Here is a 72,089-nt window from a genome sequence, read left to right as displayed (position 1 = left end):
CTCAGTCGTAAATTTGGGAGGAGGTTGTCTGCGGGAAGCAGCCTCTTGATCAGTCCATGCAGGATTTTGGAACCTCGAGCGCCATCCGGGAACTGGGTCCGACGTATCCGTTATGGTTATTGCATTCTTGGTCCCTTTATGTGAATTTCTGTGCTTCTTTTTACGTCTGCGCACAAAGGTTCAGCTTGCTCGCTGTTTTAGTGTAGTCCGCTCCGAAAAGACTGAAAGTGCAATATAGTGTTGAGTAAGATTTATGTGAGGATTCTGCCAGTGTACACCCTTACACCGACGCACTAAGATCCATATTTCACTTAGTTTGAGAGAGAGAGAGTCTCGAACACTTTATTTTAGCAGCAGCGAGATTACTGCCGAAGAAAAGTGTGCTTTGTCGCGAAGGGTCGCGCCTATGTAACTTAATTTAGCTATATCTTTGAAGTGCTCAAAACATCACATTGTACGCCGGTGTAAGTTTGAAATAATTAGAAAATTTTAACCCCTTATTTTTGTTGATTGGCGTGCAGGAAATCTGAGGGAAGTGGTGAAGAGGATCTGAAACGCAGAGAACACGCTCCATAAGCAAGGTGAAAATGTTAGTAAAAGTTTCCGGCGTCGTGCGTAGCAAAAGACAACTGAAACAAGATAAGGCAAGCCACTTTGTCAGCGGATAAGATTTCCTATCGGACCGCAGCTCATCTTGACAACAGGAAGCTAAGGCTATATCTAATTTAAAACAGTGGGGTCTTAAGAGGAAAAGGAGTGGTTTGAAAGCCTCTCAAAGGAAAAATATCGTTAATCTTTGCAGAACACTGAGAATAGGTTAGACAGCGGTACCCTGCATGCTCCAGGCTGTTTTATGCGGAATTTGTTCTTAGATGACAAGGAAAATAGGGTAAAGTTTTTTTATAGATGTCTGCTATGCACCCTGGCCAATCCCCCGATATGAGTATGTGCCATTAAGCCTGAGTACATCATCATCATCTAGGACGTCAGTGTATCACACCGAAAGAAGGGGATCGCTTGCCAGGAAACATTCAAGCTTTTTTATTGGTCGTCAGTGCGTTCGACGAAATTTGCCTTCTTCTTGAGCATCTTCGTACTACACAGTTCGCGTGTGATTACGCAGGGACTAGTATCAGATTCACAAATCAGAAAGGAATTCACCAAAATATTCCCACACAATGAGCCCTGGTTTAATAATAGCTCCGCCTTGGTGGTAACTTCAATCAACGCGACAAACCATTCCGCTTTGATCATTCAATTGCACAGGACACAAAACTTTTTCTTAGCACACTCCTTGTATCTAAGCTCTCGATGAAAATTAAAATAAGCTTCAGACCAGCACCTCTCCCGCGAACTATTATGAAACCCACACCTTGCAAATTGCGAACCATTTGGGGACAGAGTTTATACATTGCAGGCCATGAGATCTGACCATTTTGACTACTATGAGAATCGCGGAAATAAAGAAATTTTATCTGCATGGTCTATCTAGGTTAAAGCAGTGTTGTGCACCTTAATCTGAAGATTTGTAAAAAATTTTCCACCTCAACCACTCGCTTGTTTACAGTAAAACTGCGGGCCGAGATTACTTACTATGGTAGCTTTTGACACGTAGCATGTTTGACAGCTGTACATCATTGGTTCAGGCGCATGATGCATACTCGTAATTTTCTGCGCCGAGATCGACGAATTGAATGCCGCAAGCACCGAGTTGCCATCGAAAGATGGCGGTGGTGTTACCAAAACACCAGCGCACCTTCCAACGTTCGCCTCGGTGCCTTTCGCTGAGTGGCCTTTCCTCTGCAGACAACAGACGGCGCCACCACCGTACTTCGGCCAAAACCCGGAATTCGGTGCTTTCGGTCAGTGAATCTTGGTGTACACGATTACGGGCTTGCATCATACTCGGATGAAGCAGTTGAGTATTTTTGTCGAACTTGCTACGAGAAAGTGTCACTGCAATGTCGAACCTCTGGGAGGAGTTCAAACGTAAACAAGACAGTGGTATAGTAAGGAAAAATTTAAAAATTCTTCATGCTGAAGACGCACAATACTCCATAGGAAACAACCCATTCATGAGGCTGAACACGTGTCTGTTCGCTGTTTGTGTTTTCGCTGCACACATATGCGCTAATATTCCATGCGTAGTGTGGGAGGTGATATGGGAATGGGTGTCATTAATGTCCTCGTACTAACATTTTTCTTCTCCCACGCCCACATCCTTGTTTGTGTCTCTTTGCTGAGAAAGATACCGCGCATTATCGCTGTTCCACCAGTGCTTCCGTTATCTCTAGCGTGGGGCGTAGATGAAGGGCTTCGCGCTGGCGGTAACATTTGCCTTACTCGGTTGCGGCTGGCGCGATGACAGAAACAGCGTCATTCTCTCGTTGTGTGTGGGGACATGGAGTTGTTTTCTTCTCCAAGACATCGTTGCAGTCAGATCCAAGGAATTATCCATGTTTCATGAGCATTTGTTGATGCTCTAGTTGTGCGAAGGTGTGATGCACTGATCTTATGAGAGGCGTGCTTTCCGGTCCGAAACGAGGACAGCTTAGCAAGGCACGAAAAAGAAAGACTGAGGATGACCCACTCGCTCGGGTGGGAAGCACTTATTCCGCCATTCGGCACTGCGCAAATGCTGCTCCCTTGTTTGACCTGGATTCTTCCTCTGGCCGAAAATCTGGGGAATGTATGCGCCGGCAGGTCGGCAGTCTCGAGCCATAGTTCCAAGAAACGGCTTGAGCGAAGCTCCTTTACGCAGTGGAGCACATGGTCCCGGTATATATGGCAATCTCTGTAGCTAGTTTACTTCTGCGTTGACCTGGCCGGCATTTCCCCCTGCCTACTCTCTTTATCCCCTTTAGTTTTAAGCGGTGGCTGAACTACTGCGTTTTCGTATTGAGCACGGTTTCGCTATTTCAATTTTGGCCTCGGCAGCAGCACTTTGACCAAGGCGAAAAGGCATCACGCATTTGCCGACAGTTCTGTTACGTTAAAGAACGAAAACGTTTCGAAGTCAGTCCGAAGCACTGCATGAAGCCGTTTATAAGCCGCTGACGCCTTGGGGCCAAGAATTAAATTATTCCTAAAAATTTGTGTGGTGCTCTCCTTTTGCTATAAACAGAAGCTGAGAGTGTTCTGGCGGGCTGATATCTTTCAACTAGTTTTATATTTTCTAGTACACCGAAATATCTAATTAATGAGAAGGGCACTTACCGTGTAGTAATGCCGTAAACTTTTCTATTGGTTACTAGAAAGTGCACACAGAGGCATAGGAAGGCAAGATAAAACGAACAAAGAAACATTGTGAACAAAATAACCACTTTTTCCACCTTCCTGAGCTGTGTTTGAGAGTTGGTCGTGCGTCCAAATATCTTCCGTTGTTATCTGCGCCTCTTTGCATAACCAGTTGGTAAATATAAATTTGAACAAAACTACGTGTCTGTGTGCGACACGTAGTTTTGCGTTCACGAAAAAATAAGGTCTTGCTGTGAAATGTAGCGTAAGATGCGATGCGTAGGGACATTATGGAGAAAAAAAAAGGTTCAAGTGTTAAGCTCTGGTGATAATGGAAATTTACTTATTTTCCTGTTTAATAAGCACCAGTTCCATATGTTTCATTACGGTCAAATTGTGTGTTACGTTCTTGGTATTCAAGATCGTTACACAGATGTCTGCCTAGGCATGCATTTTCGACTCTACCTCTGTCCTCACTTCTGTGAACCAGCGCTGTACCTAATTCGAAGCTACTGACGCGAAATTAGTTTTAATAATAACACTCCCTTCGCTTCTTGCGAACTTGATGGTACAATAAAATCGAGATATCTGTTCTAAATTTATTTACACGCACTTCAGAAGTCACTTTTCCGGGCTAATTAAATCTTGTGCACTCCTTCTGGACATGTTTTTGCACGACCTTTCCTATTTATGATATCTATTAGTGCTTTGTTTTCCTCTGTTCCCTATTTGAATGCCAGCAACACAAAAACGCAATTAAAACGGTTTTGTGTATGCTTAGCTTCGTTTCTGGATTGGATCAATGCTTTACTGGCATTGATTATTCACCAATTTTCTTGATAATTTTTAAACACAATCAAAACGTATAACGTGTGAGAAAACCTACTAGTTGCAAAACTCCGAGTGTCGTTCTCACTACTCAAGCTCCTGGTTTTTAACAAGTCCTCATCAGAGGTTTTGAATCGATTTACTTTCTGCTCTAATTACGAAATAAATAAGCATACCAATAATAAGAAGAGTTATTTGCACTTGATGTGCGTGCTCTTAGCAGCCGCGTCTTTGATGGTGATCGCTGGGCAATCTCAAGCTCTATCAGCTGCTGTTTTCACCAGGCGCCGACGACAAGTTGTTTTTAAATTTTCGTCATATCTATTAATATACAAAGCCCGCAAAAAGAACAACGACTTTCTAATGGTGCGTGATCTGAGCGGCACGCAAGTAACAGAATGTCCCAATTCATAAAAATTTTCAAGAAACTTTTACAAAGCTGGCACTGCCTCAGGTAAATACACATCTTTCTTAGAGGTTGATGAATATCTGGACCCTTCAGTATTTTAACCTAAATGCTGTCAGTATTTGTGAGGCTTCATAGTTTAGAACTGAGGTAATACTTTGCTCTGCAACTATTGAATAAGCTGGCGACAGAAATGTTTTCAAGACATTGTCAAGATATGCTTGGCCTAATACGCGTCATAAACAGACATGTCAAAAAATGCATATGATGTTCAGAAAGAGCAGTGCCCAGATTGCATACAATGAATGTCCTAATTGGTTTTCTGCTGAAATCACAGCTAAATCATTTTAGGCAATATTTTCGGCAACTCAGCTTGAATTTCTGTAGTATATATAAAGTTTTCGGAGTAAAGTGCATCAAGTCTAAACATGATTTTAAAACTGAAAAATCTAAATCTTACTTCCTGATACTGACTGAATTATATCTACACTTCTAAAGCAATAGCGGTTTACATTATCCCCAACTTATACGTAAAGCAAGTCAATAAAAGGTTGGTGAGAACTCCGGTTTATGAGGACTAAAACTCACGTTTTCGGCAGTTTATATTTAATGAGATTTGGCTGATTAAAAAAACACCCTATTTGTCACGCGTTTTCTTTAACGCAAGATAGAGTGCCATCTCATGTTTCGGCCGTCACAGATACACATTGACTTCCTTGTTCATAACATGTTTTCTTTATCATTTCCGCATCGTCATTATTGCCGCTGAGTAAATTGTGAAATCTCGCAGTCTTCCCGTCATGGCCAAAAACATGCAGATATCTAGTGCTTGCCCTCTATACGGCAAACTAAAGAATGGCCTCACGCCATTTCCTGCACCTCTCATTTTAACAAAACTTGAGAAATCAGGCTCTAAAATTGGCGGTGTATATGGATGAGCTTAAAAAAAATTGTCCATGGTTTGACCAATTGGCATCCCGAGTAGAATTGCGGATTCAACGGCGCGGCAATCGCAGCGTCGGCAGCATCTCTCTCTTAGTCACCCCCGCAGCGGAGGAGCCGGCGGCGGCTCCGCGCTGCTCTGACGTCACTCGCTCCTCGCGCATGCGCAGTTGGGGCTCTCCGGGGCTTTGCAAAATCACTCACGCCTAGCGTAATGTTGCTTCCGCAACAAAAGGATTCCTCCTGCATGCGCAACATTGCGTGCATAAGGCTGAGCCATGAAGGCGCCTCTTCGTAGTGGTTGAAGAAAGCTTGCCTTCACGCTTGTTGGGCGATGCGCTTAGCTCTCCTTTGTTCTTACGTTTATAGTGGAGATGGACCATTTCTCCCTCCGGCCGCCTACAAACGCGACGGCATTTGAGCTTCGGATGCGACGACTTCTTTTGTTGCGTTAGGGAGAATTGCGTTGAGGCGGCGGCAACAGCTCTTAGGAAATTGCCTTTTTTTGCAATCATTGCTGACCCGGTCTAGAGGTTTATGGTTCGCTTTCTGAAGTCGCTCACTGAGCACAACAACTTTCGTCATTTTGCTACAGAAATAGGAAGAAAGGGATGGCTTCGATTATATCTTGAAGCACTTGTGCGTTCGCCTGTACTTCGTCCGAGACATCTCTGCCGCGAAAAGCTGCGAAATTCAGCGTGCAGCATTAGAAGAGGGTAAGAGGAATCGAAAGTTCCAAAGGCCACCTGTACGCCCGAATTAGGTGCACCAACTGCATTGTTTGCATAATTCACTATAAACTACACAAGCGAATAACGGTGGCTTTCTAGGATCCACATTGAATGTATATGATCTCTATTTCTATGCCAGGAGAGCAGATAGTTCGAAATTTAAAGTTTTTTTTACCGTAGTCATGTGGCCAAAGCACTTAATGTTATTTCTTTAAACACCTGAATCTACGTCCTGTTCATTACTCGAGTAATATACGAAAACAACATCATAAAGCGTGGACAAACCAAACTGCCATAATGTCAGCCGTTTTGCCTGCTGCCTCGTGACCGCGAATTACTTCAAGCCCTCGCACCTCCGCTACTGTCTTTAATTAGATGTAAAAAAAGCCACATATTCTAAAACGATACTGAGGTCAGCCCTACAATTCGTGCATAGCAGGAAATAAAATTATGCTTGATATATTTCTTGTATGAAGTACAGTGACATATTCTGTATATGAGAAAGGATTGCAAAATACTCAAAAGCTTTTCAGAAATTTTTTATTGGGTTTTCAATGTTTTGGGAACAAAACGAATGTATTTTTATAGCCTGGAGTTTCGGGGGTTTATTTTTCAAGCTTGGCAGTATAGAAAAACCTCCTCCCAAAATATGTCGAGAAGGCAATGCATCATTTCTGGAATAGAGCTAAGTTGGCACAAACAGATCAATACAAGTCCAACTCCAAAGTTACTTAGGTTATGTGAGCTATTTTCTTATATGCAAAGTTCAAACTCAACGGCAAGATACCGCGTTCCCCCACTTCAGAGTGGGTGGCTTAGAGAGTCGTCACACCTCCTCTTCTCTGTTGAAAACAGTTTGGGCAGTTATTTAGCCTCTTCAAAATTTAAGATTGTCGACAATCTTTTCTACAGATACGGAGAACAAAACACCCCTCATGCCCTCAAAATGTTCCAGTACATCATAGCATCGGCACGAATTCTTTTTAATCCTTGCAGCTTTGTAAAAAAGGGACGCCGATACTGCCGGTGATGCTGCTTTTACTGACTGTGTGCGGAACGGAGCAATCATGATAGCAAGATAGCGGTGAGAGTTATGCAAATAATCATCCAAGATTGGTTAAACACCCTCTCAAATATTCCCTTGCCGCAAAACGTCGTCGTCCTCATCTTGACGGCTCTGTGGACTCTAGAAAATTCAGCTTAGAGAAGCCGCCAAAGTGCAATGGGGGTTGCAATCGATTCCCGCCCTTACTTAGTCAGCCCTGCGCACATGAGTGCCCTGTTTAGGAGCGAGTTGCCAAAAAGTAGTATTTTATTGAAGAGTTTCTCGAAATCAGTTTAACTGTGTGACGTTTCTCAACTCCAAAAAGAGAGGGTGCGTTTTGATTACCACTACACAGATTAACTATTCGTCCTAGAAACAGCTAGAAACTACCAACAGAGAGGTAGCACTAAAACGGCACTCCACAGACGGCCTTCGGCGTGGTCGGCTGTCAGCGAAAAATTCATATAGAAGCGAAGCTTTTAGAGCTTTTTTTTATTGGATGCAAATAACTGACTTAAACACTTCTAGCCTTACTTAAGCAGGCCACAATCTGCGAACCGATCACTGTGCGCGAACATCGAAATTCCGGTAGACGCACACATGCATAGAGCAAAGGCAGCTGGACAGGAGGTCGACCTCGCGCAAAATGTGGCCGTCTTCATGTACCAATGAGCATAAAAGGATTACATAGAGCGGCCCTTCTTATTGTCCGCTCTAACTCCACCCCAGGAGTTGACCGGATCTCCAATACCTTGCTCCGCAATTTGTACGATCATTCGATCGCCCTGCTCGCGGGTTACTTGAACAAATGCTGGCAGGAGGACACTCTCCCCAATCCTGACGTCACGCCAAAATCTTATTCATACCAAAGCCCCACAAACCTCTGACACCTGCAGACCTTCGTCCTAGCTGACTAACCTCATGCCTAGGCAAGCTTTTCGAACACGTCGCGCTCGTCTGACTCACCCAACATATGGCGGAGCAAGACCTCTACCCGCACAGCATGATGGGCTTCCGTCCCCATCTGGCGGCACAGGACGCCATGCTACAACTCACGCAGGACATTTTCGACCCCCTTATTTCGGGTAACACAAAAGTTGTCCGTGCCTTGGATCTCTCCAAAGCTTTTCATCGCCTAGACTCAAGCGATCATGGCGGCCCTCTCCCTCTTGAACATAGGTGAACGTATGTACACCTGTATTCAAGCATTCCTTACTAACCGCACGACCGAAATGCACTTCGGTCCCCACATATTCCCACATACACCCTTAGTGGGGTTTGCACCCCACAGGGATCCGTCCTCTCCCCTTTCCTCTTCAATGTCACTCTCATTCTCTTGCCCACAATCTTCAAGCCATCCCCCACCTTCGGCATACTCTGCATGCCGATACTCATCAGTCGGCAGCTACCTTCACCCAAACACGTGCGCGGAGTATCGGACTCTCCTCCTCTCCGGAGAAGTCGTAGCTCTTTATCATCCGCCCCGCAACTCGAAACTGCCTCATAGCCCCTATCACCGTGACATTGGTAAACCGGCACATCCCGCAGGTAGACGCTGTCCGGTTACTGGGCCTCCTCGTCCACAACAACGGGAAAAACACACTCACCATACGGTAACTCAAGCAGACAACAGTGTCGATATCCCACCTAATCCGCCGTGTTTCCTTCCGCACACCACCGGGGTATGAAGGAGCATGACCCATGTCGTCTCATTCATGTATTCATCCTGAGCCGCTTTATCTTCACGCTCCCCTATCTGAAACTGCAGGCCGGACAAACCTCCACCCTGGATGCCATGATTCGAACAGCATTTAAGAAAGCACTACAACTACTCCTGAATACTTCAACCGAAAAACTCCTCCAACTAGGTCTGCACAATACGATAGTTGAGCATATCGAGGCCCACCGACAAACACATACGTCTCGCGAGAACCATCACCGGCAGACACATCCTACACACACTCGGTATCCGCCTACCACCCACGGATCCCACACAGCTCCAGGTTCCCCACCACATTCACCGCGAGATACTTATTAAACCTCTCTCCAAAAACATGCACCCCACCTACCACGAACCCCGCGGCAGAGCTCGCGCAAGGGCACTCCACAAATACTATGGCACAGAACCGTATGCCGTTTGGGTGGGTGCCGCATGCACAGGCGAGGACGCGGTTGTAGCCATCACGAACCCTTCCCTCCAACCGATTGCCACCCTTCACATAACCCCTACTGCCACTTCGGAGGAGGCCGAAGAGGCCGCCATTGCACTGGCCATCACACGCACGGAGGCCCGATATACAGGGTGTCCCAGCTGACTTGGACCAAGGTTTATAAAAAACTGAGCAGTCTTCAGACCTGAAATCACGTGGATGTTGTTTGGATTTGTCTAAAGTTGCAGTACCATTTTTTCGCTCCTCCTATTTGAATAATTAGTCGAGATAAATAAATTAACTTTTTAAGTATATTTTGAAACGTTCAGGCGTCAATAGGAAAGTTTTGGACCTCCATAAATACTTTCCAACCCATGCACTTAGTTTAAAAAATACCACGTGATAGCGCGCTCTGTGCGCCCTGATGCGCCGCGATTACAGCGCTCTCATCCGTGCTTTGTAAAAAACATCACCCGCTTCGCGCCTTTCGTGCTGCCCAAGACAGAGCTTCGCGTTGTGCTTGGCCGCTTCAGAAATTTACTTGTCCCTTTACTGTGTTCTAGAGTCACAGCTTGACACCAAATCAACGAAGTGTTGAACCTTGTCAAATAGCTGACAATGAAGTCGCTGATTGCGTTCATTAGTTACGAATTCTTTCTTTCGATTTAAACATGGCAGGGGCTGGCGCGTACGCCAAGCCCCACTACCAAAAATTCCATGTCCCATCTGCCCCAGTTAGGGGTAGTGGTGTGCTTCAGCCAACCACAGTGCAATGGAAGGCCTCAACACGAGGCCCCGACCTTCATCATCGCCGGTGACCCGACACCAGGTAAGTATGCTGGCGAAAGCACAAGTGAACGCATACCATGCAAGGCACATAGCCATCTAGCGCCAATGAGAAAACCCACTATTGTATCATTTCTGACACCAAGCTGAAAATACTTCCGCTGAGAAGCTAGCTGTTGAACTCAAAGCAATCATACGCAGAAACGTGTAATTCTAATTTGGGAGAATCGCCTCAACTAAAGTCAGTTGTAACAAATATTAAGCAAGGAAATGGAAGTGTGGAATGCGCGAAGGGGATGCATTCATTCGCTCTGGAGCATTGTTTATTGATCTGCTGTGACTTGAGCAGCACGAGCATACCTGCCGCCATGGCTCAGACGGCTCGCCTATGCCTTCGTGACCAGCCGGATCCTCTACGCCGTGCCGTACCTACGCACCACCAAATAACAAGACGAGCGCATTGACGCCATCATCAGGAAGGCAACAAAGCGAGCACTGGACCTCCCGGTGGCTACCTCCAACGCCAAACTGAAGGCGTTGGGAGTGGTAAACTCCTATCAGGAGTTGCGGGAGGCCCACCTCGTGAACCAATATACGCGGCTATCGCAGACGGTGCCTGGGCGCCGCCTGCTAAACCGCTTACACATCCAACACACATGCATACCAGAGGAGACGGAGAACATCCCGGTGCTGTGGCGCCACATGCTCTTGGTCGCTCCGCTTCCGCGTAACATGAACATGGCTTCACATGAAGGCAGACGACAAGCGCGGGTTCGCACGCTTGAGAGGTAATATGGCTACAAAGAGGGCGTCTATTACGTGGACATCACCGGGCCGTCGCCCGCAGGATTCTTCACGGCTGCCGTAGTCCACCGGGGAATGAATGTCGATGGGCTATCTTTTCGGGCCCCAAATTCAACACGAGCGGAGGAAGTCGCAATAGCTCTCGCTGCCGCCGATCCAAAATCGAAAACGGTTATCACAGACTCTCGCCGGGACTGTGAGCATTATCTTGCAGACGAAATATCACCTCTGGCTTCGGAAATTCTAAGACGCGCTCTCGCCGATCCAACTCGCACAAAAGTGATCTGGGCTCCTGGCCACCAGGGTCTACCAGGCAATGAGGCCGCTGATGCGGCCGCCCGAGCGCTCACACACCGGGCTCCTCATCCTAGCTCTCATGGCTCAGAAGCTCATAAACCGCTTCTGCGGTTCCGCGAAATCCTAATTTATTATTGCGACAGCCACCGTCTCTACCCGGCACCCCCCAAGGGGCTGAGTAAGGCGGAGGAGCGAACTCTGCGGCGCCTGCAGACAGGAACCCTTCTCTGTCCTGCAATAGCAAAACACTTCGATCCGAACACAGATGGGCGCTGCCCGCACTGTGGAGAGATCTGCGATATCTTTCACATGGTGTGGGCATGTACTCAGAATCCTCACCTTCCCCCCTCCCCCACCCCCACCCGAGAGGCATGGGAGACTGCCCTCCTCAACTGCTCCACACTGGAGTCCCAAAGGGCTCTGGTCAAGCGGGCGCGAGACGGGGCCTCGTCATGCGGTGACCCGGACTAAGGATACCGACCATGCAGCAAGGTTATTTTTTTTTTTAACCCTCAAGCTCTCTTTGATTAAAGTTTTTCACCACCACCACCCTATTTTGATAAACGCCAAGTTCAGAATCGCGCTTGTGCTGTTTATGACCCCAGCGCTTGTTGAAGCATCACAGATGGTAGAAATAGACAGAAGCCCTCCTCTACTGTGGCCGAAACAGCACGCACGCTGTACACTTGTCAGTGCTTTCGCTTTAATTCCTGCTTCGTAGAAACCACCAAGATGTTTGGTGCCTTGCATATACTGGGCCGCCTGAAATGTCTTTAGCTGCGGTTGATGCAGATTGCTTCTCGCCTCCTTTTTTCTTTCTTTATTTGTAATGCTTTTCCAACTATTATCCCACAATTCTGAAGCAGTTTTCAGCTCGCTGACGGTGCGCGTCGTTTTGTAAAAACGGCAGCACAAGTATAAAAAGATCCGGCACACGCGTCTTTGTTTTCCTTTTCAACATCTGCTGCGCAATGCACATTAATGTTGGCAGCTGAGATGACTGACAAAGGGTAAAAAGTTTCAATGATGATGATAGTTTCATTTTATTTGAATCCGAATCGAGTGGAGGCGGAAGAGCTCCACTACAGAATTCCAGACTGTGTGTGGGAAAGGGTAAAAGGCCCACTTTTCCCACGTCATCATTTATCCAAACTTGCGTTCAATTAATCAATCAATCAATCAATAAATAAATCAATCAATCAATAAATCAGTCAGTCAGTCAATCAATCGACCAATAAATTGATTAATTAATCAATCAATCAATCAATTTATTTGTGTAAGTAAAGGTGATGCTGGGAGCGAAGGCAAAAAGCCGACAAAGTTGTTGGCTAGACTGGGACCACGCTCTCGATATCATTGAGTATTCTTGAGTATTACTGTATTACACTCACTTTATTATTACACTCACTTTCAGTATTACTCTCACTTTCAGTCAGTGTTCACACATGATAACAACTCCTCTGACCTTACCCCTGCATTCGAATGTAAGACCACGCTGTCAGGCACTCCTTCAATATCCGAGGCGGGAGTGCTTATGATGTTGTTAAACATGGATGATAAGAAATGTGATGGACCAGATGGAATCCCGAACAAATTTCTCAAGCGATATGCCGAGCCTATAAGTAAATACCTCTGCCTGATATATCAAAAATCAATCGACGAGTGTACCCTTCCTGCAGGGTGGAAAGTAGCGCAAGTAATTCCGGTACATAAATCGGGCAATATTTCATCTGCTGCTAATTATCGACCCATATCACTGACATGTACATGCTGTAAATTACTGGAGCACATTATTTTGAAATTTCTGACAAATTTTGTTGAAGTCAATAACATACTCTACAGAAACCAACATGGATTTCGTAGTGGCTTGTCAACGACTACGCAACTAGTAGAAATTATGCATGATTTTGCGCAGTGCCTCAACAATCAGTCACAAATCGATGCCCTTTTCCTGGATCTGTCCAAGGTTTTTGACCGAGTCTCTCATGCTAAGCTCCACTTTAAATTAAGAATTATATTTGGTGATGGACCACTCGTACGATGGATTTATAATTACCTCTCTGACCGCTATCAATTTGTACAATACGACCATCATGCCTCCAAGTTAGTACCTGTTCTTTCAGGAGTACCTCAGGGTACAGTTCTAGCCCCGCTGTTGTTTCTGCTTTTTATTAATGACATATCAAATGAAACCGAAGTAAAAATGCGACTATTCGCGGATGACTGCGTGCTGTACCAAGAAATAAAAGACTCTAATGACCAGGAAAAACTTAACAATGCTCTAGGAAAAATTGCAGAGTGGTGTAATAAATGGCAGATGGTAATTTTGAAAAAACGGTCTCTATGTCTATTACAAAAAAAGTGTAAATTAGATTATGTGTATTCTTGGGATAACATGAATATCCGTAGTGTGACCGAATATCGTTACTTGGGTGTAGTCATCACTTCTGACTTAAACGGGTCTACGCATGTTCAAACCATAGCCAGCAAAACATTGAACAAGTTATTTTTCCTTAAAAGGGCCCTTCGTCATTCTACATCCGATACAAAACTTCTTGCTTACGTCACTTTTATCCGTCCGGTCTTAGAATGCGCAAACATAGCCTGGTTCCCCCACACTAAAAACAACGTTAATACGCTCGAGATGGTGCAAAGGAAAGCCGTGCGCTTTATCTTCAACTGCTACGGCCGCATGCATTCAGCCACAGATCTTTTACGCACGGCAGGGCTTCACACGCTGACCAGCCGTGCCAAATTACACCGTTTAAAGTTTTTGTATCTACTTCTTATTAATGCATTAAAGATGTCTCCCACAGACTTTGTTCGTATAAACACTGCACGAGGAACACGTCACAAGCATGCACTCACCCTTGAAGAATATTTCTGTCGCAGTAATACTTTCCAATATTCTTTTTTTCCACAAGTTGTTCGAGATTGGAATCAATTGCATCCGTCAGTCACAGCCCAGCGCACCATAGACAAATTTATTACCCTCGCTGAGAGTTCTGTACTTTCATTCCTCTCATCATAACCTTGCTCGTATTCTTCTATTGCAGTACTCTTCTCAGTGTATTTATTGTAATCAAGTGACATCATCAGTTTGATGACATGATTGCTTTATTATTGTCATTTGTATTGCATGTTTTGCGTTTATTTTCTACTTAAAAAAAATAGCACTGAACCTGTATTTGTATGTTTTGCCCTCTCTTGTAAAAATCCCAAGATGGGATTGACAGTATTCCGAAATAAATAAATAAATTATTGAGCTGTACGCAACACCATTCACGCCACATGGCGGTTGTCTCTTCCAGGCTTCCTTCGTATTCACACACGTTGTCTTTAATATTGTCACCCCAATCTTCTTCCCTTGAAGAATAGAACTTGAAGTCTACCTTCGGGTCGCTCAGGCTACCTTCATCCGAGAGGTAACACTCCCGCAATATAGCGCTGCACGGATGGTGCCATGTTTGTTTGAATGTTTGGAAAATCTAGTGCTAACAGGGTCAGCCTCAACACAAGAGGAACACCTGCGATAGCAGAATCGACATTTAAGCTATTTGTTTAACATCATGGAAAAAGAGCGCGTTCAGGACGACCGACAAGGAACATCAAACACAAGGGCTTAACGGTCTTCCTGGTCCGTTGTCCTGAGTGCGCAAATTTTTCCATGTCTTTTTGCGATCTAGTGTAAAAACAATGATTCATTAAAAGCGCGGATGACAGGACGGATGCTGCCATCTATGCTTTAAATCCGAAAACACCACTTGGTGAGCACAGCTCGTCAAAAGCCATTTAGAAAGCAGGGAAACACCCATGTCGAGGTGAGCTCGTCATAAGCAAAACAGTACAGGTTACTGTTGACGAGACGTCGTCATTATCTGTTAAGGGGATAAACCCTGCACTCATTGAACCAGGCGACACCGTGCGCATACACAACGTCCTCCATCAGTTAATGCACCCGTTAATAGTAACAATCCCCTTAATGCCATTTCCTCGGCGTCAGAGTGAGATAACCGCCTGGAATTTCCCCCTCATGCAGCGCGCTGCTTCATGAGCGTAACGACAGAAACTGAGTTGATATCAGAGCTGTTAGAAACTCCGCTTCAAAAATTTCTTTGCCCTGTGCCCACTTTGCGAGGTTTACAGATGGCGGTGTTTCCAAAAGCTGTAGCATTTGATCGTAATTATTATCTGTAGGGTGGTTTTTCTTTTTTTCCTTCACACGTTCTCTTTTCTCTTGAACTCTTAACTTATGGATTCTGGTTACAGCAACGGTTTCACTCATTTCGTTGCCAGCTGGTTGTGCATTTATTAGCAATCTCGAATACTGTAACTAGAGCACAGTTTACATCACTGAACATGGGCGTTGCGACAATCTGTAAGCGTTGAATTTTGGTCCCATTCAACCGCCATTTTTAGATACATCGACCCTATGGGATGTCGCAAAATTTGTAAAATACAAGAACCCTGTTTGAGATTATGCATCACGCTACCGCAAGAACGAGGCCCCTTCTTTTATGACTGATTTGCGGACATGGCCAGACGTTTCCGCTTCGGCAACATGATGAGTGGTCTATTTAATCCCTTTATGCCCACCAGTTTTCACTGCATGTCTTGCCAGCAGCGCGTTGGCTTAAAATTACACGGCTTTAATTGTTGTAAAAGAAGTTGCAGAATGGAACGCAGTCATTCCTCTTCTAAGCATTTATAGAGCTCTCAAGGATAATTATTTCTGTCATCATCACACACCTAACTATTATGAACAAAAGCATTTTTGAGCGAGAAGGAGTTTACGAACGCCTTTTTCATGTAATGTAAGCATTTAGTTTTAGAATCAATATATCGGCAAACCACGCGACGGCAGGCTTCCCTTTTTATGTATTAACATTTTTGCTATCGCCAAAAGCGTTGACTACTGGTTTTTGTATGGCTCTCTGAACTGCTTGATGCGATCGTTAGAAACGTGGTCAAACATTTTGATACACATCGAATAATGGGCAATTACCTCCAATACTTCAACAGCAGTACCTTATAATTTTTAAATATTTAAAATTTTTGACCGAGAATGTTGGACACGTTCTACCCTGCACGCATCCTATTTACTGTTAGTGATAACAAGGTCTGTTTACGGTCATGCACCGACTAAATGAGGAATTTCCAAAGCCATGGGTGGTTTTCATTTGTTAGTGCAGAACTGACGACTCGTTTTTTATTCACGTCCGTGGGCAGCATTTCAGCGCCTTTCCTTATAAGGAAATCCCAAGTTTACTAAGTCAGTTGCTTGTGTGAGCTAGTCAAAGTGCACAGCAAAACTGCATACCTGACGGCTCGTTTTTGTATGAAGACTACTGCACACAGCTAAACAAAAAGTTCTGACTGCCACCCAAGACCGGCACTTCAAGTCGCAGTTTCGGCTCAGTGGCCGTGGCTTTGGGACCAAAGTAAAACTTCATGGCTTCAGTCCTGGTTGTGCCAAAAACATTCTTGCTTATAACATCACACCAGGTTAAAAATTCTGAAGAGGCTGTGGTTCGCCAGACCATACAGCCATTCAGCAGAAAAACTTTTCCAGAACATGGGGCCGCCGCGGTGGCTCAGTGGTTATGTAGATCGGCTGCTGACCCGAAAGACGCCTGTTCGATTCCGGCCGCGGCGATCGAATTTCGATGGAGGCGAAATTCTAGAGGTTCGTGTACAGTGCGAAATCAGTGCACGTTAAAGAACCCCAGGTGGTCGAAATTTCCGGAGCCCTTCACTACGGCGTCGCTCATAGCCTCAGTCGCTTTGGGACGTTAAACCCCCATAAACCATAAACCAAACCTTTTCCAGAACTACTTAGTACGTTTTGTTTTGCCTCTTCAGATTGCCTCCCAAAATAGGTACCACTTCCCTTAGGTTTTCCTAAAGCGTACATAATCGTGATTTTGCGGAGGGTTGCAAAAAAATTGGAGGCTTATCAAGGTTAAGCCCAGTGGATGCGAAGCATGTCCTTAGCGTTTGGTGGCATCTTGACCGCATACACGCCCGGCGCAAAGACGCTGGCGCGGTTGCGGGCACAGAGACTGACGCGACGGCGGGCGCGCGCCGCCTCATCCCTGGCGTGACGTCACATATCACGTGATGCAGCGATGGTGGCGCCGCCGCCGCGTCGCGCGCGACGGCGCGAAGCGAAGCGTGGAGGCCTCCGCCGGGCGACGTCCGACGGCGCGATATGAGGCCCCATCTGCAGCCGGTGTGACGTCATCACGTGACGTCACATCATGTGATCTCACTTCAAGGTCAATGGTGGCCACCGCCGAGAGGCGACCGACGGCACGATATGAGGCCCCATCTGCAGCCTGTGTGACGTCATCACGTGACGTCATGTCACGTGACCTACTTGAAGGTCACTTGAAGGTCAATGGTGGCCACCGCCGGGCGTCGCGCGAAAGCCCGAAACCTACGTTAATATGCTTCGCATAAAATATATCACTTCCGTTGCTACAATAGCGCCACGCATCGTGGATGAGCAAAAGTAATTACTGACACGTGATTTCAGTCACCTTAAAAATAACTAGTCGTGGCGTAAGTTCAAGAACATTGCGCTGAGGAACATAAGTAATCTCAGTGCCGTTAATCTCGAATATAGGAAGTTACGAAACACAGCATGTTTATGGGGGCGTGACACCGGCGCTACAATGGCGTCGCCGCTCACGTTATGAATGTTCGTGCAGGTTTCCAACGTAGCTGTCTCGTTACAATGCGATTGTGATAGCCTTCCGGCCAGCATCAAAGAATCGTCACGACAGGGCAATATTCTATGTAGTTTTGTGGAACCTTTCGCCGCCGATGACTACCTCGTAAGTGAAAGGTGTGGTGCCGCTGAATTTGGACAGTGCGCGCTGGCAGTCACCCAACATTGGACCGTAAACGAACGTCACCTCGAGTTAAAAAAGGGGCCTCATACCAGTCTTCCTCTGGGGTGTGACACCGGCGCGACCATGACACCGTCGCTCACATTATGGTTGTTCATGCAGGTTGGTGGAATGCCTCATTACGGCGCCGATGTTTTGTACGTTTTGCCGGCTCCGCCCCGTGTGGTTTTTGCGCAAGTGTGCTCACACTCTTCTATCGAGAACGCAAAGTACTGTCGAAAGCGACGCTATTTGTTAATGCCCAGAACTGGGTTTTTCAGGCTGCTGCTGTTATTGTGCGGAGACGTTGAGCGGAATCCAGGACCTGATAAAGACTGCTCTTCGACAGTTTCTAGATGGTCAGACTGATATTAAACAGAAATTGTTATTCACTGAGGAATACCAGGCTGATAACAGGGCTGCCATGCAGACAATTAACACGAAGTTGACAGAACTGGAGCTGCAGACTGGCCGTCTTGATGAACTAGAGAGCACTGTTGCGAATTGTCAGGAAACTAATCAGTTGCATCAAGCCGAACTGCAGAGCCTGAGGGCTAAATTGGATGACCTAGAGAACAGGAGTCGGCGTTGTAACTTGCTTTTCTTTGACGTCAAAGATACACATCAGGCGGAATCAAGCGCAACATGCTAAAATCATATGAAAAAAGTTTGTAGAGAACGTACGAAAAATCTGCCCATCATATTAAAGTTTGCGTCATATAAGGAAAAGTCAGCAGTCTTTGCAAAAGCAAAAACGTTGAAGGGTGCCTATGTCAGTATATCAGATAAATATTGCTATAATGTAAGAAATAAAAGAAAAATTCCCCGGGAATACGCGAAAGCTCATTGTGATAAATTTTATCGTCTGGTCGTCAGATATGGTACTTTGTGCTTGAAGGATGGAAAGTGTGGGTACGATGAAAATCAAGAGCAAGTAAGGTGCGCGGGTGACGTCAGTTAAATCCGATAATTCTCACTTGCCTTTTAAGGTAGTTAATAGCCGCCGCATTGAAAACGAAAAAAAGTTGAATTGCTGTATCTTGTTGAGCTTGCAAATCCATCCGTCGTTCTTGGATGTGAGACATGGCTGCATGGTGATTCTGCTGATTGTGTAGTGCTTCTATGTAATACCGGCAGTTATAGGAAAAATCGCGTCACGCATGGTGGTGGTGTTTTCATGTCGGTAGACGAAAAAATTTGTTCCCAGAAATTTGATATTGGCGTTGGAACTTGTAAGGCTGTTTGGGTGAAAATACGGCTAAGAAATGGTAAATCTGTTGCTTTGTGTTCATTTTAGCGACCGCTGGGAAGTGCATTCGAAACCTTAAGTGACTTTTCAAAAGCAGTCGAATCGATTCAGCAAGACAATGTCGGCATCGGAGGGAATTTCAATCTCTGAAGTTGTTTGGTCACAAGCAGGCGCGGCATCAAGTAATGGTAATAGGGACACTCCAGGAACACTTAGTATTTGCTGCTCTTTGAATTTGAAACAAATTGTGACTCAACCAAGTCGTGTAAACACCACTCTAGATCTTTTTTTAACCAACATTCCGTAGGCTGTGCAGCCTCCTGCTATCTTGCCAGAGATCTGTGACCACAGTTCAGTCCTGTGCAAAATGAAATTGGATTACGTCAGAGTTAGTGATAGCGGGCGGCGTCGTATGTGCAGCTATGGTAAGGCACTTGTAACTGATATTTCCGCTGGTCTCGAGTCCTACATTCATGTGTTTCAAACGCTATCTGAAACGATGTCAGTTCACGAGTTGTGGAAAATATTCAAAGCAAAAATTTTAAAGTTACAAGAAATGTATGTTCATAGTTTGATCTTGACATCACGACGAAGCAAAAGCAAGCCTTGGTTTAAGATTGCTTTGCGCAGAATCACATAGAAATGGCAGGCTGCTTAAAGGGAGTATAAAAGATCTGTCTTTACACAACTGTGAAAATTTAAAAGATGTTTTACAATGCAGTTAAGGTGCCGATTAAACAAGCAAACGACTCTTTTTTTTTTGTTCTTTTCATTTGCGCAAAGAAGGGTGCCCTAAAGAAGTTAGCCAATTCGTGTAAAGAAACGCCAAGGTTCAAGTATCGATTCCTTCTCTTGTACAGTCGCGGGTAAAAAAGATTAGCACACACGACGGAACACCAGAGTGCCGAAATGACAATGCGTGGCGCTGCGGGTGGCGAAGAGGCTGATAACGAGAGTGCCGGGCCGTTCCCATTCTACAGTATTTGGGGGGTTCAGCGGACTGCCACGGACAGCAAAGTTACTGGCTAAAAGCAGCGCTATCATCTATTGTTCCCGCGAGTTCCTTTTGACAAACCATCGCGGACATAAAAAAAACAGTAATAAAAAGGGGCAATCTTTGCTCATGAGAACCGAGCCAAAATAAATGCCGCAAGCACAGTCACGTAGGGTCGGCACTTCAACGCTCCGGCGGTGCACGCTTGATAAAGCTTACATCCTGCCGTCCCCCCCTAGGCTTCAAACATGGAAGCGACCCGTTAGGCAGGTCTGCGTACCGCAGCGCCGCGTGGTGAGATATACGAATTCTAATCGCCAGTGATCTGTGCTAATATTTTTTGCTCGCGACTCTACATGAATGTTCCACTATTGACGAAGGTATTGACAAAGCTCAGTGCTTCAATGAATTTTTTTCTTCAGTATTCTATACTTTTTCCGACAGTTCTCACGATGAGCTCAATTCTGGTCTTGTTAATACTGATACCATGCATTGTGTCGAATTTAATCAAAAAGGAATGGAATCGATACTCAAAGGGCTGAATGCTGCCAGTGCTCCAGGTCCTGATGATCTACCAACTGCTCTTTTCAGTGCATGTGCGTGTGAGTTGTCTGCATACCTGAGAGTCATTTATACAAAATCTTTAGAAGGACGTACACTGCCTTCTGACTGGAAATTGGCCAATGTGGTGCCTGTGCACAAATCTGGCCCTCGAGATGTTGTTTCCAACTATCGTGCGATCTCTTTGGCGAGATTAGCTTGTAAAGTTTCAGAACACGTATTTTTACTACCATTATCTATCATATGAATACGCGCATTTCTTATTAAGCAAACAGCAGCATGGTTTTCGCAAACTATTTCTTGTGTAACAATGTTGGCTGAACTGATTTATGACCGGACAAGTGCACTTGATGAACGCTTTTTTATAGATTGCGTCTTCTTGGATTTCAAAAAGGCATTTGATGCGGTTCATCCTTCTCTTCTGCTTGAGAAATTGTGTTGATATAGCATTAATAAGAAAATGATTGACTACACACAATATTACTTGCATTTTTTTTTTCAGCCTGACTACACCCACTGCAGGGCAAAGGCCTCTCCCATGTCTCTCCAATTAACCCTGTCCTTTGGTAGTTGCCGCCACTGTATCCCCGCAAACTTCTTAATCTCATCCGCCCACCTAACTTTCTGCCGTCCCCTGCTACGCTTGCTTTCTCTTGGAATCCACTCCGTTACCCTTAAGGACCAGCGCTTATCTTGCCTTCGCATTACATGCCCTGCCCAAGCCCACTTCTTCCTCTTGATTTCAACTAGGATGTCATTAACCCGCGTTTGTTCCCTCACCCACTCCGCCCTCTTCCGATCTCTTAACGTTACACCTATCATTTTCCTTTCCATAGCTCGCTGCGTTGTTCTTAACTTAAGCTGAACCCTCTTTGTTAGCCTCCACGTTTCTGCCCCATAGGTGAGTACCGGTAGGATACAGCTGTCATATACTTTTCTCTTCATGGATATTGGTAAGCTACCATTCATGACCTGAGAGAAACTGCCATACGCGCTCCACCCCATTCTTATTCTTCTAGTTATTTCCCTCTCATGATCCGGATCAACGGTCACTACCTGCCCTAAGTAGACATATTCTCTTACTACTTCTAGCACCTCGCTACCAATTGCGAACTGCTGTTCCCTTGCAAGGCTATTGAACGTTACTTTGGTTTTCTGCATGTTAATTCTTAGCCCCACCGTTCTACTCTGCCTGTCTAGCTGATTGATCATGCTTTGCAGTTCTTGTCCTGAGTGGCTTAGCAAGGCAATGTCATCAGCGAATCAAAAATTACTCAGGTATTCTCCATTAACTCTTATCCCCAACTCTTCCCATTCCAGTCCCCGAAATACCTCCTGTAAGCAGGCAGTGAAGAGCATTGGCGAGATCGGGTCTCCCTTGTCTGACACCTTTCCGTATTGGAATTTTATTGCTGACTTTATGGAGAACTATAGTAGCTGTGCAATCGTTATAAATATCTTCCAATATTTTCACATAGCACTCTTCCACACCCTGATTCCGCAATGCCTGCATGACAGCTGAGGTTTCCACTGAGTCGAATGCTTTCTCGTAATCAATGAAGGCTATATATAGGGGTTGGTTATATTCTGCGCATTTCTCTATCACCTGATTGATAGTGTGAATGTGGTCTATTGTCGAGTATCCTTTACGAAAGCCTGCCTGATCATTTGGTTGACTAAAGTCCAAGGTTGTCCTGATTCTATTAGCGATTACCTTAGTAAATACCTTGTAGGCAACGGACAATAAGCTGATCGGTCTGTAATTCTTCAAGTCCTTGACGTCTCCTTTCTTATGAATTAAGGTAATGTTTGCGTTGTTCCAAGCTTCTGGTACTCTCGAGGTCACAAGGCATTGCGTATACAGGGTGGCTAGTTTTTGTAGCACAATCTCTCCTCCGTCCTTCAGCAAATCTGCTGTTACCTGATCCCCACCAGCTGCTTTTCCTCTTTGCATTGCTCCTAAGGCTTTCTTTACTTCCTCCTTCGTTACTGGCGAGATGCCCCATTGCTGTGCTCGACTGCCTCCCTCAGTAACTTGATGATTACATTCGCTACTGTATAGATTTGTGTAGAATTCTTCGGCTAATTCAACTATCTTATCCATATTGCTGATGACATTGCCCTGTTTGTCTTTTAGCGCATACATCTGGTTTTTACCTATGCCCAGTTTTCTCTTCACTGATTTTAGGCTACCTCCATTCCTTAGAGCATGCTCGATTTTCTCCATGTTAAACTTTCTTATGTCGGCTACCTTGCGTTTATTTATTAACTTAGATAGCTCTGCTATTTCTATCTTGTCTGTGGAGTTAGACGTCCTCATGCTTTGACGTTTCTTAATCAGATCTTTAATCTCCTGAGATAGCTTGTTGGTATCCTGTCGAACCATCCTACCACCTACTTCTGCGGCGCACTCTGTAACGATAGCTGTAAGATTATCTATCATTCATTGTTTCAACACTACGGTCGTCTTCTTCAGTTAAAGCGGAAAATCTGTTTTGCAATGACATTCTGAATTCCTCTACCTTCCCTTTTAATGCTAACTCGTTAATAGCCTTTCGATTCACCAGTTTCCTCCGTTCCCTCTTTTAAATCTAAGCTAATACGAGACCTTACCATTCTGTGGTCGCTGCAACGGACCTTACCGAGGACATCCACATCCTCTACGATGCCAGGGTGTGCACACAGTATGAAGTCTATTTCATTTTTAGTCTCACCATTGGGGCTCTTCCACGTCCACTTCCTGTTTGCTCGTTTGCGGAAGAAGGTATTCATAATCCGGAAATTATTTCTATCTGCGAACTCTACTAATAACTCTCCCCTACTGTTCCTAGAACCTATGCCATAGTCACCTACCGCCTTGTCTCCAGCCTGCTTTTTACCTACCTTTGCATTAAAGTCGCCCATAAGTACAGTGTACTGTGATTTTACTTTGGTCACTGCCGATTCCACATCCTCATAGAAGCTCAACTCTCTGGTCATCATGGCTTGATGTAGGAGCGTAGGCCTGCAGCACCTTCAGCTTGTACCTCTTATTAAGCCTAACTACGAAAGCTGCCACTCTCTCGTTAATACTGTAAAACTCCTCGATGTTGCCAGCTATATCCTGATTTATGAGAAATCCCACACCTAGTTCTCGCCTATCTGCTAATCCACGATAGCACAGTACATGCCCGCCCTTTAGTACTGTATACGCCTCATCTATCCTCCTAACCTCACTAAGCCCTATGACATCCCATTTAATACTGGCTAATTCCTCCAGCAGCACTGCTAAGCTAGCCTCACTGGATAAGGTTCTTGCGTTAAACGTTGCCAGGTTCAGTTTCCAATGGCGGCCTGTCCGGAGCCAGAGATTCTTAGCACCTTCCGCTGCGTCACAGATCTGACCGCCGCCTTGGTCAGTTGCTCCGCAGCCGCTGGGGACTGAGGGCCGAGGGTTAATTGGTTTGTTCATAGAAGGTTGTAGCCAAGTACTACACCAGGGTGGCCAAATCCTGTTCTCATGAGGAAGTGCGTTGTCGGCTCTGGTCACCGAAATCAGGCCGCACTCCAAGCCTGGTTATGCAATTCCATCGACACGAGGAGTTTTTTTTTTTTTTATATCCGGTGGAGAATTGCGTGGCACCGGGATTCGGGATTTTTAAGGAAGCAAAATGTAGCAAAGTTATCAAGAGAATGCATTGTACCTTCTGGTGTACCTCTAGGATCAGTGCTTGGACCTTTGTTATTTTTTATTTTTATGAAACACATGGGCTCTAATATCGCTTCCAATATTCGTCTGTTTGCAGATGACTGTGTATTGTATAGAGCCATTGACAGTCCGAATAATTGTGCGGCGTTACAGTATGATTTGAATAGAGTGTCGGAATGGTGTAAGAATGAGGGATATTATTAACTTGCAAAAATCTATGTATATGAGAGCCACAAAAAAGAAAAAAACGCACAAATTTTCTTATGCAATTAATGGGACACAAATTTCTTCAGTATCAAAGTACCAATAACTCGGTGTACACATAACCTCTAAGTTGGAGACAACATGTCTACTATGTAGCAGGAAAGGCGTGTCGCATTCTTTTTTTTTAAGGCGCAACACCAAGCAGTTCCCTTAAGAAGGAAAGGAGTAGCTTTTCAAGAGTAACGTTCGCTCGGTTCTCGAATATGCTTGTGCAGTATGGGACCATCCGCATAAAATTTATATAAATAAACTAGAAAGGAACAGAAAATTTCGGCATTCGATATGTCTTTAATAATTATACCAGGAACTTTAGCGTTTCAGGCTCAAAAAACTCGCTGGGATGGCAAACGCTAGAGAGACGCAGCTATTTTTTTAGGTTAAAATTTTTTCGCAGCATATTTACTGTTGTAAAAGTGGCATCAACCGTGACGTGTATATCCATGCTCCAAAATACGTTTCGCTACGTCGTGACCATTAATTAAAAGTGAAGGAAATTAAATATACATCAGAAATGTACAGGTATGCTTTTTTCCCATGGTCTATAAGAGATTGTAATATGCTCTCTTAAGAGGTAGTGTTAATTACGTGATGTGATTTATTCTCTTCATCTCGGTAAATGCTGTTGTTGGGCTGTAATGATGCTACGTTCGTTTATCAATAAAAAATGACTCCTAATAAGAACTTAGCAAAATGCTTAAACAAACCCCGCCTACATTTAAGTAAATAGCGTGATCTTTATTTCCTAAAATACCCCCAAGTCATGGCACGTGCAACCACTATAGAAGCGAAGAAAATGAGGTAACCGGTTGGCTACTGGGGTGCAGGCTTTTGGGAACATTTAGTTCTCTCACTTGGCTTTACGATCCTGAATCCGCGGCTATGTTGGAAGTACAAGGTGCGGCTGGGGACAATGGCTCGCAGGCAAGCACGCCGGACCCCAACAAGGTTAGAAATGAAGCGCCGTCCCCTATGTGTCTTCTGAGAGTGAAGCAAGAGCTAGCGGCCATGAAAGCCAAACCTCTGCCGGGAGTATTCACTGCCCCTGACAACGAGGACGGCTCCGTGATCCACGCTCTCGTGATCGGTCTACCAGACACGCCGTACGAAGGAGGGTTCTTCCATTTTGTATTCAAGTATACCCGCGACTACCCAACTCAGCCCCCACGAGTGCACCTGTCTACGCCAGGCTCGGAGGGGGTGCAGTTCAACGCTCGCATCAACGACGCCGGGTTAGTTTGCCTCAAAATGCTTGGCATTTATCGCGGACACTGCTGGAACCCGGCCTGCACTGTCAGCACCCTGCTCCTCGCCCTCCAAGGTGCTCTTAACAAGGATTGCGGTATCGAGAATTCCAAGCGCCAGCATGCAGTGATCCGTCACAGGAATTACGTAGAGCACGAGACAATTAAAGTACTCGTGTGTGACGCAGTGGAAGAGTGTCTTAAGAATGATTCCATGTACCCGGCTTCTTTCAAGAACGTTGTGCTGGAGAAGTTTCTTGAGTTTTACAGTAATTATGAAGATTTGGTAAAAAGCAGGTTGCCTGTGAATGACTCCGAAATGAAGTCATATTTGGGTGCAACCATGGGCATCTATGAATACCAAAAGCTGCTGGCCCGACTGCAGAAATTACGAGAGCAAGTGGAGGGAATGATTCCAAGTAGTGACAGCAACCGCGACCAGTGACCTTGTGGGGGCTGCAGTCTGCGATCTTTTCCGCGGCATATTGGGTGCCAGTGACTGAAGTCAAAACAACTTCTTGCACGCTGTCCGAGAACATAAACTAAATGCAATTTTGAGCAATAGTTGTCAGAAAAAATATGATAATGGACAATGGAATCTTTCTTTCGTTGTAATCACATCATCTGTCTTCCTAGACTTCGCTTTTTTTCTTAATCGGTTTTTACGAAGGCCCTCATTCCTTGCATCGTGGTGGAGCAGCGCAAAGGACGGCACACAAGAAACAAGGAAGGACGTACACAGGCGCTGACTATCAACTGAATTTTATTGCGAAATACAGAGAATATATAGCAATCATGAGGGGGTGTAACATAGATAAAAGGTTGCTCGGTCACCGGAATCCAGAAGACAGTCACATAAGTAGATAAAGTATGTCGGTAAATGTAATGGCGGTGAAAGACGATACAGAGAAGCGGAGGGTGTATAGGGCCAAGGCGCGAAATAATGGATGATCGGTAATGAAAGATGAGGTCGCCCAAAAGGGCCTAAAAGCTATAGACAATCAATAACAGAAATAATGGCATTAAAAACATAAAAATCGTTAAGAACATTAAAAAAAAGCACTTTAAAAACATTAATAACTGGTAGGCTGGGAGGTGTCAAGGGCCGGCAATCAACAAACACATTAAGGCATCACAGAAGCTGAATTTTTAAAGAGGCCAAAAAAGGAGGCTAAAAGCACGAAACAACTAAAAGGAGGAGTAAAGGCCTGCGACGAATAAAAAACTAACCCTATGTCACAATTAAAAACCCGGAGAAAACACTAAAAACAGGAAGGGATAAAAACAAACAACGCCACAACACATGCAATGCTGTTCTCAGAAAATCCAATTCTTTCTGAGATAAACAAATGGAAGATGTACTGACACAGTGGTCTTTCGCACGACGGATGTTGCAAGCCTCAATTATTTCTCTCGACGTACGATCTCCTCCTTTCCCAATGATTGTACATTGGTAAAAAATTGGGGCGCAAGTTTTGCTTTCACATTTTTTACAGTGCTTGGCCAGATTTCCAGTGATGGCTATATTACCTATATTATTATTATGTGCTTGAAGTCTGACATTGATGCATCTTCCCGTTTGACCAATGTATTCCTTCCCGCAGGTTTATAGCACAGAGTACACAACACCGGAGGCACAAGGAACGTGGGGATTACTGTGCGTTTGCCCACAACCACGGTGAACTTGCTGGTTGTTAACTCTCCTGCAGAGAGAGGCGAGCTTGTTGGGCGCAGAAAAAACCACGTCGACGCCTGCGCGTTTCCCAACTTTCTTAAGACCGTGGCTAACATTGTGCAGATAGGGCACAACTACAACATTTATGCGGTAATCCTCCTTCCGGGTGGGCAAACGTTTTTTCTTTAGGTGGCCTGCAACTGATATCAGGACAGGTAAAGGGTAGCCCGCCGCGAGGAGCCGACCCACCTGCCCGCGAAGACAGTCATGAAGTCGATGTTCGCAGGTTTTTCGAAGGGCGTTGCGGAAGCACAGGCTGATGATGCCTCGCTTTATCAACTTCGAGTGTGCTGAAGCGTATGAGAGGAGCGGCTTTTTACCTCTGGGTTCGTATGACCAGCAGGCATGCGCAGGGGAAAAATGAAGACGTAGGTGAAGGAACCGCATGTTGTTATCTTCTGGGAATTCAGACGTTAATACGAGAGGATGCAAACATTGGTCAAACAAGGACTGAACTTGGGGAGCTGCAATTTTGAATTCTTCACTGTTGCATTTTAAAAGGACGAGATAGTCGTCTACATATCGAAGGATTTTGACAACGCAGGTACTACCGATTCTTTTGTGCAGCAGTCTGTCATAGTGGGCCAGAAAGAGTTCACTAAGAACGGGGGCTGTGCATGAGCCTATGCATACACCTTTCTTCTGGATATAGGTTTGTTCGTTCCACGTGACAAATGAAGATTTAAAATAAAAGTCTAGGATTCGCAGAAAATCGCTCGCGGAAAGCCCTATTTGATTTTGGAAGCGAACAGTGCCACGGCTACCGATAGCTTCTTCTATACAACTCATTAGTTCCTGGTGTGGCAACGAATAGTACAAGTCTTTGATGTTGACGGAGAATCCTTTAAGATATTGGCGATGAGAAGAGGTTAGAAAGGTGATAATCTGTTCTGAGCTATCAACCACAAAAGGGTCGTCGATCACTAAATGTTTTAGATTGTCTTTAATGAAGGTGGCGAGTTGCTTCTGCCAGGATTCTTGCTCGGAAACATTGACCCTAAACGAATAACCTGGTTTCTGTGTCTTGGCAGAAAAAAAGACATTTCCTGCTAAACGGTTGGTTGACTTCAGGTAAAGTAAAAAGGTAAAAAGCCAAGCCCTGCGCCTATGCAAGACCACAAAACTTGACGCGCTAGCCCGTAACCTGAAGTCAACCAACCGTTTAACAGTAAATGTCTTTTTTTCTGCCAAGACACACAAACCAGGTTATCCGTTTAGGGTCATTGTTTCCGAGCAAGAATCCTGGCAGAAGCAACTCGCCACCTTCATTAAAGACAATCTTAAACATTTAGTGATTGACGACCCTTTTGAGTTTGAGTGCTCAGAACAGATTATCACCTTTCTAACCTCTTCTCATCACCAAGATCTTAAAGGATTCTCCGTCGACATCAAAGACTTGTACTATTCGTTGCCACACCAGGAACTAATGAGTTGTATGGAAGAAGCTATCGGTAGCCGTGGCACTGTTCGCTTCCAAAATCAAATAGGGCTTTCCGCGAGCGATTTTCTGCGAATCCTAGACTTTTATTTTAAATCTTCATTTGTCACGTGGAACGAACAAACCTATATCCAGAAGAAAGGTGTATGCATAGGCTCATGCACAGCCCCTGTTCTTAGTGAACTCTTTCTGGCCCACTATGACAGACTGCTGCACAAAAGAATCGGTAGTACCTGCGTTGTCAAAATCTTCCGATATGTAGACGACTATCTCGTCCTTTTAAAATGCAACAGTGAAGAATTCAAAATTGCAGCTCCCGAAGTTCAGTCCTTGTTTGACCAATGTTTGCATCCTCTCGTATTAACGTCTGAATTCCCAGAAGATAACAACATGCGGTTCCTTCACCTACGTCTTCATTTTTCCCCTGCGCATGCCTGCTGGTCATACGAACCTAGAGGTAAAAAGCCGCTCCTCTCATACGCGTCAGCACACTCGAAGTTGATAAAGCGAGGCATCATCAGCCTGTGCTTCCGCAATGCCCTTCGAAAAACCTGCGAACATCGACTTCATGACTTTCTTCGCGGGCAGGTGGGTCGGCTCCTCGCGGCGGGCTACCCTTTACCTGTCCTGATATCAGTTGCAGGCCGCCTAAAAAAAAACGTTTGCCCACCCGGAAGGAGGATTACCGCATAAATGTTGTAGTTGTGCCCTATCTGCACAATGTTAGCCACGGTCTTAAGAAAGTTGGGAAACGCGCAGGCGTCAACGTGGTTTTTTCTGCGCCCAACAAGCTCGCCTCTCTCTGCAGGAGAGTTAACAACCAGCAAGTTCACCGTGGTTGTGGGCAAACGCACAGTAATCCCCACGTTCCTTGTGCCTCCGGTGTTGTGTACTCTGTGCCCTTATCCTGCGGGAAGGAATACATTGGTCAAACGGGAAGATGCATCAATGTCAGACTTCAAGCACATAATAATAATATAGGTAATATAGCCATCACTGGAAATCTGGCCAAGCACTGTAAAAAATGTGAAAGCAAAACTTGCGCCCCAGTTTTTTACCAATGTACAATCATTGGGAAAGGACGAGATCGTACGTCGAGAGAAATAATTGAGGCTTGCAACATCCGTCGTGCGAAAGACCACTGTGTCAGTACATCTTCCATTAGTTTATCTCAGAAAGAATTGGATTTTCTGAGAACAGCAGGGCATGTGTAGTGGCGTTGTTTGTTTTTATCCCTTCCTGTTTTTAGTGTTTTCTACGGGTTTTAATTGTGACATAGGGTTAGTTTTTTATTCTTCGCAGGCCTTTACTCCTCCTTTTAGTTTTTTCGTGCTTTTAGCCTACTTTTTTGGCCTCTTTAAAAATTCAGCTTCTGTGAGGCCTTAATGTGTTTGTTGATTGCCGGCCCTTCACACCTCCCAGCCTACCAGTTATTAATGTTTTTAAAGTGCTTTTTTTAATGTTCTTAACGATTTTTATGTATTTAATGCCACCATTTCTGTTATTGATTGTCGATAGCTTTTAGCCCCTTTTGGGCGACCTCATCTTTCATTACCGATCATCCGTTATTTCGCGCCTTGGCCCTATACACCCTCCGCTTCTCTTTATCGTCTTTCACCGCCACCACATTTACCAACATACTTTATTTACTGACGTGACTGTCTTCTGGATTCCGGTGACCGAGCAACCTTTTATCTATGTTACACCCCCTCATGATTGCTATATATTCTCTGTATTTCGCAATAAAAATTCAGTTGATAGTCAGCGCCTGTGTACGTCCTTCCTTGTTTCTGGTGTCCCGTCCTTTGCGCTGCTCCACCACGATGCAACAGCACCAACTAGCCCAGCAACTTGCTCTTCTGAACCTCATTCCTTGCTTACTTGCGCCGAAGATAAGAAAGAGGTAAGTTGACGGCCTGTGCGATGATTTCCCTCCGTAAACAAAAATGCCGAGATTGCCTTCAGTATGGCGCTTTCCAGTGGTCTGAGAATTAAGTAGTTTTTTTATTAGTACGTGAAAAAATGTCAACATCTATTTTAGGGTAGGTTGTGTGCGCAAGACGCTTTTATTGTTGAGGACAGTCATCCTCAAAGGGGCAACATTTAATTGAACTGTAGCATGTGGTACATGAACAAGGCAAGGATTCTAGCATGTATAAAAGCAATGGTTCTTCTAGGGCCTATAATATAACTTGGCCTTCCCATGCGAACGAAGTGCTCACTGATTCGGTGAAGTTCCAGAAGCGGTTGTGGAGTGCAGCCCCTACGAATAGTGCAGTTGTGATGCCAAAGCGTCTGCGCCTTGTGCTATGGAAAACTGTAATGCTGCCACATGACCCCAATACAAATCTTTGAAGTAAGAGCAAAATACACTTTCAAAATCTTTGCAGCATTATGAATATAAAATAAAGTTTTAGTGCGATTTATTGTACATATCGGCCGATCAGCAAAAACAACCAAAACATATGTTGCTGTTTTTCGGCTCAGGGGCTACGGAACTGCGGCAGCCTCCAAATTTCTTTGAAGACACTGTAGACTGGTTGTAAACTGGGGTATCTTAGAAATTTCCAATCACTGCAGCGCCGTTAGAAGCCTCCCAAGTCGAACAGCAACAAATAGAGCCGCTAAATTTGTCGATGCTCGGTAACAAGCTGCGCATTACTCTTTTTATCGCCTCGTCCATAAATGCATTACGTTTAAAACGAGCCTGAAAATTTCTTCCGCTGTTTTAGACTATTGCTGAGTGCTTCAGACTATCAGCCCTAGAAAAGATTGAGATTAGAATAAGGGTATAAAGTTCTCACTTCAACCCGCAGTATGAGCTTTGTCATTTTTTTGTCTCCCAATATATCTTTGCTCGAACGTTTAACTGGCCCCATGGTGTGTTTCTCTACAAAGGATAAGGAATTTGTCCTAAGGGTCCTTTGGCGTATTCATAGAGAGGCTGGCGGTATTGTAGAGGAGCAGAATGAATTATTCCTGCTCAGAGGAGAACGTTCAGAACAGAGAGAAATGAGCAAAAATTGACAGGTGTGTTCTACTTGCATAAGTCCGGAAGCATTCTCCGAAATATGTGCCGAAGATACAGGAGCAGCGCACATAAAAATCGCGGCAACGCTTGCTTCTTTTCTATTTTTGAAAGCATTCATTACGTCGAATAAAATTCAAGTTGCTTGTTTTGATCGAGATGGCTTCCTAGCAGGCAGAGGTCGAGTGGCTCGCGATATAAGTTGATTTTTATAGCGTCACCGCCTAGCGACATGCTGAGCGTATATCGTAAGAAAATAACGTCATCGTGACATGACTTGTATTACAGACGTCATCGTCGATCATGCAACTCGTTGTCTGAATCTCGTCTGAGATACCTGAATGGCATGTCTTAGAATCTAAACTCTTACCTTGGTTTTTAGTCAAACTGAGCCGAAGATTCGGCCTAAATGGCACTGAAGATCGCACACATCGATTCGCGTCCGACAGTGGGCGTGATTAAAAGAAATCACCTCTTGAGTTGGACCCCACTCACCAATGTTTGGAACCTAGTGGCTTGCGTGACGGATTCGTCCGGCAAATTTTCTAAGCGTATTAATTGCTTACTGCATAATAGGGGTATGCAATATAGGTTAGGAGAAAACAATGCTTAAATAACTTAAAAAGCATGGCCGATCTAATTAAGTCAAGCTGTGCGTCCAAGCGGTACATGACAAAGGATTGTTCAGCGAGAGACCCGGCGTTTCCATGTGCCCCGTTCTCGTCGGCTTTAAGGCCTGGTACACCGACAGCAGGGTTGGATATCAGCCTCAGTGTTATGGGCATGGTAGAATGGACACCCTAGGCGGGGAATATTTGTCGAATTTAAGCCCACTTTCGGGCTACGGCAGGAGAGAAACCAGACCCTTATCCTCCCAAGCGCACCCTACTCTACATACGTAACACTACGGGGGAGCGTAAACACACATGTAGGGATAAATGCTCGTGTGCGGGGCCTGAGGTGCTGCTTTCTTGTTATAAGAAGGGGGTGACATCCCGATTTAGGAGCCTATGCTATGACTTGGTTGGTGTCATCTGGCGTGTCGTAGAATCTGCACGACATTGGGAGTTCAGAAGTCCCCATGGGCAATTAGTTACTGTCCTCATTGGATGCCCTACAGGCCAGACGTCATTCTGCGCATTCACACGTTTCTAAGCTGCATTGCTACGGTGTTTGATGGACAAGAACAACAAAACATTATTACCCATACACCCCTGTCTGAAGCACCATCGGTTGAGGGGGATTGAAGATTGTAATTTCACCAAGCCAGCGAGAAATTTGGAACTGAATGACAGCGCGACAAATAGAGCAGAGGCGTTCGTATGTTCGGCGACGGTTCCTGTATACGAGCGCGCTCGAAACCGAATAACCAGCCGGACGTGCTAACTGCAAAGTATTACAGCGGACGAGTGCTGTGATGAACTCAACTCTACAGCGTGACCGAGATTGATTCAAAGCGCACGGCTATCGGCAATTATTGCATGCGGCAAAATGTGTAACTCTCACTATCTGAAGCATTTTATGCTAAAGAATTTTATGCCAAAGCATTTTATGCTAAAGCATTTTATGCTAAAGCATTTTATGCTAAAGCACTTTATGTTAAAGCATTTTATGCTGTCCCCTTAAATGGTAGGAAAAAGTAGACCATTAGCACTTCATCCATGTTTTCCGTACTTCAGTTTGCAAATGTGGAGTGCATAGTATGGTCGTCGGAAAAAGTAGCCTCTTGCATTTTCCGTCTGATTTACACTTTCATTTTAAACATTTACGTAACTCTTGTTTACCTTCTTGGAAAAACGTCACAAACTGAGACGCTGCCTTTACGAGAGAGGTGGCTTTTCATTCACCGATTAGTAACGCTGAGCGGAAGCAGGAAGTGATGTATTTAACTTGTCAATGAGAGTTCCAGCAAAAAGGAGGCAGTGGTATAAAAGAAAATTTGCGGAGAAAATCATGAAACGAAGTAAATGTATGTGCGGAAAGAAATACTCGGTACGTATCTCGCCAAATTTTCTCATACATGGAGAAATAACAAAATTGCGTGAATAGATCCATTTACACATACTGTTTGATTCTGTCTGTTTTGATAGATGCTTATGTAGGTAACGGGGCGCTCATGCATATTCGCCAGGGTATGTGACGTGGTTACAGTGAATAGGCATTCACGTGCAAATGGTGCCAGCGCTTGAGTATATTCTTTAAGTTCAAAACCTGCTATCATTTCATATAAGGGCAACTGCAAAGATAATACAGGGGGCTATCCGTTATACTTTAGTTTGGTGGCATGCAAGCACATGTGGAAGCTGATGCGTAGTAAAGCATTGTGAACGTTTTCCGAGGAGAGCCATCAGCACGTAGATGTTGGCTTGTCTTCAATAGTCGCTGGTGCACCCAGCATTTGTTCACAGATTTTAATTAAGCGTTTAGATATTTTCTAGCGCCCGATTAGACTTTCGTCCAAAAAGAAAGCAGCTTGCCATTGAAAATGATGATGGGTTAAGAGCAATGTGCAGTCCGCAGCGACATGAGTTTTCCGGTACCTCCTAACCGCTAATACACAAATGCTCAGCGCATGGGCTGACGCCTAAGTGTTCTGGGACCGGGATAAATGTCTTTACCAGAAAAGCAAAAGCCCAGAAACAAAACTTTGTTTCTCCGAGGTGGCTCAAAGTCTTGCCTATGGGGAACACTATGAGCCACAGGCAGTGTTTTCTCGTCCTCTACGACGGTCGCCTCCTCTTAGCAGGAGGCTCGATGCTGTCGGTGCAGCACTCTGGAAGCGCAGTGATGAAGACATCCAACGCTATGTCTAGGTTGTCCTCCACTAGTGTTCTCCATCCAGTCGTTTTCATCACTTCGCACAGGCTGACACAAATAAAATTCAGGGCATTCTGCCGGAGAATGGTAGCGTTCAGCTTGTCGGCGACAATCAGACTCGACACCGCACTCTCAAAGTTGAGTTTTCGTATGAGGGCGTCTTCACACGTGTCCCGGAGGCTCTGCAAGCCGTACTTGTCGGCCGCTACCATGAGCGCGTCAGCCATATTGTCGACGTTCAACGATCCTCCAGTGTACATGAAGCGGAGCAGTTCGCCAAATACTTCGCGCTCAATGTCTGGCACAAATACTTTGCCTTGCAGATTTTTGAGCATATAATTCTGGAACATAGCTCGAATAACTGGAGAGCGGGATGCTAGTATTGCCTTGTGCACACGATATGCGCCATTGCCTACGTTCACTGTAACGTCAGTGCAGCTTCCATTATCCAGAAGCCAGCTCAGGTCTTCCGAGAGACGGTAGTCTGTGACACTTACGCTGGTTCTTTAGCGATTTGTGTGCACGACGCCGTGGTCAATGAAGGTAAGGTCACAGCGGAGTGTGAGCGTGTCTTCAGGCAAAAGCTGCGCAGCTTGACTCTGCAGAATGCTTTTCGTTATGGTACCCAAGAATCCGCGGTTTCCTGCACCACTGGTAAATGTTATTAGCGTGGTGCTCCCCTTGAGGGCATCATTGTTAGTCACATCGACGCCGCACAACGTTACCTCCGCACTTACTTTCTTACTGTCCTCGTAGTGCAGGTAAAAAGACAAGAATTGGCATTCACAATCAGTGTGGCTGTCCTCACCTGCAGTCTGAAGCGCGAGATACCACGACCCGTACAAGTGGAATTTAGAGTTTACTATTTCTTGTTCGGGCCGTTGCCAGCAGTAGGAAAAATTTTCGATTAACCACAGAAGGAAGCTCTGGCGATTTTCTTCTTGGCCATTAGGTCATTAACTTTGGGTACCTATTCCGAGGAATTAAAGATGGAATTATGGATAAAAAGAAATTAAGGGGAGAAATGAATGAAAAAAAACAACGGGCATAAAGATTAGGTAAGTTGCTGGGCGAGTTGGTTCCGATATTCCATGACCACAGCGCAACGAACGGGACAAGAAGAAGGACACAGGCAGAGAAGAAGCGCTGTGTTGTGTCTCTGCCTGTGTCCTTCTTGTTGTCCCGTTCGTTGAGCTGTATTCATGGAATAAAGATTAGAAAATTGAATACAAGAAAAATTCTCAATAATTTTGCAATGCGGACATTTTGGGTACCATTTGCAAGGGAACCTGCCGGTAGCAACTATGTAGTTGTGGAGGAAATCGCAAACTTGATGCAATGCGAAACTCTGGCGCTAGCACCGAAGGAGAGAAGAAGCGGAACTGACAAAGTGAGTCCCATTCGAGAAATTGGAATTTCAAGATACGTCCTTCTCTGAATTGCAAACCTCCGGCAATAGAGTAGGAAATGCTCCAGAGTTTCCACCTCTCCACAAGTCGCACAAAGGTTTGAGGGACTGAACCCGCATCTGCATAAATAAAGATTTAAGCGGAGAATTCTGCACCGCAGGAGTTTCATTGCAACCTCACACTGCCGGGATTTACATGCACCAACCTTCCATGCGTACGTGAGATGGTGGTAGTCAACAGTAGACAGCAAGGAATCGTTGCACATAGTGGTAATATGCTGAAAGCGCTGAAAGGGAGACATTCCGAAAAGGATCAGATTAGGGACGCTACAGGCGACCGGTGTATTGAGAGCAGATTTTGCTAAAAAGTCTGCTGCATCGTTTTGAGAAATACCGCAGTGACCAGGGATCCAAACGAAGCGCACCTCTTTCACCCAACCAGGAATGAAATACTTCAATGAGCGGCTCAATAGATCGTACCGTTTAGAATCCAGCGCCAAAAACACAGAGAGGCAATCTGACAGGAATATCACCTGGGAGACACTGGGCGGAATCTTTAAAGCAGCCAGCCCAAGAGCCATAAACTCCGCTAGAAATATGGGAGTGTAATCCGGGACTCGAAGTGAATAACTCCAAGAGAGATCCTCAGAAAAAACGCCAATGGCTGCGTTCTGGCCAGCCCCGGACGCGTCTGTAGCAATCACACTGCGGTGGGGGAAAGAGTCAAGGTGTTCTGAGAGGAGACTAAGTAGGGTCCTGGACGGGAGATGCTTTGCATTAGGTGGGAAAATATAATCAAAAGCAATATCCACAGGGGACGTTGCAGAACCTACTCTACACACAAAACTGAGATCTATACCAATGACCGATAAAAGGTTTTAAGTAAAAACGGCCTGAGGGAGGCGGAACCTTGGCCAATGATGACTAAAAAAGAGAGCCGGGTGGGAAACAAAAATAGGTGTAGCCACACCAGAAGCAGACTCAAATGCCCGTAAGAAATTCGTGACAGTTAATAGCTGAAAACGAGAGTTAAGGTCGGGAATACGAGCCTCCAGGTACAGAACTTCAGTGCAAACAGACATCGGTGCTCTCGCGTCTCTTCAGCTTCTTTTTCTTCTTCTTATTCTTCATCCTCTTAAAATGACGCATACCCACATGGGGAGATTGGCCAAGGTGCAGTGGCGTAAACAAGAAAATTTCTGTAGGATTATGACAAAATATCGGAGCCAAGCGTGAATTTTGAAAAATGCCTCGATGAAAAACGACAGAATAATACCTAAAGTTAAATAAAAAAGAATATTTTGTTAAAAAAAAGAACTCCAAGAATTTTAAAAGAGCTGGCAAATTAGCCTACAAGTTGCAGTCACGTAATCTTGGAGAATACCTCACAAATTTAAGACAATGCAAATCCTTTGGCGCTTGCACAGAACAATAATAACACTGGAGGAGATAACGGGAGCACTAACCTGGACAGAGTGACCTCCAGGTGAATTTTTCTCTGAAGTGCGAACTTTAGACAGTAGAGGAGAAAATGGACTACAGATTCAACGTCCTCGCATGAGTAACATAGGTTTGTCAGTGACCATCCAGATCTGCATAGATATAAATTTAAACTGGGAATCCTGCATCGCAATCGCGTCAATGATTACTCACACAGCCTGGTTTTACACGAACGGACGTTCCAATTACATGCTAAGTGCTGATAATCTTTTCACCGATGCAGTAGCATGTGCAACCAAATTTCGTGCCTTCTTTTTCTCCTCGGGGAAATTTACCTGGTCGTAGGTTCTTCAATAATCCAGTCCTATTGAAATCTATTTGTTAATAAGAACCCGGAAACTAAATATTTTCAGCGGAAAAATGATTCTATGCAGAGCATTCTCACCTTCCACATTTGCTTACCACAAACCGACTCTATCTCCCTACGTATCTCTAGAGCGGGATAGTAAGAACGAAAGTCCCAGGACCTACCGAGAAATCGTCGAGCATTACAGGCTCACTAGAATGAAATTCCCGGCGGCGGCCCGCACGTTCAGTACAAAAGAATTTTCGTGGATGAAACTGCAGGCAGGGGTTTTTCCTAATACGGCTCTTTTTAATAAGTTACACCAGGAGGTTTTCAGGCCGCAGTGTTTTTCTGCAATAAGATAGCACATATGGTACACATGGTGTGAACTTGCGAAGCATTGTAGGACGGCAAACACACGGCAGAAACTTGAGAAACGTCACTGCACAGCCTCAAGAGTAAAGTGCGACGTCAAAATCATCGGTCAAGCTCTGTCTGCGGCCGTGACCTTCGGGATTCCGGCCGACTGATAGACATGCTGCTGAGGAAGACTTTTTCTGCTGCGCAGTTTTGACTGGTGGCAAGAAATGTTATCCCCCTCTTTCTCTCTTTGCACTCAATCGCGCGTTAAATACACATGCGAACCTCTTCTTGACATCGTCCACAAGGCGGATACTACACCAACATTCTGCACTCGGGCTGGCGCTGCCAGCTCCTCCCTTTCATACCGACTTCTGTTTACACTAATGCATGCGTAGATTAATAGGTTGTGCCCCCATTTCCTAACGACATCAAGGTACTTCATGGTACTTCAAAGTACGTCAGAGTACATAACGGTAGTTCCGTGTACGTCAAAGTATTTCAACGTTATCTGAGGAATCATTAGGACACACTGAGATGAATGGGCACTCATACAGAAAGGACAACGGCAGGATTGCGGACACAAAATGAAGCTGTGGGTATCTGTTTGGTCAGCCATTGCATTACTCGAGGAAGAGGTGGCTGCCAAAGCCGCTATTGATTCCCAGAAAGAAAATAATAATGTCTAGCGTGAAGATCTATCAATGTGTCCGGCTAGAAAAAAGAGAGGAAGCGTTTACACGCAAACAAAAATGGCGTCGCGAAAAGTTGGAAAGAGCTTTCTATCAACTAGGCAACAGCTGTTTTCTATTTGCACAGCAAATACTGCAAAGGAAGCTTTTCGCCGGCCAACATACACAGAAACCCAAAAATTGGGGGATATTTCGCATTCCAGCATTGACCTACCCTTTATTCGCAAAAGATGGGAGCCGGTTTGCACGCAAAAGATTTGCATAACGTTTGCGTTTCTTCGACTAGACTTCTAGCTACGTTTAAATGAATGCATCTGATGGAGAAGAGCCAGGCCAGATGCGGGCGTTGAAAGGCAACCAGGAAACATAAACGTCTGAACGCCCAAGAAACACTACACGACAACTGGCGCCGACCTGCAACAACGACAAAGAAAACGGCGTGTTTATTTTTTTGCTAACACGGCAGCTGGGAACCAAAGGAGGAACTCCATGCTGCCCTCTAGCGTCTCCCGCTGGGTGCTTGAAAACTGCCCAAGAGCAGTGGTGTCTACCGTGCAACTCAAGCATTTGAATCTTAGCTTTTTTTTTTGCATCGGCTTGAACTCCAAGAGAGACGAGGGCCTTTTCATGGTAGGATATCCACGCATTTCTGCCGAGATCAGTGGCACCATTCCTGCTTTCAAAGTTGAAAGTGAAAGCCGGCTGTTCGCTGTCAACATCTTGCTCACTTTTTTTTCTTCCTAGTTTTATAAACTACAGAAGTAAGGCTGCACTTTCGGCAAAGCGGCAGCTTGCAGTAACTTTTGTCAGAGGACATGCATGTGACTACCGTATGCTTCTGCGTTTTTCAATAGCTAGTTTTTGTATCTAGAAGAGGAAGGTCACCCCTTCAGAAGAAAGCTGAACGGAAAGTAGTGCAGTTATTGCTTCGTTATTTCGGTGTTGAATGAAAAGGAGACAAGATCCTGTGGTCTGAGGCTGGTTGACTGCCCCTAGTACTTATTTTCAGAGCTAGCTGTAAAGTACCTCTTGTAAAAAAAAAAAAAAAATATTCACGTGAAGGTTCGCAATATGTTCTTTCCGTCTTTCTCAGAGCCGCTGTACGCGGATTTATCACATTCTTTCTGAAACCAGATGCTGCCAGATTTGGCTTGAATTATCGTAACACCACGCTACTGCTTTTTTAATGCGCGAGTTTATTCTAGATGCTTTCGGCGCCTTATTATGAGAGTTTTTCGTCCACTTTACACTGAACGCGACCAAGGCTGGTGGGAAATTTATTCGTCAAGACCACCGAGGACGCCTGTTGCTACCGGTGCCTCTAAATTCTTCAGTTCTTTCTGGGCGCATAGTCAGCTAAAAAAAAGTGTTGATATCAGTACCACTTTAGTCTTCCGATCTTCTGTCGGCGACGTTGTTAACACCAGGGGGCACCATGGTTTTCAATTTGTTTTTGTCATTCTAGGAACATGTTTTTGTCATTCTAGGATGCATTTAGCAGTTGCAGGGAATAGGGGTCATTATAACGGCAACAAATCCGTCAACCTGTATACAGCGACGGGGCACGTAGCACGCTTTTGAAAGGCTTTTCAGAGCAAAGAGGGCCTTTGTCTGTGCACGGCTTGTTCCCCAAAACAAAAAAACAAGACTTCTGTGAACGCTGTTTCTCGAGCACGTTGAAGGCGTCCTGAAAGCAAGACGTGATAGAGTGGTGCTTATCGTGTTGTATCGCGATGCTCCTCCTGCTCGTCATTGTAGTCTTTGTTTGTCAAGACAACAAAGACAGAATTACTCGTTTCCAGAAAGTGTTTGTTTCCTAAGATATGACGAGCCTTCTTTGTTTCAGAATTTCTAAAGTTGATAATGACAAAGCTGTCATTACTTTGGAAGCTGCTTGATTATGATTTGAGGGAGTGAGTAATGAAATATATGCGGCGGGGAATAATTGTGCAGCACGGCGTCCAGTGGCACTCATGATTATGCTTAAACCTTATATGAGCTTCGGTGAGTCTTAGTCCAAATAGCGAGATTCGCTATTATGGTAGTCTAGAAGAGAGCAGATAAAAGAACTGCACATCTAGCGAAGAATTGTTTCCAGAAGGAGTTTTCAATTACGATCTGTATGTGAGATGTTTTGCTTTATTATATGAACTATCTTAGAAAGTAACAGCACGAAGGGACGAAAACTAGGGAAAGAAAGCCAATCAGGGACTTAGCTAATGAATTAGCTTTTTAGCATAATTTTAAAGCTATCTGACGTCCTTAAAGGCCGAGATTGTGTTCCTGAAAAAAAAAAACACCCCCCAGCTAACCACTGTAGTGACCCCATCACGCAGCCGACCTGCATTATCGGCACTTCCAAAGCTTAGGCATACTATGGGCTAGCCTGGTGCTTGAAAATACAGTTCGGCCCCTTGACTGAGCAACTAGGGTGGTTAGTAGAGTGGGAATATTTTATTTTCATTTCTGCCACCACATATATAGGGTTTTTTGAAGGTTTTTGCTGAAACACTGGGCATTTTTACGGTCTTTGTTTTCCTCACACGTTACGCTTAAGCACGGCGGCTGCTTACAGAGCTAATATAGTGACGCAGAAGACAAAGCTGGCAGCGGTGTGGCACTCCCCCGCACCCTGGCCAGTCCCCCTCCGTGGGTATGCGCCATTAAGCCTGAGGACAACATCATCATCATCATCATCATCATCGCACTTTGCCCTCCTTGTGGTAGTCTACCTCGGTGTTGCTCTCCATTGTGCTTTTCTTTTGCCTTTAGTATGCACAGGTGAAGAGCAACCTTTGTCTACCGACTCTTAGCCGATCCCCCAGTGTGGGTATGTGCCATCTTTTCAAAGGCTAACAACAACAACAACAAGAACGGAGCGATCGCGCTAGGCCAGCGGCCAATAAAATCATCTCTTGTCTATCCTTCATCTTGCCTCATTTTTCGGCTGGCTAACACGGGCATAAATTGAGTGGGAGGGTGAGGGTTCTAGTGGGCGGGAAATATATTTCTCGTGCATTAATCAACAGCAGTGGGGCCCTTATGAATTCTTTAATGGGCACAGGGTTTTAATTCTCAAATAAAATCATGGCATATAAAACTCTGCGCGTGGTTGACGTGGTCTTGCCGCTGATGAAGCTCTAGAGCCGTTGTCAGCATTTAATTTCCTGGGCACACTGCAGGATCAGTAAGGATGAGGGTTCATGGTCATCATCATCAGACTGACTATGCCCACTGCACGGCAAAGGCTTCTCCCATGTCTCTCCAAATGACCCTGTCCTTTGCCAGTTGCTGCCACCGTATCCCCGCAAACCTTTTAACCTCATTCGTCCACCAAACATTCTGCCGCCCACCTCCTACGCTTGCTTTATCTTGGAATCCACTCCTTTATCCTTAAGGACCAGTGGCTATCTTGTCGTCGCATTACATGCCCTGCCTAAGGATATTTCTTTGTCTTGGTTTCGACTAGGATGTCCTCAACAAGCGTTTGTTCCCTCACCCACTCTGCCCGCTTCTGGTCTCATAATTTACGTTACACCTATAATTTGTCTTTCCATAGCTCGCTTCGCTGTTCATAACCTAAGGGGAACGCTTTTCATTAGCATCCACGTTTCTGCCCCGTAGGTGAGTACCGGTAATACGCAGTTGTATACTTTTTTCTTGAGGAATATAGGTGAACTGCCATTCATGATGTGAGGAATCTGGGTACATGATAATTGTCGGTTAACGCCAATTTTTTTAGGAGATCCAATATAGCTCGGTTACCTGAAAACCACCTGGGTTTTAAACAAGCAATGCACACGTAAACCCTAATTGTCATAACCGTACTTGTTGACGGAAAAAAAGTAGCAGTGTCGTTGGAACAAAACATGACAATACATCCCCACAGAATAGTTTATTAAAGATGCCAAAGTGCTACTGTTCGCTTTCTGCTCATCTTCCTCTGAGCGCCGCGACTGCCATGCTGCGTAAACGCCGACCTTGACGGCCCTAACCACCCGGTCACCTTCACGCTGGTTCCTACTCCCCACCCCCGCCCGTCGCTTTGACCTTTCAGGAGCGCCATCTGTCGGCGAGCACCCCAACTATGATCCCCAGAATCTCCTGTACAATCAAATGCAAAGTAAATATGCGAAAGTCAGCTGCCGTCCAGAATGGCCAGCATCTAGCAACCACTCACCACGACAGCCCAATACCCTAGTTATGGGCCAACCAATTTGCTTGCCTCTCGTACCCCCACCCCAACCCCTTCCTCTGCCCTCGCATGCAAGCAAAGTTTATCGGTGCAACTTTCATGCAATAGCATGCGACTAAAGGCAAAAACATCAAACGGGAAGACCTCATTATAAGAGCGTATCTTGCTCACTCAGTTCCTCGCTTCAGTTGATCAATGCGTCTGCGCCTGTTTTTTCTTACAATCAATTGATAGTTTTCTCTGGCTTTGCTGCTCCCTAGGCCTAAGCGCTCGCTTGTTCTGGCGTTCCCCAGCTATGTTTTTTTTTTCGCCAAACCCCGCTGTATCACTTCACCGCAAACCACAACCACCGAAAGGATGCTGCTCTTTTGCATCGTAGGTTTCAAGAACAAAGTATATAAACAAGTAGCCCAGTTTGTTTCCTCTTGCCACGCGGTTGCATCTCCTCCACGTCAGCTCCGATTCGAGCGGCTCTTGGTGCTTCGAACGCTGCGAGCAGTCAGAGACACCGCACCGTTTAGCACGGTACCGCTACAAGCATCGAAGCAGGAGCGGAAAGGCCACTGAAGCGAATGCGATGGCGAAAGTAATAAGAAAACCACTCAGTGTTTCTTTTTTGATTTTTTTATTTATTTCTACGAGACGAGACAGAACGGAAAGCAGAGACGAGCTACGCGGAAAGAAAGAAATAAAACCGCAGGGTAGATGCGACTGGAGAAAATAACAACCAAATAAACCGCGACACCGATGGTGCCTCGCGGGCGCCTGGGAACTGAGAAAGACGGTTCGTATTCGATTCTTTTGTGACGGAACAGCGCAAAACACCGGGACAAGAGACAAGCGCTGACTTACAACTGGTTTTTATTTCGAAGAAACACTGCTTCTTATACCTTCTTCCCCCTCAAAAAAACACAACAAATGCGTCACAACCATATCGTTCAAGCGTCCAAAAAAAACATAAGATAAATAATCACAGAGATTTATAACCACATGTTGAACCCCAGTATTCGATTCGCGCAGTTATCTCAGGGGCTTGGAAGGAGGCTTTCGCACTTTTTTCTCTTGGAGACTTGATCACTGCGTTAGAGCATGAGTTCTGCTACTCGGGGTACAGCTTCCGATTTTGATGTCAATGAGACAATTACCTTCAAAGCCTCACAAGGTCAAATCGAACTTAACTGCATGCTTTTATAGTCCAAACTGTGATGTACGACCAAGAGATCATTAGACTGTGACTATTGGGTACCTGACTTTCACCTCTGACCTTGGCCCTTGACCTTGACATTTGGTTAGAGACACTGGGCCGCATGTCTACAATGACATTCAATGCCTCACAAGGTCAAACCGAAGTTAACGGCGTTATGGTGTGGCCCAAGCTATGGTAGCATGACCACGTGATCATATGGCTATGAAAACTGGGTACATGACCTTGACCATGACATTTGATTTCAGACGGTGCCCAAGCAACACAGCTTATTGGCCCAGTATTGATAATGTTTTGGCAAAACCTGCAAAGGACAAGGCTGAAACCATCCCTTTTCAATATTAGGCCAGTTACCTGTGCTGCTTGGGTGGACCCCATTTTTAACAAAGCTTTCGCAGTGTAACTAGGCTCAGGCCATGTTGAACCCCAGTCACTTTTTTTTCACAGTTCATGATAGTGTTTTGTAGTGGCTTTAGGGGCTGGTTTTTGGATAGTGGTTCTAGGCGCCGCGCTGATCTCGCCGCGTGAGCACAGTGACAAAAGAAAAAATGGAGCAGATGCATCACGGAGTGAGGTGAATTCCTCATTCTCTTTCTCGGCTAAAGTGCAATTAAAGGCGGCTGCTATACGGTGGCTGCGTTTTCTGGGAAACTGGGATGAAAAAGGCACGCTCCCTGTTTTTTTTTTTTTTTTATCTCAGGCTCGTTCTCTTTTTCCCTCAGAGTATGGTAGACCTCCTAGGGAGGAGGGACTAGATATGGCAGTCTGTCCGTGACAATGTTCAATACCATTCTGCTCTACCGTTTTCGCTGATAATTATTGCGAGAAGTATTTCGTTATCGTCTACAGGAAGGACTAAAACATATGAAACGATTGATATATCAACAGACACGAAAGAAAGGCTGGAAGTACCGATCCCAATTACAGAAGTAGTGCGCATTGAACTTTAGTGAATTAAGAAATCCTGACAGCGCTGGTAATTTTTACAATGCTTCCCTGCAGTACTGCAGGGACCAAAAACAAGAGAATAACCAGACTACGTCCTTAGAAAAATGCCGATAAAAATTCGACCGCCCTTGCCAATACAAACAACACAGCCTCATTTCACTATCGGGGCGCAGGAAATGCTTTAAGTTAAATGTCAAAAAAAAAATTCTGAAGGTGCTGAAATAAGCGAAGGGCTGGCAATCGCGATACCATGAGGGCCTTTAAAGGCTTCCTGCATGCACTCATTCATATACTACTCTTCTCTGCCATTCATTGCAGGACAATCAAAAATGCCAGCGTGAAGTTCACAGCGGCGTAAGGGTGAAGGAAGACACAGCATTTCGGCCCTGCCCAGTAGAGAGAACTAAGCAGTTATAACAGCGGCAGCAGTTATGAAGAGTTTTCATGACTGATTTTGTCCTTGACGTAGGAGTAGTCAGAGGCTGGGGTACAAGAAACGACCTATCACACAGCAGACCGCACATTCATGCTGGTAACGTGAACAGAATGCATAAGTAGGACGCTGAGCACGTGGGGTAAATGTCTTACGCATTGTTAAAAGTCCTTTCTGATAACGCAGATTTGCTGATAGGGGCAGTTTTTTTCTTTTCTGCTAGGACGCGGAAAAAGTACTCACAGTTTCACCTCATTCAGGCTCAGGTATCTGCGACTGCATTTCGCTCATTTCAAGCAAAAGAAAAAGTCTTTATGCACCGATGGAAGCCTTTTTTATTTTATAATAATGCAGTTACGCAAATATAAATGCTTTTAAGACGACAAAACCGGGAGCTGAGAGAGATATCCTCAAGCACTCAAGAGCTACAATTTCATTTGAAGAAATGCATCTCAAAAATATTCTGCTACCAGCGAAAATGCTTGCTGTTTTTATCTCTTATTTGTACAAGATGCGTGGTGCACTGAAAAAGCTTACGTGAAATGGGCTGGGGTCCTTTACACACCGACAGCACACAGGTTCAAAAGACGGAAAGCGGCTGTCGCGCTTGTGGTATATATTAGTTTCGGATCTCCATTCTGCCACTTATCTTAAAGATCCTGCGCCGGGGTCGCCAAGGGTTGGATTAAAATATTACGCTGAGCAAGCATTAACGCACCACAACATTAGCCGCCACAGTGGCACAGTGGTTATGGTGCTCGGCTGCTTACCCGACAGACGCGGGTTCGATCCCGGTCATGGCGGTCGCATTTCGATGGAGGCGAGATGCTTAAGGCCCGTGTACTGTGCGATGTCAGTACACTTTAAACAACCGCAGGTGGTCGAAATTTCCGGAGCCCTCCACAATGGCATCCCTCATAGCCTGCGTCACTTTGGGACGTTAAATGAAATAAATATCTGCAGCAGCCACAAATTACGGCCGGTAAGACTTTCGCGGATGTTGGATAAGCACGTGACGGGTTGTAGTGTTTCGGACAACTCTTTGAAGTCGACAGCAGGAGAACAAAAAATTAAGGGGAAAAACTGAACGTTCCGGTACCTGTTCGGAAATCTTCAAAATTTGCCCAGAGCGGTGAGATGTGGACGTTATCGCGAGAACATAGGCTGCACAGCCGAGTGAACGCTGGGAAGGTTTATATAGTAAAGAGAATCTGACAATAGGGAGATGAAATGAGAGGTGTAATAAACGTGATTTTGCTTTCAAAAATGCGACGCTTATGTAAGAGAACGAAGAATGATTGAATAATTCCGGCTGCTTTGTTTTGAGTTCATTTAACTGTGTTCACAGGGTGACCGTGTTGCGGCTTTCAAACGAGTGGTATCTATTATGATTTTGAGGTGAGGAAGCATTACAATGCCAATAATTTTACATTTCCAGGAGGTGCGGCGGTGACATTCAAAAATTCAAACATTCAAGGGGTTTATTCGCTGGGAAAATAATGTATAAGCATGTATAGCTCGCGTTAGGAACACTGATATTTCCTCGATCTCATGAAAAACTCTAATTCCTCGCTTTTTATGCCTGTGTTTATAGCACAAAACAATCTGAGTGAAAAGGGGGGCCTCTAGTTCAGCTTAATTTTATAGCAGATAAGCGGAACACAGCCGGCAAGCAACGTTTCCTCGCATTCTATGCGAGCAAAGATGTACTGGGGCGAAAGCGCATGCTGTGAAAGAAGCCATAGCGGACGATTTTGCGGTACGGTGCGTACGAAGCGATCATAGGCAAACAATGAAGTGCTAAAGACTAGTTTTTATGAGCGCCAGGATATGTGCTATCGCAAGATATAAACTTCACGCCGAGGGCAGAGAAAACAAAAAATTCGCGCGGATAAAGGGTAATTCAGAACACATAGTTTATACTGCCGCTGCTGTGTAAAAGTCCTAAATATGATCAAACTGCTCCGGGAAAGCATACTCCAGGGTTATACGCTTAGGAAATTCGCGTTTTTAGACGCGAGGAGCTGCTCTGTTTTCGTTCACCAAAAGAAAGCAAGGAAAGCAACTAGAAGTAAACTGTAAGTGCGTGTTGGGAACAACAACAAAAAGTTATAATAAAAACAGGAAGCGTAGAGAGCGCACAGAGAGCATTACGTCCGGCAGGACTAATATTCTCCGGCTCCAGGGCGTCTTAAGAGAGGCGACAATTAGCTGATCCCCATCTTTACATTTTGCATTGCCTTTTTCACTCAGTTTTCCTCCGAGTAAGATCTCACTCACTATTCTCCATTGCGTTGAGAATAGATTGCATGCGAAATGGTCGTCGTCGAATTTCGTACATGTAGACAGCTCTTCTGAAAGACAGTGCCCTATGGCGAGAACAGGAATAATCTCCCGTTCGAACAGCCTAATATGCGCGAAATGCCTCAAAACATTTATTTTATTCTCAATTACGTGCGCTTCTTTTCTGATGGCCTTGACTCAGCGACGGCATTGCATCGCAAATGATGCAGAGCCTTTTCTATTGCCCTGTCCCATACTTGCCCAGCCTGCATGGTTTTTTCTTGGCAGAAGGAACAGTTTATAAGAGTGACTATAGAGTGGCTTTTAAGAAAAAATCTTCGTTACTGCTGAATGGCACGCTACCTTCGCGAATAGACCACTTCGCCCTGTGTGGGTGCAAATTTCAACGCTATTTAGTTAAGGCTTCCATCAGCCGAGGACGCGACGTCGTTGCCGGCGGCAGCATCAGCGAGAAATACCCACAGAAAGCAAATAGTCTCTTAACTTTGTGAAGTCATCACCCGAAATCCACCGAATCGTAAGCAAACAGCTCAGCATAGCAAATAGTCTCCTAACTTTATGAAGTCATCACAAAGAAACCACCGCATTATGAGCAAACTACTCAGCATAGCAGGTGGAAGTTAAAAACTTGTAGGGAGAGTTCACTCGGGAAGAGACACCAGGGAGTAATAAGCCCCACCGAGAGCAGCTGCCTGCCGTTGCAGTGGCGCATCACTTGTCCGCTACACCACTGTGCCAGGAGTGGCATGAGCCCCCTGAGTGATCCACGAATGTAGAATAAAGATGGACCAATTCCGCATATATAGGCATTAACCATAACCACCATCGCGTCATACCCTTAAGGAGAGCTTAAGTGCCCCCTCCAACTTTTAAATTTAATATCTAAACACAAGACAGTATAAAGGGATGGCTACAGATTAGTCGCTGACGGCTCCGATATAGACTTGGCCGTGTACTGGTATGGACGGGACGCGCGTGTACTGGTATGGCAAAATAGGAACGAGGAAACAACACAGCCACCTGCTAACAAGCACACGTCACTGACTATAAAGAGGGCAAATGGCGAACAGGAGAACCACACCTTTTGTCCCAGGCTCTTTTGTTAGGGAGGAAAAAGGTGTTGACATAGAGGCACTGCGAAGGAAAGGGGTGAATCAGGCATTGCACCATCCTTCCTTAAATTCATGCAACATTGTATATGGAAGACCTGCTCGTGACCAAATCACGCGATCAGAATGATGGAGTCTTGCAGCCACGGGGATGAGCACTTTTCTGCCTCGGTGGTGGTCGTTGTAGCGTTACACTTCCTTTCCTCACTGGTCTTGGAGTGTGTGGTAGAGACTTAAGCCTCTAGCGGACATGACGAGCTAGGCTCGTCTTGAACTGATTGTCATTTCTGGCTTCTGACGAGTCGAGTTTGTCGTGTGTTTTCTGGTGACCGGTGTCCGGTTTCAGGCAGGTAGCGCTCGTCCAGAGGATTTTTTTTGGTTTGCCGACAGAGGGCAGCGCGGGTACTAAGCCACCAGTTCTCTACAGTTTTCGAAAACGAATGTGTCCATTAAAAGGGTAACTGAAGGATAATTCGAGAATTGTTTGCCTGAAGGAATGCCAATGTTAACCTTGTACCTACCGCGTAGGATCAGTTGCAGTACATTCTACAGGTGAGCCCAAAATGGTGGGATCAATTCGTAATATTAGCCGCCGTGTTTTCATGTTGGCGAAACAAAGTTGTAAGCGGTCCTAGTCACAGATTTCAGTGCACTGCATGCCCGTTGAAATTATTCGGGACTCCTCCAGTAAGCCTAAGTTTAAATAGGCGAATTCATTTTGAAATACTTTTCGCCGTAAGGCGAACAGCCATGGAGCGCCACGCTCTTAATTATGAAAACAACCTTTGTTTCCAGCGTAGGTTGGAACCTGAAGAATAAAAAAAAACTAGTTATGAGTTTTGGCGTGTTTGTTTTTTTTCGATATATTGCTGTGAGAATCCGAGTTGGAAGAAAATATACTAGGAAAGCTTCACTCGCAACGAATAGATCTAGCAAAAGGGTTCGTGAAAAAAAGCCAAATTGGCGAAAGGTTGACTCTTGAAACACCGTTCGATTTCGAGTAAGCCAATCAAAAAGCACGATATAAAACTTTCGTCGATTTAATATATTGTCATAGGGCACACGGTCAACACGTTCTCATCAGTGGAGCCCTGGAAGAAAATTGGGTTACTTTGTAAATCTCAAGCAAGAAGGAAAGTTTGGACCCAGCCTAGCGCTGGGAGAGATGTCAGCACAGATTGGAAAGTTGAAACGCAATTTTCCCAATAATCCCAGTGACAGGGTACCTGCGAATCTAGATCTGCTGTGTGTGGCTCTGCAGACTCCTAATCCAATTACCTCCATCTGACAACAGTACAGATTTTGACGCTCGCACCAAGCATAGATTGCATTCAGTCTGGTTCAGCATTCGACGGCGCTTTTGCAGGTTGATCATCACTGGTACATCAAACAGCTTTCTTCAAGGCAATGACGCAGTGGAAGACAAATCTTATTAAGGAAGAGCATCATAAATTTATTATAAAGGCAATAGTGACTTTTGGAGCATTTGCGCAAAATTTTGTGCCTCAAAGAAATAACGAGAGGAATTTTGTTTTCATCAGTTTTTATAAACTGTTTTTTACACGTCCCGCCTTTACAAATACTGTGTCTTGGAAGGCACCACATTTGCTGGCATTGTTTCGCGTCGGTGAACGATTGCCGTGGGGAGTTAGTACATGTTTGGAATCGTTTTTCAATATCAGCAGTTTGAACTGCTGCGCAGCATGCAAGCTGAACGGAATCAGCCGTAGAGAAAACGCAAAAAAGTTTATAGAATTAGAAAAAGAAGAAGAGCAAATTTAATTCTTGCCTTGAAAAGGGTTCTCGCTGGTGGCAGTCAGCTGTATAACTGCGCTGACGCGCAAGCCTTCAATTAGCTCTTAAACCGCTCACAAAAGTGTAGCCGTGTGTGAACAACCAATGCGAAGGATCTGAATTAGTGGTTCGGTGCACATGGTTAAAACAGCGTATTCCTGTGATCAGTTTATATTTTACCAAGCCTGAGTAATTGGATTTGGTACCAAGGCCTTGCGCTCGTGGATGAAAAGAACAAAAAGCAAATCTGAAATTCGTTCATCAGCTGGTTCTTTATGAAAGAGCTTTAAAGCAACTGGCCTAAGTGTTTCCCCTTAGCTGGTCCTAGTATATATATTTAACTCTAAAATGCAGCGCTGAATATCGAGCGGGTGGTTTCGTTTCTGGGTCATTGATAAGACGGCTATTTGCCTTTATCAGGAGTCTGAGCAGCGCAAATTTGCGCGTGTTGATTTTGTACTCATTTCAAAAAAATAATTTTTAAGCGAGTTGCATCGTTCCTTGATTATTTAGCCTGGCTATATTGAATAGCGTCAAAAGGGGCTTATTTTTGTATATCACCAGCTAGATTGAAATAAATTCACCCCCAGTATATTCATCAGCTTCAAGTCCCTTTTTCCGGTGGTTAAGACTTATTGCGACAGCTTGCTTTGTGCCATCAATAGTTATTTGCACATACATATAGCTATTCGCCGGGTTATCGAAGGAGGTGCAGCGAGATCATGTGGTGTAGTCCAATTATCCAGTCAATATCAAGAAATCGAAATGGGGGTGGTCTGCATTGAGGCAGGCGTTTCTGCCGAATGGCGTGCAAAGAGGGGCAGGTTCAGTGCAGGTGTCTAGTGCCCGCCTCGCAGAGAGGACTAGGACAGAAGGAACAGGGGTCACCGAAGGGGTATGGTACTGTGCCACTCACGACCAGGCTTCCGTTTGACAGAGGGCGACACGGAGGCGTAACTTGCGAAGCAAGACCTCTTCCCAGTGAACGTAGCCACCATGAAGGTCGGTACCACAAAGTCCAAGAAGTGCTCGCTTGGCGCACCGCAGGTTTTCTCTTCATAGGACGAAGAAGACTCGTCTACGGAGAGGTTGGGGCCAATTAAAGGGGGCGTTGAGGTGCTGAGTCATGACTCGCTCCCTCCACTGAGGATTTTATCTGCTGTGAATTTCAAAGAATCCATCGTACCCAAGCTCTGAGGATTGGAAATTTGGATCGTTCCAGCTTCAGCAGAAAAAAATCTGAATCGGATGTTGGGCTGATTAGTGAGATCTTGCCCATGGGAGCAGCAAGCGAGAATGGGCCTAAGCACTGGTGTCAAGGTAAGCTTCGTGCCAACTTTTTTTTTCTGTTTTCTCTGTAGTGTGGCAGGAAAGCTCCAGCAGGGTGGTTTCTTTTTTGAATAAGACTAAATGCATAAAGAAAATAGAAAGAAAGCCCTGACCCCATTAGAGAACAATGCGTCCGTATAGATGCTTTCGCAACAAAACAAGCGCGTAGAGCACACAGCGGCAATAATAGGGTCATTAATGGATGGGCGCTCAGGCGTACGATGAAAGATTGTCGCAATGAAAGGCCAACAAAGAACATGTTTGAGCAGCAAACCTAAGGGGCCATATAGGAAAAGACAGGCAGAACTGGGGCAGCGTCTTGTCTCGCGACGAGCATAAAACGGGCGGTCAGCGACGATAAGTCGTGAGTAGCAGTAAAATCAGCGCCTATATGTCAGTACAGACTCTTTAGTGCAGAAAATGTCTTGTGCGTGAGACCACAAGGTTCGAACAAAGCACAAACCATTCAGCCGCCGTGGTGGCTCAGGGGTTAGCATTCTCAGCTACTTACCCGCAGAGCCGGTGCTCAATCCCGGCCACGGCGGCCCTGTTTCGATGTGCAGGAAGTGCAAAAGGCGCCTGTTTTTTATGCAATGTCAGTAAATCTGAAAGAATCACCGGTGGGTTACATAATTCCAGAGTTTATCAGAGAAGTAGTTTACCGATGAAGAGTTTACCAAAGAGGCAAAACTTCCTCATTCCAGAGTTTCTATGCCCATTTTGCTCTCAACATCGAAAAGATACTATCCCACATAGGTCTCTACATTGCTTGGGACCATACCTCAAAATACAAAACAAAAACAATGAACACAAGGGAGCCAGATTCTTCAGAATCGGCTGATATTCTCTGGAATCGGCTGTCAAGTACGCCGCCGATGTCATTGCACCGATTCTTGCTGATCTTTTTAACATGTGCTTGATTGCCGGAGTCTTTCCAGATAAAATGCAAATAGCGAAAGTTAGTGCCTTGTATAAAAAAGGTGACAGGAACGACTTCTGCAATTACAGGCCTGTGTCCATTCAGCCGATTTTTTCGAAGGCGTTCGAGAAAATCTTACATTTGAGGCTATCAGCTTTCTTTGATGCTTGTAACTTGCTGACGCCATTCCAATATGGCTTTCGTAAAGATAAATCAACAGAACTGGCACTGCTTGAGCAAAAGGAATACACTTTCTCAGTTTTAGAATAAGGAATTTGTGGTTGGTGTGTTTGTAGATTTCTCGAAGGCCTTTGATCTTGTCAATCACAATATCTTGCTTAAAAAGCTTCAACAATATGGTGTCCATGGACTGCCACTGCAACTACTTCACTCATACCTCTCCCATCGACAACAAGTTGTTCGGATAGACAACGAAACTTCTGAAATTAAGTCTCTAGATTGCGGAGTGCCACAGGGGAGCATTTCAGGGCCGTTGCTCTTCAATATATATCTCAACGATGTTGTTAATATATCCCCGACTCCAAAATATGTAATATATGCCGACGATATAAGCTTCTTCTTTTCAGGGTCCGATTTGCAAGAAATAATTTATTTATGCAATATTACATTGGAATCATTACATGACTGGACCACTGTTAACACCATGCGGGTTAATGAAAAGAAAACAAAAGCAGTGATCTTTCGAGCGAAAAATAAGTATGTCCCTCCAAACCTAAATATTCTGCTCAATAACCATACAATTTAAATTATCGAACAGTTTAAATGTCTTGGGGTGGTATTTTCATTCAATATGTCGTGGGATGATCATGTAAATCATGTATAACAAAAGCTAGCTCAGTTTACTGGAATTATAGGACGCATGCGATCCCTACTACCTGTACAGGTGAAACTGTTATTATACAGCGCACTGTTTTGCTCTCATCTTAACTACTGCCATTTGGCCTGGGGAACGGCCCTGCGTTCTACCCTACAGACGATTCACCTACTGCAAAAGAAATACACACGTCATACATGCAATGCCCCATATGCAGCTCCCAGTGCGAACCTTTTCCGTGCTTCAAAAATAATTAGTCTTCAACCTTTATAAATATCGGCTAAGCTTGAGAGTTAAAAGAGAAACAACAAACAATATCGACACCTTGCATAGGATCGCCAAAATGCAAGCAAGAAACTGCGCTTATAAAACAAGGCATAAAGAAACCTGGCCTGTGCTCCCTCCTCGCCTAATTTTGTTAAAAGAAGGGTTCTGTTATCTGCTTCCATCTTTACTAAACGAGCATGAACTGAATGACTTTGATTTATTTTCGTGCACGTATAAGGAGTTTGGTGCTCTGTACCAACACATTGTAACATAACTAATATTTTGAGCATTGCTACCTACCTGTGAACTCCATGAGTGCTATAACATATCCATGAATACATACAATTTTTGGTTGTATTTCATTTGTCATCCTTCAATGTCTTCCTGGTCAGTGTGTATGTCTGCGTTTATTTTCTGTTTTTTTTTGTGTTTTGCTCTGTTTTCAACATTATTTAAATATGATTGTCCTCGCTTGAAGTTACCAATGATGACTGACATCATTGTATTATATGCTGTACTGTACATGAGTTATCTTTCTTTTTGCATGTGTGTGTGTGCTGATAACGGATGCTGCCGTTGTGCCAAACTGGGTGCTGCGGACCAGTCAAGTTGTCAATGGGCAGCTTTTTCTTGCAGCTCCTCTCCATTTGTAAATTTCTAGGTGGCAAAATAAACTGATTTGATTTGATTTGATAAGTGAAATAGGCCGGCTGAAGCAGGCGCGTGAGATTGGAAACTAAGGTGCCTGGGAGAGAAGGGCCAGCGGATTTCGGAAGTTCGCGCACAATTTTATTGATCCGGTGGAAGTGGGAAAGAAACGAGAAGTGCAAGTGAAAGCCAGTCTGCTGTCTATGAGAAACTAATATATTTTTTTAAGCAGCATAAAAGTCGTTTAGAAGACAGAGCAGCTTTTCGAGCTCCGCAGTTTTAGAAGAACGCGTATTTCAGCCTATAGACTGCAGCTGAATAGTGTTAGTGTGCTACCGTAGTGTAATTTTAGTTATGACATGCTGTCCTATGAAATATTTATGCTTCTACTATAAATGTACGTGCGGCTACTCAGTCTTACAAAGAAATCTTTTGCTCGGCTTCACTTTAAAATGGGTTGGTACAGAGTGCGAATGAACATAGTAAGGATTGTCGAGCTCGCCTTCACCGGCAAACTTCTTCAGAACGTCTGAACTGTCAATAAAAATATCAATCGGCGGAAGCGACACCCTGTGGCCAGAAAGACGGCTAAGCGCGCTAACTAGCGCGTGTCACACAGCGGTGGGGGTTGCACGAGCTCCTTTCTCAGTGCCCGACAGGGGGCGCTAGCGTGCAGAGCGCAAGTGACAGCGGCGCCGATGAGTGACGGTCACTCGTAGGCTTGGCTAGGGCTCCTTCTGGTCGCTCTATTTCGGTTTCGGCAGTGCAACTCCCCACAAACTCTTGTGCTGCTTCAGTGCCGATATTGGCGTTTGATAAAGTAAAAAAAAATCTGATATGGCCATTACGGTGGGCTACTAGACTCTCAATAAATTAGAGCCTAACAAATATTTTAAAAAGCTAAATGTTCAGTATTAGTTATAAGCCTGCTAATTAGTATGTCCGCTCCTGTACTCTGATGCACTGCGCCACTGAAAATGCTACGCTCAAGAAAGCTATGTTCTAACATAAAAATCCTAATGTAAAGATTGGGAATAGTCTCGTGTGAAACACACTGTAAATTCTGTTCGAACCAAATCGTTCCGTTATTTGTTACGAAACTTGCAAAGAAGAAACTGAGCGTTGAGATCCAGTGCTCAAAACTGCGATGAATCAAGAACACCAAAAAGGCAGTGCACGAAGGCAGTGAAGTTCTTGTAGAAGAATTTTTAAATCTAGCCATATTAGCCATATTTTAGCCATATCTAGCTATATCACGACAAGGAGCAGCGCCTCCGAACTAGCGAGGCCAGCGAAATTGAATTCCCTGGCATGGGAAGAGCAAAGAGCCACCGCGTCGTGACAGGGCGCACAAGACGAGGTGGTTTTGACAAAATTGCAATTGCTGCCTTTCTAAACGTTTTATACTCGCCGGAGCGAAGTTTCGGACCTTGCCCGTTCGATTTACGACCGCCGCTTGTTTCTTTCGTAAACGGTGGCAGCCTACTGCCCAGCCCTGGAATTGAAATATGTCGCACGGTTTCCCAGAAAAAGAAGTGTCGCAATATTTACCGCAAAATATGACAGATCTGAATTGCTTTTAGTGTTTCAGTGGTGCGTTTGGATATATTTCCCCTGGAGAAATGGCCGGACCAGAAATGTGCGAGGTCCGTTGCCGCAAAACGAATCTCTCTCCTGCGGTAGCGGTGACCGCGAACGATATTGTACTCTCTAAAGGAGGGAGGGGGCAAGAAAGCATAAAAGTACCTGTAATGTTCGTTTCCTTCTGGACGAGTTATTAGTGGCGAGATAGTATGAACGAAGTTGAAAAGAAATGCCACAAAAATGAAAAGCAGGTCAAGGTCACGAGGCCTTGCGAATTGCTTGCAGGGAATGGTTAGTGCTATGTGACCCACCGGTATGCTGCTTCCTACAAACTTGACACTTTATCACTAGGGGAAGAGAAGTAATCCCTTTATTTCAGCTGGAGTTAAATAGGTCAAATGATCAAGTGGAGATTCTGGTAGATCGAGAGATCCTGGGTCTTGTTTCAAATCTACCTTTGAAACAAGATACCAGGAGAAAAGAAGTGTGTACGATTTAAGAAAGAGCATCATAGTCAAGCCCCGAGCTCGAACAAACTATGGACATCAAAGATTAAGCTGTCAGATAGCAGATTTATTAAACAGCTATCCCGTCATTCATGCGCTATTAACCGAAAATCTTTCATTAAGCAGGTTTAAGAAAACACTGAAGGGATTATTCTTAAAGGAAGACTAGTGTGTTATGTTCATGTTTTTCTTCTTGTTTTCAATTTTATGTTCCATGTGCTTCAAGTTCGATAGTTTACATGTATTTTATGTTTGGAAGTGTTTTGTTAACATGCATTGCTAGTAGAAGTTGCTGCACTTATTCTTGTACTCCGTTCCTGTACATATTCTTGCACTGTAAAAAAATATAATAAGGGGGTTGGGGGATACAGTTTCATCTAAGACATTTCTCTGCATGTAAACTCTGTTGTAACTCTGCATGAGTGTCAAACCGCTGCTTGCCACAGGGTGGCGTGACCTCGTCAGGCACTTTTCAGCCTTTTGTCACGTCCCCCAAGACAATAGTTTTGTATTATTGTCTTGAATAAAATATGATTGATTGATTGATTGATTGAATTAGCTGGTCAAAGGTTTTTTTTTTTTGCCAGGCTATGCTGCACAGGGCGTGTGATTGATTGATTGATTGATTGAAAACATATTTGTTTCCTGAATAGTCTTAGAACATGTAGGTGGGCCGCGTAGTCGAATAGTCCACTGGCTGTTGCTGCTGCGCTGGCCCTCCCCACCAGCCAATGCTGAGGGTCAGGATCATCGCTGAGCAGAATAGCCTCCCACTGCTCCTCTGAGGGGTTCGGATTCGGGTCAACTAAAGTATTAAATTGGCATGCACACACCATGTGGTAAAGGTTAGTTACCTCTCCACAGTGTGGGCACTGCGGAGAGTATGGTGTAGGGCATCACTGGTGTAACTTAGCTGGCGTTCGTTGTGTTGGTTTGTAGTCTCCTAAGGGTGTTCTCTTCTAACTTATTGAGGGATTTATGTGGTTTTGGGTACTCCTTTCTGGTTGTTCTGTATGGCGCGAGATTGTAAGCATACACTGCTAAACCTATGGATGTCAGGCATGCGCTTTGGAAGCCAGTAGGGAGGCTGAAGTTTTTTAAACTGAATGGCACATTGAAGGGATTTGCGGAAGGAATTATGTTGAGCTTTGCACATCATTTGAGCGCGGAGGGGGATAGGAGGAGGGAAAACGGGTGGCTGCCAATTTCTGCAAGGCATTTGTTGACTGTGTTTCACTGTGAAGAAGAAAAGAATAATCGCAACCACTAGAAAAATTGCTCAACGTGGTTTTCCTCTAAATAGTTTCTCAGTGTTAGAGCATTGCACTTTCTGAGTGCGTTCTTTTTTTTCTTTCCAGGTAGGTATATAGTCATTTATATTTATCGAGAGCGTGAGCGAATGTTATTAGTGGCTTACTCTTACGACGCATTATCTCTACGCTTTCGAGTGTAAAAACAAAACTGCTGATTATTATTACGCTGTCGACAAAAAAAAGTATCTCCCAGGATGTGTATGTGCATAGAGCACACACAAATTAGCCTTACATGTATGTTTTGCACTTTCTGAAAAGCGCGTTTTCTTTTTCTTCCTCTCTCAGATTATAGTATTGTTTTCGGAGGCATATAGATTGCACAGGTGGACAAGTACGGAGTACTCGATCTTTTTTGCACGCTAATTCCAACTGCATCGTCATAACGTCCAATCCTTTTCCTGGAAACGAGGAAAAGTAAGCCGAAAATTTTGCGAGACATAAAACGCCTTTTCTCTTACCCTTCAAGCCTTTTTCACCAAACCGAGGCCGCTTACCTCCCTTGTCCACCTTTAAATCTTCCGCCCGCTGTGTTTATTGCACTCGGAGATCTACAGCGTGTTTATTATAGAGATCCTACACGCTTAAATCGGCTTTGGTTTTTTAGAGCGCAGCTTTTCGGCGTCCGTTCGTGGATTCCGCGCCGTAGGCGTTGGCGTAGTCGGCGTAACACGCTACCTGTGAAACGTGCAGGTAGAAGCAGAGTAAAACGCCATCTACCAAGGTCAACCGGAAGGTAGCTGCCACGGGAAGATCGCGGAAAGTAGCTGGCAGCGTAACATGCCACCTGGCTGCTGTGACAAACGTCATGAGAACAGCTGTGTTCTAGTTTCTCACTACCGACTATCGTAATAGTCTGCCGATTTTTTCTTTTTTCAAACTGTTGTTCCAGAGAAAGGCTTGAACAATCATAAATTTGCTTATTCGCCTTATCTATTTCTGTCGTGCTCTCACCCTTTTCATAACCTGGTTGCGCTTGTTCCTTGCCACATTTTCTTTTCGTGTTTTCCTTGCGTTTTCTTTCTTTTCTCTGTTTTTGAATAAGTAGGTGTCTGGATTTGCCTGTTACACGGTGTCCCCTAGTTTTTTACCGCTTAGCTCCCATTTACTCCTTTTTTGGCGATATCTTTTCTGAAGTGGCTGCGGTGGAAATTCAGACTAAAACATAAAAAAAAAAGAACGGGAGCAAAACATAAATATGCGGTGCACTATACGTGGGCAGCGTGTCACAGTAAAGTACACCATAGTACATTGTATTGCGCGCCACCAACTGGCTGAACGATGCCCATTCCTGTGCCCATGCAGTCAACGTGCCATCAGCCTCGTTCAACTAGCCTTTTGTTTTCGCGCCACTCTGTGATAATGATTTCATCACTTGCAAAACAAGTTTCATTGTTCTAGACCAGCTTTAAATCACAGGTCCCTCTACCCGTGTTGGAATCTCAAGTATTTCTTCCCTATGTCACTGGAGGCGACTAGCTGCAGCTTCAGTGATGATTGTTCGCAGTTTTTCTCCAATTACCAGCCATGAAAAAGTCCGAAAACAAACTTCGAAATATGGACTTCGTAACGTAACTACAGCGCTCCGTATAGTATACAGCGCAGGGACGCTGCAAAACTTAACATTTCGCTTTCTTCAGAAAACGTTTACATCTCTTCAGCTGGCACTTTCTCAATACTGAGCAAGTGCATTGCGTTGTCATTTCCATAGCAATGACATGACCGGTTGCTCTCTTTAACATACCTAGGCGATTTGCACATAAATTACGTGAGCGCAATACTTGTGCTACCCATCTGCGTCATCCTAGGCACGCGCACTTTCGCTCGCGTAATGAGCTGTTTGCTTCAGACGGCAGTGCTGCATCGACGCACTAGTCTGTTTTTTTTTCTCTCAAACATGTTGAATTAATCAGAGTGGTTTTCGCTTCAAATATTAGACATTTCCAGCCGCCCCATGTTTCTTGCAAGCTAATAACAGCGCCACAGGTTATTATATTTAGTGCCGTACTTTGTTTTTCTTAACTATCCGTACAGCTAATGAAGAAAAAATAAAGGTGAACAGTAGTTACGTCTTGTATAGTTACAGCAGTCGGCGTCATGACGCGGTTTCGCGTAATTTCAGAACAGTTTTAATTATAAGCGCATTTATTATCTCCTTTGCTTAACCTTAGCTCCTGTCTCCGCTGATTTTTTTATGCCTCAGTCTTACATTGACCAGCTTGGCTTCGTAGTCACCGCTCCAGCTTTAAAGTCTTCCTACTGAGGCCCGGAGGTTCTGTAGCACGTTTGTACATTTGCTCCTGCACCGTTGAAGTACGCTTTTGCTCACAAGTAATAATTCCGCTAAAAAATTGGCAGTGGCTTAGCTGTGGTTAAGCCTGAATATACAAGCGAAAAGGTTCAGTCACGCTCGTTTTGACGTCTTGGCTCTCGCAGTTCGCGCACAATGCACTGGGAGCACCACGATAACTGTGGACGCGTTCGGTCGTCCACGCACTGCCTTTACGGAGGCGGAGGAGGAGACGCGCGTGTAGTGAATACGGTGCTGTGTTAGAAGGTTGCTTTAGAGACGTGTATTGTGGTGTCCATTCCTTTCGGGTGTACACCAAGATATGAGAGACATGCATTTCCTTTCCTTAAAACCAATTTTCATTTCATTTTCCTTACGGACCTTACGGTGCGGTTCGGGTATCCACCGAGATATGAGAGAGACTGGCCCTGTTTCCTTTCCTTAAAACCAATTTTCTTTTCATTTTCCTTACGGACCTTACGGTGCGGTTCGGGTATCCACCGAGATATGAGAGAGACTGGCCCTGTTTCCTTTCCTTAAAACCAATTTTCATTTCATTTTCCTTACGGACCTTACGGTGCGGTTCGGGTATCCACCGAGATATGAGAGAGACTGGCCCTGTTTCCTTTCCTTAAAACCAATTTTCATTTCATTTTCCTTACGGACCTTACGGTGCGGTTCGGGTATCCACCGAGATATGAGAGAGACTGGCCCTGTTTCCTTTCCTTAAAACCAATTTTCTTTTCATTTTCCTTACGGACCTTACGGTGCGGTTCGGGTATCCACCGAGATATGAGAGAGACTGGCCCTGTTTCCTTTCCTTAAAACCAATTTTCTTTTCATTTTCCTTACGGACCTTACGGTGCGGTTCGGGTATCCACCGAGATATGAGAGAGACTGGCCCTGTTTCCTTTCCTTAAAACCAATTTTCTTTTCATTTTCCTTACGGACCTTACGGTGCGGTTCGGGTATCCACCGAGATATGAGAGAGACTGGCCCTGTTTCCTTTCCTTAAAACCAATTTTCATTTCATTTTCCTTACGGACCTTACGGTGCGGTTCGGGTATCCACCGAGATATGAGAGAGACTGGCCCTGTTTCCTTTCCTTAAAACCAATTTTCTTTTCATTTTCCTTACGGACCTTACGGTGCGGTTCGGGTATCCACCGAGATATGAGAGAGACTGGCCCTGTTTCCTTTCCTTAAAACCAATTTTCATTTCATTTTCCTTACGGACCTTACGGTGCGGTTCGGGTATCCACCGAGATATGAGAGAGACTGGCCCTGTTTCCTTTCCTTAAAACCAATTTTCTTTTCATTTTCCTTACGGACCTTACGGTGCGGTTCGGGTATCCACCGAGATATGAGAGAGACTGGCCCTGTTTCCTTTCCTTAAAACCAATTTTCTTTTCATTTTCCTTACGGACCTTACGGTGCGGTTCGGGTATCCACCGAGATATGAGAGAGACTGGCCCTGTTTCCTTTCCTTAAAACCAATTTTCATTTCATTTTCCTTACGGACCTTACGGTGCGGTTCGGGTATCCACCGAGATATGAGAGAGACTGGCCCTGTTTCCTTTCCTTAAAACCAATTTTCTTTTCATTTTCCTTACGGACCTTACGGTGCGGTTCGGGTATCCACCGAGATATGAGAGAGACTGGCCCTGTTTCCTTTCCTTAAAACCAATTTTCATTTCATTTTCCTTACGGACCTTACGGTGCGGTTCGGGTATCCACCGAGATATGAGAGAGACTGGCCCTGTTTCCTTTCCTTAAAACCAATTTTCATTTCATTTTCCTTACGGACCTTACGGTGCGGTTCGGGTATCCACCGAGATATGAGAGAGACTGGCCCTGTTTCCTTTCCTTAAAACCAATTTTCATTTCATTTTCCTTACGGACCTTACGGTGCGGTTCGGGTATCCACCGAGATATGAGAGAGACTGGCCCTGTTTCCTTTCCTTAAAACCAATTTTCTTTTCATTTTCCTTCCCTTACGGCCCGGTTCGGGCGTCCACTAAGATATGCGAGTTTCCTAGCGCACTGTTTGTCTTTTATTTATTTTTTTCATTTCTGATATTTTATTTCATTCATTTCTTTTTATTCTCGTTTCTGTGCTTATTTTTATTCTTTTTTGTATTACGGAGCCGGTGGCCACCTGCGCTGCGCGTGACGTCGGTCGGTTTCGCGCATGCGCAGAAGAGGCAAATCTGGCATCCGGCTCACGCGAAGCGCGGTGTTGACGAGCCTAGTGAAGCTTTTCGCTTCAAAAGCACATGCTAATTGGAAGAAAAGTCTTATTTTATGAACGTTTACATGGCGCCAAGCATGACGCTCGTAGTCTTGCCTACGATGATGGGAAATGCAAATGAATTATGCAGATCAGCCCAGAATACTTGTCACCAAACCAAACTTCGCTTGATAAGGAGGTGTGACTTTGGGATTCCAGCATTTCTTTGCCTTCATATATGTAACGAGACTTCGTTCGGTCATTTTATGGGAGGTTTCTAATGGACTATGTCAGAAAAGGCGAGGTATTCGATTTGTATTCATTACAGCGCTACTGAAAAAAGCCTTATGAAGGAATAACCTCATATAGGCTTTGTCAAACAAATTTGATGCAAACTGAGTGATATCAGTGCACATTTGTACGACCAACTTGCATGAGGTGATTTGATTCTACAGGTTTCTTCACTGGTGTGGTGTTTATGCACTTCGCAGGATAACACGACATGGAACAACTAAACTTATAATAAACAAAAGAGAACTAGTTACTGTTTTTCATGGAGAGAAAACAGATACAAGGCTCAGCATTGATGCCAAAGGCATGCGTGCATACGCAAAGCGCCGAGGAAGTCAGCGAAGAATATTGGACAATAATTTTTCCTGAAGTGAAACAAGGCAGCGACTACTCAAGGGATTCAGAAAGGTGCCTAAGATTGTGCACGCATTGACTCATAGCTTATCTCTGCAGTTCTAAATAAATAAAGCAGTTATGACGAGCATAGAGCGGCTTCAGGCATACGCTACTAAAATTTAACATTAGGATCAAACAGAGAAAACAAATCAATTAAATTCTGTCACAGAGCCATTCGCATGAGTCAAAAAGAAAAATGTCTAGGAATGACTAATAAATTCTGTATTCTAAATCTGTGAATCTATCACTGGTTTGGTGGTCAGCTGGAGGTTGCAAATTATGCTAAAAAAGAAAAATCCTGAAGATTTGGATATATAATTATCACTTTGATAGTATATTTCTAGTTTAGTGGCCTGTATCATGACTGCTCTTCGCTGGTAGTCCTTTCGAGATGCTCGTCAGCAGAAGCTCAATACTGATAAGATAATATTTTGACATAATGGTAAACAGATGCTGTAGTTAGGGGCTCCAGTACTGCACAGTGTTTTCATTTGTTGCTTCATGGCGCATTAAGGGCTGAAGATTTTTACGAGGTGTTCAGCCACCTTGTTTACAACGCTACCCTCAGTTTACAAAGTAAAACGCCACCCTCAGTTTTCATTGGGGTGATTAGGTCTTCGCCAGTAGGTTTCCAAAACATCCAGTAAGCAGCACTTGGACGCATAATCCATTCGTGATGCGGGTAGAATGTCCCTTGACCCGATCCTGTTATTTCAAGGCTGTACGAACGACCGGTGGAAAAAGGGATTGAAGAGGCTTTAAAAAGCAATCATCCACTGAAACTTCCTCAGCAACTTTTAGAAAGAAGCTTTGCTGTGACGATAATAGAAAGTCCTTGAGGCTGTCGCTGTCTAAATTACCATAAAAATCTATAGCACTAGCTATTTAACCACGAACATAATAATTTTTGACACAACGGAAACCTGTTCACGGAGTTTCATGAACGTTGCGCTCTCAGCATCCAATAAATGTGCTCCTTTGGAAAAAATATAGTCGTGTACAAACTAGATCCTGTTGCGGATCAGGTAGCCTGGTCGGGCCGGAGAGGGAATGAGGGACGTGGGAGCCGAGGATGCGGGAAAAGACAAGGAGAAAAACTTTATACAATTAAGTTACATTATGTACAAGCAAAGAGTCTCGACAAAGAGCTTGATGACGAGAGGCTCAATGGTGAGACGCTCGATGGTGAGACACTGCCGAGTTTTTAAAGCGCTTCCTTTCCCTAGGTTCCCTAGATGGGGGCCGGGCCTGCCGAGGAAAGTGCGGCCTGGAAAGTTCACTGTGGCACCCATGACACCCTCTCTCCTTAGAGAACACGCCCCCGCCACGTGCTGGGAGAGGGAGAAAAACGCCATCCACGTCGCGCAGACGCTGGAATGTTCACGAGCGGCGTTCCCGCGCATTTCATGCGTTCGCACGTGCAGGGTCTAGGCTACGTGCAAGTCCACGAGGTGTAGGGGAGACGCTCGCTTAAAACTACTTCCTGGCAGACGAACGCTGCTGTCAGACTGGACTCAGCTGACACCCGGGCGCACTGCAGAGCGGTGCTGGCCAGTTGCAGTTTGGATTATTGGCGCCGCTTCAGTGGCTAATCCGGGAGTTGACCCCGCTTGCCTGCAGTGACTTATCGGCATTCTACTGCAGCCGGGCCGTTTTTTCAACACGACGAAGGCAAAACGCAACAATCCCCAACATAACTGAAGCCCGCAGGCTTGACAGGCAATGAACACTGCACATCGGCGCAAAGAACCAAACATACCCAAAATTTCTCGACGAAACCTTTTTTTGAGCGGGAAGCTGTTTCTGACGCCATTTCTTCATAATATGTAAGATTTCATTGTACGAGTAAATATATCCCCAAAAATCACCAGACGGCATTTTTCTAATATGCGTAGGTATATTTATTTCAGGAGACTAGATATTCGGAAAGAAACAGTCTACGGTGGAGTCCTTGTTCTGAATTTGGCGATGAAATTACAGACTTCTAATATCCACTCTAACACTGCTGCGAACAGTTCACCAAACCCATAAGTTCGATGACGCAAAAGAAATTTTTGCGTTATTCTCCGCGAAGAGCTTCTGGAATTTCTTAGTTTGTGAATTGTACGATTATAAACTTTCTTGAGAAGAGCACTTCTGATTCAAGAGAAAATAAAGTGGGATGGTGGAATAAAAGTGCCTGTTAGGACATAGAAGGCGGCACAACAGTATTCATACTAGCTTCGAGTTCTGTTGAAAGTCGTGCATTTTGTTGAATACCTTTATTATAGCTACCTAAGCCTTCCAAGGAATGCATTGCCAGCATTTTTCTTTTTTTTCTCGGTCTTTAAATTATTCACAGCATCTTTGGAGTTAGGTTTGGATTTTTCGCTGTCTTCGGCCTGGCTTGAAAAATCTTGTTTCTGCCCCTATTGCTGCTTCCTGTGCCGACAGAATTTTCCCAGGTAGTGCACCAAGAACGCGCTAAGATACCGAAGTTGATGTGAGGAATTCGTATGAAAATTTACTGCGGTGTGTGACATTGTACACAACACCTTAGGACAGGGTGAGTGAGAGTCTATACTTTCGCAATTTCTGAATAGCATCAATAAATAGAATCCTCTAGGGAGAAGTAAACTTTAAATAATCGGTACTTAAAATGTAGCTAGGTAGCGTTTGATGTGTGTTAATATAAAACGACATCATTGCTCGCAATGAAGCCAGTTGTCTGAGACTGGAAAATGCCGCCTAGAGCTGAAGCAAAACTGTTGCTGAGAAACTGCATGCAGGTAGCTAGCAGCGTCGGCATTTCCAACTGGAGTGGCTGTGAAATGTTTCCTGTATCGCGCCGTATTAGTATTCGGTGTTAGAGACACAGGTGTTCACTGGATCACATCTATAAAAAAGAAGCTTACTCAGGAACTATATAGGAAAGGGAAAAGAAATGAGAAGGTAATTCGCTTATGGTCGATACAAAAGGATTGTTTTATTATTTGAAAATAGATCTGCGTGGCCGAGAACCCGAATCTAATATGTGAAACTACTGCCAAATGATGATCGCGGTGCAGATTGTGGCAGATCTGAAGAAGCAATTTAGCATGTTTTTCTAGCGTGTAGAGGAGTCCATCCAGATGTCGATGAAGGCGGAAACAGTATCCCAAAGGGGTCACGTTAAGGAATAACGAAGCTGATGCGAATGCATGCATGGTATACATGTTAATGAAAAGAAGTTGTTAGAGCGGTGGCTTCAAAGCAATGAAGACACCCATAGAGAAGCTACGTTCAGAACCGGAGTAGTATAAATGTGATTGCAATATATACTGGAAGATGGCAAATTTAAATCCCAACCTTTTCAAGGGACACTTATGACAACTCCATCATAATTTTGCTCGTTGGAAAATGATTCTGTGGCTGTTTCTAGCTGTGTTGATGTCTATCTGGCCCCAGCAAATCATGTATTTTTGTGGGGAATTTTGTGTCAAAAGCTTTCCCGCAACGCGTTTCCAACTCGTAGCAATAATGCAAAAAAAAAAACTCCGTGATCTTCGTTAGAGAAGCGAATGTGTGTTTACCGTAGCTTGCGTTATGCGCACGGAAACGAGGTCTGTTGATCTCATTGCTGCTTGCTCCTGAAAACGGGCGCTGGTGGTGAGATTTGAATTACTTTTTTTTTACATATTAAAATTAAAATCTCTATTTTCGGTCAAATTAGCTCATTGTTATATGAGACAACACATAAAATATGAACTGCAGAGACTGGTGGCCCTCACCGCCATTCCATTTCAAAGGAAACGTTTTTAGCACCCATCATCCTCGTAAAGCCTTCAGAATGGGACTAACATTCGCCTGGGACAGCAGCCGTGTATACCGAGGAGCGGACGCACTCTAGAGTGTGCCTTCTGGGGTAATTTCATTCATACACACTTCGCAGTTATAATATTAAAAATATGTAAAACGAAGTTATTGTACTCATTTCACACCAGATGACTGGAGACACGGCCTGGGAGCTTCTAAATTGATCCTTAAATGAAGTCGTTTTTATGAGCAAAGTGGCTCCGTCGTGCAACTGCCTTGTACGCAAGAACTGCCGCTGTTACCTAGAGCCGAAAGAGAGTATTGTCGAGGCGCGGACCTTAATCAAAGTAGTGGCGGGAAGCCGGCTATGAGAACCGTAGAAAGTATCACAGTTAGAGTAAGTTGGTACAGGCTATATGAAGGTGGGGAACAGCGGAAAGTGGGGTACTGTACAGCTATCATTGGGAATTCCTCGTTCTGGAAAAGTTATCAATACTAAGCGCTTTGCTTGGACATTTCTGAAGCGATAGCGTCACTATGCTAGGTAAAGCCGGGTATCGCCATATGTCCAGAGAGCAACCTAGGTGACAGGCGGGCCACCTAGGTCATGTGACCTTGCGGCGTTCTCATAACCTGTCCGCCGGATATTGAGCAACCTGCCTACCTTGAAAGGGGGCAGTAAAATTAATGATTGGTCGTTCGGGAAGGTCAACCTGGGCCGCAGAAGGCCCACCACTGAGAGCACCTTCCATTGCAGGGCTGTAGCACATCGCTTAACCGCTGCACCACTGCGCCAGGACGGGTGTGAAGACTCCCAGGGATCTATGAATGTAAAGTAGAGAATGACATGGCCTTCTGCATAGATATGAATTATCCCACTACGCTATCGCGCCGCATTCTTAAGGGGGAGCTGAAGTGCCCCCTACAACTTTTTTTCCCATTGTTTTGCTAGGATTCTGAAACAGGGTCAATGTTTGTGGTGAAATTTTTGTCGTTTTCAAAATGAGGGGTATAGATAATGAGCCCAATATTAGTTTCTGAGATAAAAGTGAGTTTTTCTAGAAAAAAATGCTATTGGCATTTGGCATCCAGGCTAGACACGCAACACAATGGGACAGAAAAAAAATAAGCAATACAGGAAAAGATCCCGCCGTGAATGTTCGCAATATGCCACAAGGCCACGGGGTACTATGAAGCGGGCATTATCATTTCTTTGTCGTAGTAGTGGTGAAAATTGGTCTTGCTGACACTTAGGGCTGCCTTCGGCCAGTTCCTCTAGCTCAACTCTCGCTCTTATGCTCTCACGGGATGCTTGTTTGGACAGCTACTATTCGTGAACCCTTCGTCGAGTTTCTCATAAGTACAGTTTTCCCGTTGCCACTGTCATTTGCGCCGGCCTTTGCACTGCATTATCTGTGTCCACATAGATGCTGTGCAACATAGCCTGATCTTAATGGAGCTTTTGTATCTGCTGTTGGGAACGCATGAAATGTTAAGGGCAGAGATGGCAGTGGTGTCCTTTCTCATCCGGACAGGAACAGTGGTAGGCTTTCCCCTGCCAGGTGGTGTTATTGCTGCGCAAATTTTTAACCTTCCTACTCCCTCTCCTCCCCTTCAGTGTGGATGTAGCTACCCGAGGTGATGAACTGGCCTGGTTCTACGTAAGTCGTTTTCAATGAAGGAAGCGGAGCTGAGCTTACATAGGCCCACGGTGTTGACATGAATCCAATAAATACCTCGAACGCACGTACATATAAAACGCTTCCAAGAAATATCTGAAAAACACTAAATTATCCTTGTACAAATACACTGTTTTGAACACCCGTAACGTATTCATGGATAAAATCTTAAAAAAAAAACAGTAACCCCCATGGCATAAAGTGCGGAATTCAGCGAGAGCTGGCGCCAATAGAGGCGTTACTTTATTAAACATTTTGACCCTTTTACTCCTTCCTGAATATTTTAATGCACCGCGCGTTCGAGGTGACTACCAACAGGAAAACGGCTAACGCACATTCCCTCATGACAGCATACGATCCCTGCTTATACGGGCAGACGGTGTTGCTTCAACTGAGCAACTCCAGTCGGTCGAAAAATATCCTGAGCCCTAAACTGCGGTGCCCTTTCCTCTATTCCTTCTTTCGCTTCCTCCTTTCACTCTTTCCTGCGCTTTCTGTGCTTCTCATTTCTTCAAAACCATTTATCAGAGACGGGACACTCTCTATCCCGACCTATCCCACGAGTCATGTTCCAAGAGCATGTAGCGCGAACAAGCGATATTGCTATCTTTTGAGTTTCAGCCATTACGCAGCATAACGCAAACAGTCTCAACGTATGTCCGTCAATTAGGTGCCCAGAGAGCAGAGGTTGGTTTCGGGAAGCCCTCCTCTATGCTAGTGCTAACTCCCCGAGTTCAAGGGCCGCATGTGTGGGGAATTACACCTCACGGCTGGGTGGAGGATCCAAAAGGCTCTTTGAAGCACATCCCAGCGTTTTAGGACCACTCGCTTTACCCACAGACGAATAAGGTAGCGCGAGGGACGTACAGTAAGCGGTTACAGGATGCCGGACCTGCCAAATGCAGGCTGTAGACAGGGATATGCCTGGAACACCTCTCGCTGTAAAAAACACGGAGAGTTCGACGAGAGTAACACAAGTTGAGGGCTAATTGGTGTTATTTTTCCTAAAATCCAGTGCCAGTAGATGAGCACAGAAAATTATTTATGCATCATTAGTTGTAACCTTCAAGCTGCCTGGACAGGCAGCCCAGGCAATGCGGGTGTTTTCAAGGTTTTGAATGACGCGGGCCTCTAGTCGCGGTTGTGATGCCATCCAATGTACTTGCACATATTCTCATCTCTCTTCTCACCAAATCTTCACCCATCAAAGTCCTCTTTATTCTCCTCCCGTTCCCCAGTGTAGAGCGCTTTTAAAGCGCTTATAAAGCTTATAAAAGATCGCTTATAAAGTCTTGAACCGCGTCCCACGTTAGCACCGTAAAGCGGAAAATATCAATGAACGAGGCCGTCTTATTTGCGGAAGTTCAAGGAAAAAGAAAAAAAAAAGCAATAATCCGGTGTGCAGAGGGCAATGATAACCAGACTCGGGAATTCTGCTTTGCATTTAGGAGACTCTTACGTCCAGGGATAAGCATATAGCGCACCCAACAAGTAGTTACTTTGCTTGTTTTTTTACTCAGGACTTTGCCTTGGGAACTACGTGCACTTTGCGGTATTTTTTATTTGGGGGGGGGGGGGGGGGGGTAGGGGGGGGTGGATTTCACTTTCGCATTATAGCTCTCCGGCGGAGCCCATGAGGGCGTTATTCACAAGCAGCGCAAATACAACGGAAAGGTCGTTTTTCAGCTGTCAAGAACGCCTGCTTTTTGTATGAGTGGGGAGCGCTGAAAACAAATGAAACCCGGTTTTCAGAACGGCGAAATAAGGCCGCTGTGTTATGACGGCCGTCGAATTGCACCCCGTTGGCTCAGCAAAACTGTTGTCCAGCCAGCGCACGTTGGAAGGCCTCCTTTCGCTCTCACCGATCCAACTTTTCCCAGACCCTGGCGCCTCCACCTCCCGCCGATATTGCGAAACGTTTTCCGGAAGGCATCTAAAATTGATTCTTTTGTTTCTAATAATCCCGGGAATGTTTTTAAAACGAGAGAAAGAGAGGCATATTTGTAATCTTTAAGCGAGATGCGTCTGTAGCGCTGCCTTATTCGTTTTTAAATTTTGAATGAAACATAGGTGGGATTGCAATCGGTGGACCTGTGCCATTTCTCAGCGATCCTGAAATTTGCTGAAATTGCTTTGTTTGTTGTTAGTAGACTAGATGACGTTCCTTTCAACACACACAGATAGAAAAATAAAGAGATTAATATTTTGTAAAGTAAAGCAAAATGCCTTCCATTATCTTCTTTCAATAATTTTTCAATAATGTGTTCCAGAATTTGTTACACCTGTGTCATCCCTCAGAGCTTGATAAGTTAGTGAAAAAGCGAAAGCGATATGCTTGCTACGAGGCCGCAGAGTATAGTGATGGCCCAATTTGAGTGTTCTGCGTCAGCCTCAGCTTCAAGGTAGCCGCTGATGACGCAAAACACCTCGGTTCTAGGCGGACATGTGTATTGTCCTCAATAATGGATTGTGCTCTCCCAACTTTCGTCATCCCGAGTATGGCAAACCGCGTCTTTTAATGCGATAGCAATAAAACCCTCAAGTTGGAGAATGTGTCCATTCTCTGAAGCCTCAGTCTCGTGCCGGCCGCGGTTAGGAGATGGCAAAGTGGGGGAGAATAAAATTCATTTGTAAGGGGAGAGGAGGCATTTACCGAAAGATGGCT

At 44.8% G+C, this 72,089-nt stretch overlaps 1 protein-coding gene, 1 non-coding gene and 1 pseudogene across 2 annotated transcripts; 1 reads left to right on the top strand and 2 right to left on the bottom strand.

Annotated features, from left to right (window-relative positions):
- Positions 1 to 10,014: 10,014 nt before the first annotated feature.
- On the bottom strand, positions 10,015 to 10,176 carry LOC149346601 (U1 spliceosomal RNA). The gene has a single exon (XR_016282595.1). It is a non-coding gene; the product is annotated as a U1 spliceosomal RNA (small nuclear RNA).
- Positions 10,177 to 25,754: 15,578 nt separating this feature from the next.
- LOC149346600 (ubiquitin-conjugating enzyme E2 Z-like) lies at positions 25,755 to 26,561 on the top strand. The gene has a single exon (XM_089541394.1). It carries the CDS (start codon positions 25,755 to 25,757, stop codon positions 26,559 to 26,561), a length of 807 nt encoding a protein of 268 aa, XP_089397520.1.
- An 8,476-nt stretch (positions 26,562 to 35,037) lies between these two features.
- LOC149346599 (speckle-type POZ protein pseudogene) lies at positions 35,038 to 35,484 on the bottom strand (annotated as a pseudogene).
- Between the last annotated feature and the right edge of the window lie 36,605 nt (positions 35,485 to 72,089).

This window comes from Amblyomma mixtum, chromosome 4 (assembly GCF_055824585.1).
Source record: "Amblyomma mixtum isolate Tamu chromosome 4, ASM5582458v1, whole genome shotgun sequence".
Lineage (NCBI taxonomy): Eukaryota > Metazoa > Arthropoda > Arachnida > Ixodida > Ixodidae > Amblyomma > Amblyomma mixtum.
The sequence above is the reverse complement of the archived record's forward strand: the minus strand, read 5'-3'. Positions and strand labels throughout refer to the sequence as shown.

Bases quoted from the DNA above. Each gene is read 5' to 3' on its own strand.
- LOC149346600 (XM_089541394.1), top strand. From the start codon at position 25,755: ATGTTGGAAGTACAAGGTGCGGCTGGGGACAATGGCTCGCAGGCAAGC.